Source organism: Entelurus aequoreus, linkage group LG03 (assembly GCF_033978785.1).
Source record: "Entelurus aequoreus isolate RoL-2023_Sb linkage group LG03, RoL_Eaeq_v1.1, whole genome shotgun sequence".
Taxonomy (NCBI): domain Eukaryota; kingdom Metazoa; phylum Chordata; class Actinopteri; order Syngnathiformes; family Syngnathidae; genus Entelurus; species Entelurus aequoreus.
This window is the reverse complement of record NC_084733.1, coordinates 57,193,161-57,265,249: the sequence shown is the minus strand read 5'-3', so window position 1 is coordinate 57,265,249 and position 72,089 is coordinate 57,193,161.

Genomic DNA, 72,089 nt, shown 5'->3' with positions numbered 1-72,089 from the left:
ACAGCAAACTACTACCCAAACAATAAATATATTGTTCAAAGCCCCATCTGCCAAGAGTAAATCTGTCCTAAATCCGGATCAGGCCCAAAATGTAACCACTTGTTCCTTATCCCATTTCTGACAGTTCCTGAAAAGTCGATAATAATCCGGCCATAACTTTTTGAGTTATCTGTAGCGGAATGAAAGAAACAAAGTGAACACTCTTGTCTTTCTCCACTATCTTTGTCTTTGCGGATCTGCCAGCATACACACACATGCACGCACACACGCACGCACACGCACACACACACACACACACACACACACACACACACACACACACACACACACACACACACACACACACACACACACACACACACACACACACACATAAAATACACTCATAGCTTTTTGAGCTATTTTGCTAACTAACAGACAGACAGACAAATATTGCTTAACCATCTGGCAGAGGTAATGAATACCCCTTAGAGAATGTCTATCAAAACTATTTTTGCAAAGGTATAATATTTTATATTACATTGAATTGTGCAGGTGTACCAAATCAAATGTCTGATAAGTGTGTCCAATATTATATAACATGGCATTTTTGCAAGTCCCACATAGTAAAGATAGTATTTGGTGCACTGGGAATAAGTAAAACAAAATCTTGCACTTTGCTCATACTTGAGTTTTCAGTACAATAATCGGTAATTAGAGCGTCCATTAACATATTTGTGCCATACTTGGTTCAATGCAGGGGCCACATGAGGGCCCCTGATTTTGTTGTTGTTTTTCACCCCTTCCTGACTCTCATGTTTGACAAATCGTTTCCAGTTCATTTACGACGCTCAAACTATGGGAGAACAATACCCCATGGACGTAACTCGGCACAAGCTCTAGCACATGTCCAAGAAAAGAGCGAGGTGCTCACAGGAAGCACTTGCTGAGATAACAAGATAGTACGGAAAGCAGGGCCACTGAAAGGCCACGCACACGGCAGGGGGAGGGAATGGAGGGAATTTGGGCTTCTATGGGTTTAACTCAGCTAATATTCAATTATGGATAACGTGAGCTATTTGAGAGCATGACATCATAGCAGCTAAAGGCCTGCTAATATAAATAACCACCAAAATAATGGTCCAGTTGGGGCACAGGTGTCAAAAGTCTGGCACAGAGACAATTTGCAGCCCGCAGCTTGTTTTTTTGTTTTTGTTTTTTGCCCCCGGCACATCCTAAAAATACAATTAAAAAAAGTATATAAAAAAACAGGAAATATGATATGTAATCTAACAAGAAAAAGTTAATACAATTATCAAATATATTAATAATAATACATGTTGTTACATGTAGCTGTATTTTTTATTTTAATTTGATAAAATATGACTTTTTAGCATATCTACTTTAGATTGGTGTGAGCAGTTAGCCAAAGCTCATTTTTACCGGTGGCACATTCAAAAAGTACATTTTTAAAACAAAGAAGCAACAACTACAGCAAAAATGGAGGAAAAAATCAAAAAGGTGCATTGTCCATCCCATCCATCCATTTCCTACCGCTTGTCCTGTTTTGGGGTCGCGGGGGGTGCTGGAGCCTATCTCAGCTGCATTCGAGAAGGTGCATTGTAACGAGAAAAAAGTAGAAATGTTGATACTTATAAGACTAATAATAATATGCTTTGTCAAGCTGATTAAATGTTGTCTATATAATTATTTCTAAAGAATAAAATGTTGTATTTATATACATCCATCCATCCATCCATTTTCTACCGCTTGTCCCTTCATATATTTAAATAAATATATATATATATACAGTATATATGTACTGTGGTTCATGGGATGCTACCTGCTAGTACGTCCGTAGCTATGAAAATGGATCATTTCAACATTGGCGGTAACTTATAAAAACTGAGAAGGGCTGAACAAAATTGGCACCGAAAAGGAAATCATATGCTGCAGATTACAAGATGGACGTAGTGAGATATGCAGCAGAAAACGGCAAGAGGAAGCGGCGCATACCTTTGGAGTTGGCAGAGTTGTTTAGAAGCGACACAGAGGAAGAAGATTTAATCGGATTTAGTGATTAGGAGTGACAGATTGTTTGGTTAACGTATAGCATGTTCTATATGTGATAGTTATTTGAATGACTCTTACCATAAAATGTTACGTTAACATACCAGGCACGTTCTCAGTTGGTTAATTATGCGTCATATAACGTACACTTATTCAGCCTGTTGTTCACTATTCTTTATTTATTTTAAATTGCAATTTAATGCATTTCAAATGTCTATTCTTGGTGTTGGATTTTATCAAATACATTTCCCCCAAAAATGCGACTTGTACTCGAGTGCGACGTATATATGTTTTTTTCTTTCTTTATTATGCATTTTCGGCCGTTGCGACGTATACTCCGGAGCGATTTATATTCCGAAAAATACGGTATATATATACATATATATATATATATATATATATATATATATATATATATATATATATATATATATATATATATATATATATATATATATATATATATATATATATATATATATATATATATATATATATATATATATTATTTTTTATTTTTTTTCTCCGGACACCCCTGAGTAAGGCTGAGTTAGGGCATGATCTGTGCACCCAATTCTACAGAAGAGGCACACACACACACACACACACACGCGCGCGCACGCACACACACACACACACACAAACACACACACCCGCAATCAAACATTTCATTAATCTGTGTGTGCATCTGTAGTGTGTGATTACATACATTTAGCCTAAATAATAATTTTTGAATCTTCTGTGCTCCACAATTATAGACAACACCTGTGCCTGGTCCTCCTGCAGCAATGAGCATGCATGTAATTTAGGAGTAATTATATCAACAGCTGCACCACACCTTAAAAATTTAAAGGATGTTAACCCTTCTAATAGGTGAAAAACTGAATAAGTGGGATCCTCAATTTGGTGAAAAACAGAGTCGACCACACTTAAAGGGGCAGAGGAGCGGTATTCGAATTGAGTAACAAACTGACCTCTCTCCAGCAACAACTCCTAATTTTCAAAAATGGGATTGTCTTCAAGGATTTTCTGGGAATTAGAATAGGTGTTTATTAAGTACCAGGGACGAATCTGTAACTGAAAAAGCCTGTATAAGCTAATGCCAAGTATCGTTACGACATATGTGTCATGATCGGTTTTGGATAGGACCCTAATGCAAAGAAGAAATAATAAGAAATAATAACAAAAAGTGCACTCAAAAAGGAGCAAGGAAAAATAACAGCATCGCGTGGACATCGGGGGCAGTACCTCTGGATTGGCAGACCGGGGTTCTGGTTCCTCCCTTTAAGAAGGGAAACCGGAGCGTGTGTTCCAACTATCGTGGGATCACACTCCTCAGCCTTCCCGGTAAGGTCTATTCAGGTGTACTGGAGAGGAGGCTACACCGGATAGTCGAACCTCGGATTCAGGAGGAACAGTGTGGTTTTCGTCCTGGTCGTGGAACTGTGGACCAGCTCTATACTCTCGGCAGGGTCCTTGAGGGTGCATGGGAGTTTGCCCAACCAGTCTACATGTGCTTTGTGGACTTGGAGAAGGCATTCGACCGTGTCCCTCGGGAAGTCTTGTGGGGAGTGCTTAGAGAGTATGGGGTATCGGACTGTCTGATTGTGGTGGTCCGCTCCCTGTATGGTCAGTGTCAGAGCTTGGTCCGCATTGCCGGCAGTAAGTCGGACACGTTTCCAGTGAGGGTTGGACTTTGTCACCAATTCTGTTCATAACTTTTATAGACAGAATTTCTAAGCGCAGTCAGGGCGTTGAGGGGATCTGGTTTGGTGGCTGCAGGTTTAGGTCTCTGCTTTTTGCAGATGATGTGGTCCTGATGGCTTCATCTGGCCAGGATCTTCAGCTCTCACTGGATCGGTTCGCAGCTGAGTGTGAAGCGACTGGGATGAGAATCAGCACCTCCAAGTCCGAGTCCATGGTTCTCGCCCGGAAAAGGGTGGAGTGCCATCTCCGAGTTGCGGAGGAGACACTGCCCCAGGTGGAGGAGTTCAAGTACCTCGGAGTCTTGTTCACGAGTGAGGGAAGAGTGGATCATGAGATCGACAGGCGGATCGGTGCGGCATCTTCAGTAATGCGGACGCTGTATCGATCCGTTGTGGTGAAGAAGGAGCTGAGCCGGAAGGCAAAGCTCTCAATTTACCGGTCGATCTACGTTCCCATCCTCACCTATGGTCATGAGCTTTGGGTTGTGACCGGAAGGACAAGATCACGGGTACAAGCGGCCAAAATGAGTTTCCTCAGCCGGGTGGCTGGGCTCTCCCTTAGAGATAGGGTGAGAAGCTCTGCCATCCGGGGGGAGCTCAAAGTAAAGCCGCTGCTCCTCCACATCAAGAGGAGCTAGATGAGGTGGTTCGGGCATCTGGTCAGGATGCCACCCGAATGCCTCCCTAGGGAGGTGTTTAGGGCACGTCAGACCGGTAGGAGGCCACGGGGAAGACCCAGGACACATTGGGAAGACTATGTCTACCGGCTGGCCTGGGAACGCCTCGGGAACCCCCGGGAAGAGCTGAACGAAGTGGCTGGGGAGAAGGAAGTCTGGGCTTCCCTGCTTAGGCTGCTGCCCCCGCGACCCGACCTCGGATAAGCGGAAGAAGATGGATGGATGGATGGATGGATGGATGGATGGAACTTGAGTTAATTTATTTTGGAAAACCTTGTTACATTGTTTAATGCATCCAGCGGGGCATCACAACAAAATTAGGCATAATAATGTGTTAATTCCACAACTGTATATATCGGTATCGGTTGATATCAGAATCGGTAATTAAGAGTTGGACAATATCGGAATATCGGATATCGGCAAAAAAGCCATTATCGGACATCTCTAGTTTTGACACATTTAAACCGTTTCTGATCACACAAAGTGATCTCTAAGCAAGATGGAGACAATTGTTGAAATAAACACGTCACAAGTGCCGCTAGCTGTCGAAGCCCTTCGAAGTGGTCACGTCCGTGTGCATAGGACGTAAACAGGATATGACATAGGGGGCCCGCCCCTTTAAAATGGGCGTGTCCATGTGTACAGGAAGTGATGTAATCAAAAAGCCCCCGATGGCTTCAAGCAACATGCAAAATGAATGAATGACTTAATGTCATGTAATGTAGTATCAGGAAAATGTATAGTTACATTCAATATTTACGTATTTTGATCATTTTAAGTATATGCGGCAAATTAATTTTAAAAACGCATAACGTTTTGTTTTTTTCCTTCATCACTGATTATTACTCACTGTAGACATCAAGAGAGCCAACAAACATAATAAAACATTACTTACCATGCTGTCATTAGGATGTGAACTGCTGGGATGTTTATATATTCACATTTAGATGAAGAATGACTCATAATCCTCACAAAGAAAAGGAGTGGAGGTAAGGGGGGCGGGGGGCAACCAAGTGTCTTTTCGTGTCATCCTCGTCAGTTCCGGGTCCTAAATGGGTATCAACTTGTCAGAATACCTATTCAGATGTCTTCTGTCCAGGTGAGAGGCATGATTTATGATCTAGAATAAACTTGCAGGGAGCAAGTAGCGAGGAAGCAGCAGACCACTCGATGATGTAAACATAGACACACAGAAGTGATCACGGCGCCGCTATAAACAATTTGTCTGCGTCAGCACTTATAATAACAATATCAATAATACTTGGTTAATATTCAAATCACAAACTGTAAATGGATTATTGCTGGTGGTTTTTGAATGGTTATTTTTCTGATTTTATGGGCAAAATATAGCAGCTCTCATTGTCATAGTCTCATTGTCATTCTAACTTGTAAATAAAAGTCCGCTGTAAGCAAAAAATAATAATTATGTCAGTCATCGTGTCTTTCATAATGATTGTGAACAATAGGAAAAAATCCCCAAAAAGTGCAGTTCCCTTTAAGAAAAGACTTCGGGACTCAACCATTTAAATTGTGAAGCATGGAAAAAAAGTTCCATTGTAACTTAAACTGCAAAAAACAATTACATTTGTCCAACAACAGTGACAAAAATGCAAATTTGTAAATTGAAAGGGATAAAAAAGTAAATTTTTTAACGCTATCTGGCAGGCTACTTATTGGTTATGACTATGCTAGGATTAGGGGGAAAGGCTGCCACCATTTGAATTCTAAGGAAGAATAATGGTTCCATTGTGACTCAATGCAGCAAAAATAGCAAATATATCCAAACATCAAAACATTTCTGTGTCATATTTGTGTAAACGTGTAAGTTAGCGAACAGGCTACTTTCTGTTTCATTGCAAAATGCTAATAATAGATAAATGGGATAGTGGGGTAACAATTCCAATGCAACTCAAACAGTGAATAGAGAGAACACATTTCTTTAACAAAAGTCAAACAAATTGTTTGTCTCCAAGTTAGCTCGCAGGCTAATTTCAAAGTTATGGAATATGATGTGAAAAGTCATTCCTTTAAAGGTGGAGTGATTGCTAACCAATGTCTAGAAGTGTAATATAAACACTTTATGAAACACTTATAAAAGCTGCATTCAGATTTCTTTTTTGCTGGTATACTCATGGCCACCATTGTACTCTGTATTTTTTTAGGTGACAAAAGGATGATGATATGACTGACTGACTGCACAGCCCGCTACAACTCCAACAACGTAATGCAAACAAGTTAACTTTTACTTTAAAAATGATCCGATCCGAAATGTGCTTTCAACATTAACATTTAATCATCCTGATGTAGCTAATGTTGCTTTCACCTGAATGAAATTGATGTGAAACGCTGTCGGTATATTTCTATGAATGTTCTCATTCAACCAGGTCATTGTAATTAATCTCAGGGAATTGAATCGATCGCAACGAGACGGTTTGGTTTGTCTTAGAGGACGTTTGGCCTCTTATCCGAGTAGGCTTCATCTGTTCGTGCTCATAGACTTAGATTGGTCAGATCTAGTCTAGCAGCTGGTGCCAAAATCCCAAACCCCTGTCATTAAAATGCTGTTGTCGTGTCAGTCAGGTGCCGCCCCGCCCTAAATGCAGAACACGCGCTCTGTGTAGGGCTTCACGGTCAGTGTGGGGGGGCATTTTGCGTAAAGAAACACATTAAGATGTACATTATCAAATGACAAGGCACTTCACGTAATATTTTACCCCAAACGTTACTTGGCCACGTCATGCTCTGTCACTGATTAAAATATGAATGCAAAATATCCTTCATTACTCTCGGTAGCTCAGTAACGGACGCCATTAGTACTTGCCGTGCAAAGCAGAAGATCTTGGGTTTGAACCCTGGTCGTGGTTGAAATTGTGTTATGTTTTTAAATTGATGTTTTAATGATGTTAAAATTGTTTAGTAGGCTAAACTTCAGGATATTAATAAAAAAGTGGACTGTTATTAAATCAATCAATCAATCAATGTTTATTTATATAGCCCTAAATCACAAGTGTCTCAAAGGGCTGTACAAGCCACAACAACATCCTCGGTACAGAGCCCACATACGGGCAAGGAAAACTCACCCCAGTGGGACGTCAATGTGAATGACTATGAGAAACCTTGGAGAGGACCGCATATGTGGGTAACCCCCCATATTTGATAAGGGGGGTTACTTATCAAATATGTTAGATAAGTGATAGATAGTCATAGTGCAATTAAAGCTTCTGTTATTCTGGAAATTCATTGTGTTGCTCAAGGTAATATAATTTGTATGGTGCTGGGATACACATGATTTCAGCCTTTCAAACTTCCTCTTGGACGACCAATTTTTGACCTCGGTATTTGTCAAATCCTAGTTATGGCCCTGGGTATACTTATATTTAAATATTTAAAAAAATAGTTAAGTCCATTATGCTGGTCAATCTCTCTGTAAAATAATTCAAGCTCTCACAGGCTACGGAATGATTTATAATGCCGAGTGATGAATGACACTGATAATATAAATGCAGACATAGCACATATAAGCCCTAATTTGTTTGTTTTTAAAACTGCGGCTGCAGGAACAGGACCAAAGAAATTGCAGTCAAGTCAAAGTTATGTTTTGCAAGGAGGAAAAATATTTCATAACCTTCTGCGGCTGGGAAAAAAGGGAGAGGAGAAGCAGTATACTGAAAAAAAAATTGTATTAAAAAAAAAAAAAGATTTAGGCATATATATATATATATATTAAATACTGAGGATTTCTCAAAATAAGTAGTCCAAATAAATATGGTGCACCAATTCAGTGGAATATGTCAATGGTGATAAGGCTCTGAGAGAGCAGCCATGTGTACCCTCTCACGGTAATTATTAACAGTGCTATGAGAAGCTTACGTAACCACTGAGGAGCCTTTAGCTAACCTGACACACAATGCGCACACTCCAGCCGTCTCTTTGTTTGTTAAAAGACCGGCATAGTGCTGCGCGATCCGACAGGCTCTGAGTGTAATGTTTGTAATGTTTTGTTGCAGTTTGGCAAGTGAGCCAACAAGCATTTATTAACTTCAGTTATGACTCTGCTATGCCTGCAAAAGGTTTGCGTTGGCAGGAGTAAGCGTTTTTATTTGCTTGTTGTGACATGTCATCATTTTTATTCGGTTCTCGGCCGCGAGCCCGTCCTCCCTCCACCTCCCGCCCTCTCGCCCTCGTCCCATCCTCGGTCTTTTACGCCGAGCCTGGGAGCGGAATTCTGGGAGCATTTTTCCATGTGAAATGCCGAGGTCCCGTCGAAGGGTGTGACGCCAGTGCATTGTTCCAGCTGCAAAAAAGGAACCGCTTGTGATGAAGCCAATTCCTGTCGGTCTCAAAAAAACAGGCACTTTCTCACACCGGTTTCCTTCCTCATTGGACAGCGCAAAACAATCACAAAGCAACTCGCAAAGCAGAAAAGAAAGAAAAAAAAGGCAACAGAGTGAGATGTGGCATTGGGAAGAACGGTTTCCCTTTTTGTCATCATTTTCTGAAAATATGCCTTTATCTGAACACGGACACACACAAAGAGCATTTTTTTGGCAAAGTATATCATGCCAACCTTGCAAGCTGGACTTATCTTTACTGCTTTGTATACTTGTCATCACTTGGGTGAATCTCATTGCATTCTGCTTTTTACTGTCCTGCGATGTTTGCTCGCATGCCAATCACAAGGAGACATTGGGCCGTAACAGAGCATGAATGGAGCTTTGAGGAAAAGCGCTGCAAGAAGGGCAGTCAGTGCAGGACTCAGTGCAGGACTCAGGAAGCACCTGCCTGTTTGGAGCATTTATCTCAGCCCACGCACATCAGGTGATTTCCTTGTTTTCATTATCAGCCCATGATCGCCTGGCCCCTATTGGCCGCGCCGAACCACTCCTTTTTACAAATCATTGATCTTGTGCGGACTCCCCGTTTCGCGTGGTTCCTTTTTCCCACCAGGATTCCTTCTGAAGAGATACTTATCGAAACTGGAACTCGCCGGCAAATGGAGGGAACGCTTTAATGAGCGCAAACTCAAAGCTCTTCCTGACATTTCACCTCTGTCCTCACTTCACAGACACGGCAGCCTTGAAGATAGCCTTCCTTTTCCTCCGCGTGCCTATATCCAGACACAGTGAAAACAAGTGGGCTGCCCCATATAGCCTTAACTCTGCTGTCCTCCATGTCCCTAGTATTGCTTAACCCTGACCCGTAAGGTTAAACTCTCTTGAGCCTAAAGTCACGCTTGGCCAGCTCAATTCATTGCCCAAATATTCTTGTTCAGTGGAACCTCGATTAACGAATACCACTATTTGTGTCCTTTTCGGTTTGCAAACCATTACATCGGGCCAAATATGCCTGTGTGTGTCGACCATGTCTCGGCATACGAACGCTTCATTCAGCAGAGGTGTGGACTCGAGTCACATGACTTGGACTCGAGTAAGACTCGAATCATGAATTTGATGACTTTAGACTCGACTTGACTAAATGTAAAGAGACTTGCAACTCGACTTAGACTTTAACGTCAATGACTTGTGACTTCACTTGGACTTTAGCCTTTTGACTTGACATGACTTGCTACTTTCCCCAAAACCCAAAGATTAAAAAGTTATTCAGAAGAGCTCCATATCTTTAATTTTGTACTTGTCTGTCTATCAGCGTGTTGTGTGTGTCAGCGTGTGCTCTCAGTACAATAGCCAATCAAATTAGTTCTACGTTGTTTTCGTCCCAAAGCACTCATCCAATCAAATTGCAGGAAAACCAACGAAGAAGAATTGTCAAACGACATGCCAGTGAGAAAAAAATATGCCAAAGTTGGTTTCGTTCGGGTATAAAAACTACGACTTGGTCAACAAAAAACAAATTGCCGTATGCAAAACATGCAGTTCGTATATTACAGACGGAGATGCAACAACTTCCAACTTCGTTCAACATTTGAAGATGCACAAAGAAGAGTAAGTTTGAATGTAAGCTAACGTTTATTGGCTAAGTAACGTGACTTTTATTTGCTGTGTAGTTAAATCAGTGGGGCTGTAAACTCACTGCTAACGCTATAACCATAGACATCTTATAAGTAGACGCAGCATCGAGCGCTACTGCCTACTGGCGCATGACGAGACACGGGGCCGCCATCTTGGAGTGGTGATCCGCTTCACTCAGTGCAATTCATTTGGCAGGAGCAATGAACTGTCAGCGCATTTAATTAATCTTACCTCACTGAATACCACTGATTTTCACGCGCTTTTTTGTCATATGTGTAGCTATGATAAAGGACACATGTTTTGGCGTGTTTTATTATTCATAGTTTGCTTAACAGTAATAGAATATTCTTATATGCTATAAGTGACCAGACGTCCGAGATCAAAACTGGGAATACAATCCCATAGAAGGGGGAAAAAAACGGTCAGCTATTTTTAAGTTGAAGAAACAATATGATTAGGTTATATATACATGCTACATAAACAATGTATGAATACATTAGATATCTATATATCTTATAGACTGTATCTCTGTTGCTTCAGCAGCAGAGTTTATTCTGTCTTGACACTTTGTATTGATATTTTGTATTACATTCATCCCTTAAATGATCATGTTTACAGTAATTGTTTTATATGTATTTTTTATGTATGTCGCTTTGGATAAAAGGGTCTGCCAAATACTTAAACATAAACATATATAAACACATGAAAGTCTTTGTATCAGCTAAAACCACCAATCTGTTTCACTGGATTCAGAATAAAACCAAATTCTGTCTTACCCAACAATGTTAGTATTTGAATATTGTTACTTGAAGATGTATTCCTGGTTACAATTATACTGTTAAGAAAGTATTGTCTTATATTTTGCCTAAAATGAGAATGCATCATAATCAGTGGCGGCTGGTGAATTTTGTTTTAGGTGGGGCAGAAAGTTTGTAAACCAAACCCCTGTAGGGGTGTCATCCAACCCCAGAAGATTTCTTTGTGATTTTCACATACAAATATTGAAGATCTTTGCTCCTTCTCAACTCTGTGGTAATATTATTTTCACAAAATACAACCAATAGTACGTTAATGTTAAATCTTACTTGTGAAAAGTAATCCCCCGATTCCTATTTTCAACAGTGCGCTCATTTGAGCAGGAAACTGCTGAACACCAGCCCGGCATCTTTGTTTTCTACCTGTCAACTGTCAGTTTAGGCTGCTCGCCGGCTCCTCATCACCACTTAGAGATGGCGGCCAAATTGCTCGCGTCACAGCAGCCAATGCTGCGTCTACTTATAAGATGTCTATGGTTATAACGTCATTGCAAACACGGCAATCTGTTGCGTCCACTGCAGTTTGCTACCTTATTCATACTTTTTGTCAAGTGATTTTTTTTTAAGCAGGGTTGCATGAGGTACCTCTTCATAACGTTACGTTAGTCAATGTATCACACACAGTAACTTAACGTTAGATGGCGGTCAGCAGCACCGCATATTTTAGCCACCTACAAAAAGACATAGTCAAATAAAGGTCAGTTAAAATGTATACTATATTAAGAATATGTGTACATATTGCATAGGGCCCTGACATCTAAAAAGTACAACTCTGTTCATTGTTCTGTTAAAGTTAAAGTACCAATGATTGTCACACACATTAGGTGTGGGGAAATTTGTCCTCTGCATTTGACCCATCCCCTTGATCACCCCCTGGGGGGTGAGGGGAGCAGTGGGCAGCAGCGGGGCCGTGCCCGGGAATCATTTTTGGTGATTTAACCCCCAATTCCAACCCTTGATGCTGAGTGCCAAGCAGGGAGGCAATGGGTCCCATTTTTTTATAGTCTTTGGTATGACTCGGCTGGGGTTTGAACTCACAACCTCCCGATCTCAGGGCGGACACTCTAACCACTAGGCCACTGAGTAGGTAGACATGTATTTATGTTTTTCATGTGTACGCACACATAAACACACAGACAGTATGAGATGAGATCAATGAGATAAGGTAAGAACAGGATAGAAACTGCTGTGGAACTAGTTACAATGCAATATGCCATGGAAATACAATGTTAACACTTTTGTGCAAATAAGTACAGTTGAACTTGTTTTTTCAAATGTGTTTACTCTGTAAAGGAATGAGTTAAATGTTTAAAATGACTTGTTAATAGTGCTATTATGAAGTGCAATGTCAGCACTATTTTTTTTCCTGCAATTTCAAATGCACTTGTTTTAATAAATAAATACAGCGTTTGAAAAGCATACACAATCTGTGTAAATATATTAGTCTGTGGTTAAAAGGACTTGAAAGGACTCGAAACTCAAAATGCAGGACTTGGGACTTGACTTGAGACTTTCCAGTCTTGACTTTGGACTTGACTCGGGACTTGCCTGTCTTGACTCGGGACTTGACTCGAGACTTGAGGTCAAAGACTTGAGACTTATTTGTGACTTGCAAAACAATGACTTGACGATGGATGTTTTTTTTTCTGCACTCTAAATATTAAATAAATGCGTTTAAAAGTTTGCTTACAATAACAATATGTAAGTAAGTATTATTTACTTACATACTGTATATACAACCTCAATGGACATAGGCTCCATTGTAAGCAAACTTTTAAACGCATTTATTTAATATTTAGAGTGCCGAAAAAAAACATCCATTGTCATGTCTTTTATAATGATTGTGAAATGGGCAAAATTCAAAAAAAAAAAATCCAGTTCCCCTTTAAGTTTTATGCATTACTCTTTTGAAGCCTGCTAGCCAGGGATGGTTCCATAATGGCACGGATGCCAATGTCAACAACAGTAACAACACTGAAAAATGAAGTGGTTATTCGTGTCTTACTTCGGTGCTAATAAATGCAGACTGAGCCACTTGCAACAAGTGCCTGGCAATGATATTGTACAAGTATTGACAAGCAACATCTTGTAAGTACTTTAGCATCAGAAGCACATAGAGTCTAAAAAACTGATAGCGGGGTAGACGCAGAGCTAGTCAGTAGACACAACAACAACACAGGACATCCTCATTATGCAGCAATGATGGTACAGCAAGTAAGGATGTATTTATGAACCCCCGGAATTACGAGAATCCACAATTGTGCAACTAATTTCTTGCACCTCTATATGGTCAGTATTTCTGCAATAATTATGACAATTTTTTATTTTTGAATGTATTGCTTAGTTATCATTTAGTTTATACAATTGAGGTATTTAAATTACTACTCTGTTCAACTTGAATGCTACAAAATTTGATAAAAATTAAAAGGGTTTGTTTTTTTAAACAGTATGGCCACTGTTTAAGCACCGGCACCATTTTGAAAGTACTGATTTGGTCAAATGTAAAATTTAGCCACACATACTGCTAACATATAGACAAGTTAACAAAAATAAAACAAACAGCGAATTTTAAATGTTGAATGCATTTTCTCTTTTTGTTTTGAGTCACAGTGAAATACTGCTTCTGAAGGCCAATGGTAGCGTCCTGATCCTAGCATCATACAACGTGAACCCAAAAAGTACACTGCTATCTCCCGAATGAACAAAAACTGTCACGCCCGGGGCGCATTGGAATGCGCCCTCAACCTTGCGCGCTGCAAGCACCGCAGGACACGCCCCCACACGCGCCGCGCATACCGCGGCCACACACCTCCACAGCTAGCGGCAATCCTCTATCAGCACACCTGCCGTTAATGAAGTAGCTGCCTTCATAAGCGTGGACAACCTGGCATGCCGCCGCCGGAATATAGTCTACTGTACAGTAAGCGATCATCTCCTGCTTTATGTATCTTGCTCTCTCAGTGTTTTCCCTTCCGTGTTTCATTGTCGTGTCATCCTACCGCAGACCTCCGTTCCCGTGTTTTGACGTTGCTGTGTGTCTCGTCATTCCTCGTCGTCCCCCTGCTTCCCTGACTGCCTGCTTCGTTCCCCGACTCCTTGCTCGTCCCTGGATTCTGACGCCTCTCTACCTCCCCGGATCACCTGCCTGCCCCTGGTCTTCCTCTTCTCTCGTGCAACACTTGGTAACACACACTTCAGCTAATCTACACACATAGTCACTCTCATACACTCTTGGATTTTGTCACACTCCATTCTAGTTTATTAGTATTGTTAATTATCATTATTATATATATATATATATATATATATATATATATATATATATATATATATATATATATATATATATATATATATATATATATGTATGTAGCTATATATATAATAAATAATTGCACATACTGCCATCTAGTGTCTGTTGCCGTCACGTCCCCTAGTAAACCACAACAGTATATTCCGGCCAATTGATTAGGGACCTGACGGCACACTTCCTTAGCCCCGCCCCAAGTGACTTTAGCCCCTCCCCCAGTGACTTTAGCTCCGCCCCAGTGACTTTTTTTTTTTCTTCCTCCTTTCTTTTTGCCCCTCTCATTATGTCTTTTTCTTTTCAATCCACCCTGGACAATTTTTGTAGCCCACCTCAGCAAAATCTTGGACTGTTTAGCAGTGCTGTAGGGATAGAGGAATTTGCCCGCCGCCTGGCCACCCACCTCCCACCCTTAGTGACTGTCCCTCAGTCAGCTGGAAGCGTCTGGCATCCGCGTTCGGAGGGGTGGGGGTAGTACTAGTCTCTTCCATTTTAGTACTGGTGGCTGTGCTGATGTGGTAGCACAGCTGCACCCAGACAGGCTACCACCTGCCAGACAAATACCCCCTGTCTTCTGTTTTCTCAGCCGCAGCCACCAGTCACCGAGCTAGCCCCTGTCCCCGAGCTAGCGTCCAAGCTAGCACCTGACCCCGAGCTAGCGTCCGAGCTAGCACCTGACCCCGAGCTAGCGTCCGAGCTAGCACCTGACCCCGAGCTAGCGTCAGAGCTAGCACCTGACCCCGAGCTAGCGTCCGAGCTAGCACCTGACCCCGAGCTAGCACCTGTCCCCGAGCTAGCACCTGTCCCCGAGCTAGCGTCCGAGCTAGCACCTGACCCCGAGCTAGCGTCCGAGCTAGCACCTGACCCCGAACTAGCGTCCGAGCTAGTACCTGACCCCGAACTAGCGTCCGAGCTAGCACCTGACCTCGAACTAGCGTCCGAGCTAGCACCTGTCCCCGAACTAGCGTCCGAGCTAGCACCTGTCCCCGAACTAGCCTCAGAGCTAGCACCAGCTTCAAGGCTGACTCCTGCGTCTCCGCCAGCTTCCAGGCTGGCCTCGACCTCTGCTCCTCGGCCTGCAGCGTCGACCTCAGCACCTCGGCCTGATCCTCAGCCGTTCTCGTGTCCGATGCCGACAACGCCTGCTGCTTCCATGCCTGCATTGCCGATGACGTCTGCCGCTTCCACGTCGCCGATGACGTCTGCCGCTTCCACGTCGCCGATGACATCTGCCGCTTCCTCGCCGCCGATGTCTGTCACTTCCACGCCGCCGATGACGTCATCCTCTTTGCCTCCGATGTCACCTCCTCATCTCCGGCGAGACTCATCATGGCACCACTTGCGTCCGCCTTCCCGACGGCCAAGAGGTTGGCCGTTCCTTGGTTGTCCGCCTCAGCGGCGTTCTTCTCGCCGCCGCCACCAGACTCGTCCCCGGTGGATTCGGGAACACTTGGGTCGGCGACCCACCTCCTATTCGCCCCTCCGCCCTCCCTTGACTTTTGTTCCCGTGTTTCTGTTGGTTCCAGCTAGAGGACATCTGGGAGCTGTCCATAAGGAGGGGGATACTGTCACGGCCGGGGCGCATTGGAATGCGCCCTCAACCTTGCGCGCTGCAAGCACCGCAGGACACGCCCCCACACGCGCCGCGCAGACCGCGGCCACGCACCTCCACAGCTGGCGGCAATCCTCTATCAGCACACCTGCCGTTAATGAAGTAGCTGCCTTCATAAGCGGGGACAACCTGGCATGCCGCCGCCGGAATATAGTCTACTGTACAGTAAGCGATCATCTCCTGCTTTATGTATCTTGCTCTCTCAGTGTTTTCCCTTCCGTGTTTCATTGTCGTGTCATCCTACCGCAGACCTCCGTTCCCGTGTTTTGACGTTGCTGTGTGTCTCGTCATTCCTCGTCGTCCCCCTGCTTCCCTGACTGCCTGCTTCGTTCCCCGACTCCTTGCTCGTCCCTGGATTCTGACGCCTCTCTACCTCCCCGGATCACCTGCCTGCCCCTGGACTTCCTCTTCTCTCGTGCAACACTTGGTAACACACACTTCAGCTAATCTACACACATAGTCACTCTCATACACTCTTGGATTTTGTCACACTCCATTCTAGTTTATTAGTATTGTTAATTATCATTATTATATATATATATATATATATATATATATATATATATATATATATATATATATATATATATATATATATATATATATATATATATATATATATATATGTAACTATATATATAATAAATAATTGCACATACTGCCATCTAGTGTCTGTTTCCGTCACCTCCCCTAGTAAACCACAACAAAAACAATTTATTTCTCACTTTTGTTCAAAAAATGTACTCTTTTCTGCTTTTTAAGTAACAGTGGAACGTTTACTCCCACCTCTGAATGCAAATGGTTAAATCCTACAATCGATTCCTTATCAGTCTAAAACTATTTTTAATGAACCAAAGAGTGGCCTGCTAGCATACAGACAGAAACAGAAACATGACGTTGTTACTTTTGTTAACAGTTAAACCTCTACCGACGTATATTTGAGTTAAAAAACGTCTGGAAAAAAATTTACGTGGCACTCATCCAGCATTTTGGTGGACTAATATTAATTATTTGACAAGTAAATTGCCTGTGAGAGCCATGTAAGAATCTGAGCAACTGGGGATCTTTGAGGTCAAGTTGGAACAACAACCATCAGAATCGAGGCCAAGCGCGTCGTTGCATCAGTCGGCTTGTGGGAAACGCTTCATTGGCATTAACGTGAGGCCCTTTCACTTCACGTCATCAGTGAAGATCTAACCTCAATGATCCTTCACTAAACAGTCTGCAGTCGGGCCCCTCAGCACTAGGCTTCCATCGGGAGGACGAATTAAACGCTAATATTTGCGACCTGAGTCAGCGCTAACACAGGCCTCAATGATCAAAGATGGTTTTAAGCCCACTAAACTCACAATTTTCAGTCAACATGCTGACTTGGATAACAAAGTAAACACACAAAAACTTTGAGCATATGTTGTCTTCTGACTGGAGCATACTTGCCAACCCTCCCGAATTTTCCGGGAGACTCCCGAAATTCAGCGCCTCTCTTGGAAACCTCCCGGGACAAATATTCTCCCGAAAATCTCCCGATTTACAGCCGCAGCTGGAGGCCACGCCCCCTCCAGCTCCATGCGGACCTGAGTGATGTGTCGACAGCCTGTTCTCACGTCCGCTATCCCACGATATAAACAGCGTGCCTGCCCAATCACGTTATAACATCAACGGCTTTTAGAGAGTGCACAACTGCGCACACAACAAGGAGACGAAGCAGAAGAACGAGGAAGATACAGCCATGGCGACGCCGACGCCGATGACGAGTAAGATGAAGAAATACGCTTGTAAGTTCCAAAATGAATGGAAACGAGAATTTCAGTTTATCTAGGACAGTTCGAAGGGGAAGGGGTATGCTGCCTGTATCTTTTGTAGATCAGACTTCTCCATTGAACACGGTGGCCGAACGGATATACTCACTCATGAACGGTCAGCGAAGCACAAAGCGGCGGCAACGCAGCACCGGTCCCAGCCCAGTATTATGGGCCACCTCGCTAAATGGAGTCCCGAGGGTGTAATTTATGCCGAGACAAAGATGGCTATGCTGATAGCTGGAAGCAACATCCCGTTCTCATTTGCGGATGTCTACAACAAATCTGTGAAGGATATGTTCCTGGATTCAGAGATCGCTCGCCAGTACGCAAATGGCAGAACAAAGGCTACTCAAATAGTGAAAGGTAAGTGTTTTTTTTTTTTTTTAGTAAGCAGCAAGCACAGTACAGTTAGTAGAACAACTGTGTTTTCATTACTGTGTATTTGATCAAGTCTTTCAAGTACAACAATGAGTAGATGAGTGTATGTGTGTATATGTGTAAATAAATGAACACTGAAATTCAAGTATTTATTTTATTTATATATACAGTGTTTCCCATAAACTGCCAAGATACCTGTGGCTGTGGGGGCGTGGCTATGGGTGTGGCTATGAGCGTGGTCACTATGACATCATCGAGTAATTTGCATAATTTACTACAATGATATGATTGTCTCTAAAAAGGCTAAAAAAATGTATACTTACTAATTAATAATAACAGTTTTGTTTTAAACGTCCATCCATCCATTTTACAATATAATTACAACACTATATGTACATATTTATATACAGATTTGAACAATAAGTTATTCACTGAAATATATTTATTAATTGTGGTTCTTACAAAAAATATATCTTATAAAATATAAAAGCTAAAATGTCTCTTAAAGCTGTGCCCCTTTAATTAGTGCATACTAAATCATTTAACTTTAGCCTACTACTACAACCATATTATTTACCAGCAACATAAAGTGAAACAGAGGCAGAGGTGTCCTGCCACAGTCAGTAACAAATAAACAGAAAACAGTAGTGGTGGTAGATAGACACAGAGCTTCATAAAACATCTGATCCGTCTCTCTCCAGCTGTCCTTTCAAAATAAATGCATTCAAATCCCGAAAATAAAAATTAAGAAAATCTGAGTCGGTGCTGTACACTGCACAGGTTCGGACCACTTTTGAACTTGTTTGCCAAGACGTCTTACCCTCGTATTTTGATCCGGTCGGTCCGTTCTTCTTTTACTTCGTCGTCGTCGTCTTCTTCTTCTTCTTCTGGCCCACCAGGTGAATTAAGTGCTGTTGGCGAAGTTACAATGCATAGTAGGCTACCGCCACCTACTGCACCGGGATTGTAACTACAAGCTATATTCACAGACAGAGTCCCATTGCTTTTATGAGCAGTCGAGCGAGTCAAAAGCCGAAAAATCTGTCGCTGTCCGGTTTGGCTGCGTGGGGGCGGTGGTCCCTGGTTCCCTGGGCACCACACCTACTGTTTGTGGGTTGGGCTCTCGGGGAGGCTGGGGCCGTACTCTGGCTCCCACACACACTGGGAGTCAAATGTATTGTACATACAAATTCACATATACTCACATACATACATACACACATATATAGGTACCTACGCTCCCACATACATATACAAATACAGTACATATTTACATACTCAAAGTTCGTACATCCACACGCACATTCATCATACAAACATACACATACACATACTGTACATATACATTCACTGTACAAACATACATATACACATACTGTACATATACACTCACTGTACAAACACATATACACATTCTGTACATATACAAGTACATATGCATACATACACTCATGCACATAATCACGTTTCATCAAACATATATCAACGTTGTTGCCCTAGGGTAAACTGGGTAACACATGGCACACTGACAAAGCTTAACTTATAGTTACTATAACAATCTACAAGGTTAATGTAGGTTGCTTCTCTTTCTTCTCCTTCATTTTTCTGTATTCTTTCGTATCTCAAGTTATCATTACGTACAGGTATATGTATTGTTGCATTTGAACAACTGTATTGTTGATAATAAAGGTAAAGTATTGGTATTGTTCATTATCAATAGCGCTATTTCTATTTCTATTTCTTTTTTTATTTTCGCTAACTGCTTAATTGCTATTACTTTTACCATCATATTTGTACATGTCGTATTTGCTGATGTTGCTCTATTGTTGTTGTTGTTGTTGTGTTTGCTGTTGTTGTTTTTGTCTCTCTGTCTAATCCCCCTCTTGTGCCCACAATTTCCCCCTATGTCTTCTTTTTTCTCTCTTTCTATCCCCTCCTGCTGCGGCCCGGCTGCACCAAATGATAATATAAATACATTTGATAAAGTCAAATACAAATAAGGCAACAAGAGAAGTATCCTACACTTCTCTTTTGTAAAGTAAATCTGAACAGCCGATATGGGCATCTACATCAACTATATGATTTGCCTGAGAAGCTGGACAGGACAAAAACAAAAAAAAACAAAAAATAAAAAAATAAATCAAATAAAAAAATTAAAAAAATAAAAAAATCTATTTGTGGCAGACGTAATTCTTTCGTGGCGGGCTGCCACAACTAAATTAATGTGTGGGAAACACTGTATGTATATATATATATATATATATATATATATATATATATATATATATATATATATATATATATATATATATATATATATATATATATATATATACAGTATATAATAAAATAAATATATATATATACCTAGAATTCACTGAAAGTCAAGTATTTTTTACATTTTTATATATATATATATATATATATATATATATATATATATATATATATATATATATATATATATATATATATATATATATGAAATACTTGACTTGGTGAATTCTAGCTGTAAATATACTCCTCCCCTCTATTTTGGCTGTCACCTACTCTACCCACCTCTGTTCCTGTGTCAGCTCAAGAAGTTCAAGCTGCCTCAGGAACTGTTGATCACATTCTACACCTCTATCGTACAGTTTGTTCTGTGCACCTCCATCACTGTCTGGTTTGTATCTGCACCCAAGCTGGACAGGCACAGACTGCAACGGACAATTAGGACTGCCAAAAAGATCATCTGTGTCGACCTTCCCCCCTACAGGACTTAAACCAGTCCAAGGTCAGGCAATGGGCTGTAACATCAGAGCAGACCCCTCACACCCTGGTCACAAACTGTTCAAACTTCTCCCCTACAGCAGGCATTACAAATCACAATAGCAGTGTCTTACCTCAAGCTACCAATCTGATAAACACTGTGAAATTACTGTGAAACTAATCCATCACTGTAAATGTACTAACTAAAGTTCACGCAATCATCGTTTTGCTTTGCACTATACAGTGACTAGGATATGTGCACTTGGCACCAGGACACCCTGGGCCGCAGTTCCATGATCGACTTTGTAGTTGTGTCATCGGATTTGCGGCCTCATGTTTTGGACACTCGGGTGAAGAGAGGGGCGGAGCTTTCTACCGATCACCACCTGGTGGTGAGTTGGCTGCGATGGTGGGGGAGGATGCCGGACAGACCTGGCAGGCCCAAACGCATTGTGAGGGTTTGCTGGGAACGTCTGGCAGAGTCTCCTGTCAGAGAGAGTTTCAATTCCCACCTCCGGAAGAACTTTGAACATGTCGCGAGAGAGGTGCTGGACATTGAGTCCGAGTGGACCATGTTCCGCACCTCTATTGTCGAGGCGGCTGATTGGAGCTGTGGCCGCAAAGTAGTTGGTGCCTGTCGTGGCGGTAATCCTAGAACCCGTTGGTGGACACCGGCGGTGAGGGATGCCGTCAAGCTGAAGAAGGAGTCCTATCGGGTTCTTTTGGCTCATAGGACTCCTGAGGCAGCGGACAGGTACCGACAGGCCAAGCGGTGTGCGGCTTCAGCGGTCGCGGAGGCAAAAACTCGGACATGGGAGGAGTTCGGGGAAGCCATGGAAAACGACTTCCGGACGGCTTCGAAGCGATTCTGGACCACCATCCGCCGCCTCAGGAAGGGGAAGCAGTGCACTATCAACACCGTGTATAGTGAGGATGGTGTTCTGCTGACCTCGACTGCGGATGTTGTGGATCGGTGGAGGGAATACTTCGAAGACCTCCTCAATCCCACCAACACGTCTTCCTATGAGGAAGCAGTGCCTGGGGAATCTGTGGTGGGCTCTCCTATTTCTGGGGATGAGGTTGCTGAGGTAGTTAAAAAGCTCCTCGGTGGCAGGGCCCCGGGGGTGGATGAGATCCGCCCGGAGTTCCTTAAGGCTCTGGATGCTGTGGGGCTGTCTTGGTTGACAAGACTCTGCAGCATCGCGTGGACATCGGGGGCGGTACCTCTGGATTGGCAGACCGGGGTGGTGGTTCCTCTCTTTAAAAAGGGGAACCGGAGGGTGTGTTCTAACTATCGGGGGATCACACTCCTCAGCCTTCCCGGTAAGGTCTATTCAGGTGTACTGGAGAGGAGGCTACGCCGGATAGTCGAACCTCGGATTCAGGAGGAACAGTGTGGTTTTCGTCCTGGTCGTGGAACTGTGGACCAGCTCTATACTCTCGGCAGGGTCCTTGAGGGTGCATGGGAGTTTGCCCAACCAGTCTACATGTGCTTTGTGGACTTGGAAAAGGCATTCGACCGTGTCCCTCGGGAAGTCCTGTGGGGAGTGCTCAGAGAGTATGGGGTATCGGACTGTCTGATTGTGGCGGTCCGCTCCCTGTATGATCAGTGCCAGAGCTTGGTCCGCATTGCCGGCAGTAAGTCGGACACGTTTCCAGTGAGGGTTGGACTCCGCCAAGGCTGCCCTTTGTCACCGATTCTGTTCATAACTTTTATGGACAGAATTTCTAGGCGCAGTCAAGGCGTTGAGGGGATCCGGTTTGGTGGCTGCGGGATTAGGTCTCTGCTTTTTGCAGATGATGTGGTCCTGATGGCTTCATCTGGCCAGGATCTTCAGCTCTCACTGGATCGGTTCGCAGCTGAGTGTGAAGCGACTGGGATGAGAATCAGCACCTCCAAGTCCGAGTCCATGGTTCTCGCCCGGAAAAGGGTGGAGTGCCATCTCCGGGTTGGGGAGGAGATCTTGCCCCAAGTGGAGGAGTTCAAGTACCTCGGAGTCTTGTTCACGAGTGAGGGAAGAGTGGTTCGTGAGATCGACAGGCGGATCGGTGCGGCGTCTTCAGTAATGCGGGCGCTGTATCGGTCCGTTGTGGTGAAGAAGGAGCTGAGCCGCAAGGCAAAGCTCTCAATTTACCGGTCGATCTACGTTCCCATCCTCACCTATGGTCATGAGCTTTGGGTTATGACCGAAAGGACAAGATCACGGGTACAAGCGGCCGAAATGAGTTTCCTCCGCCGGGTGGCGGGTCTCTCCCTTAGAGATAGGGTGAGAAGCTCTGTCATCCGGGAGGAGCTCAAAGTAAAGCCACTGCTCCTCCACATCGAGAGGAGCCAGATGAGGTGGTTCGGGCATCTGGTCAGGATGCCACCCGAACGCCTCCCTAGGGAGGTGTTTAGGGCACGTCCGACCGGTAGGAGGCCACGGGGAAGACCCAGGACACGTTGGGAAGATTATGTCTCCCGGCTGGCCTGGGAACGCCTCGGGATCCCCCGGGAAGAGCTAGACGAAGTGGCTGGGGAGAGGGAAGTCTGGGCTTCCCTGCTTAGGCTGCTGCCCCCGCGACCCGACCTCGGATAAGCGGAAGAAGATGGATGGATGGATGGAGTGACTAGGATGGCAGAGGCTTGCAGTAATATCAATTAGCCTTGCACACGTTTCTGGCCCGCCATTGGCAAATATATATATATATATATATATATATATATATATATATATATATATATATATATATATATATATATATATATATATATATATATATATATATATATATATATATATATATAGCCTTGCACACCTTTTCGGCCCGCCAGCGTCGACAATCCGGCCCGTATCCCAATTTTTTTTTATTTGTGCTGTCCATCCAGTGTATTTATAAATATATATATATATATATATATATATATATATATATATATATATATATATATATATATATATATATATATATATATATAAAACGCAATAATAACGCCCTAATTATTCATGCACACGCGTCCTTTTTGACCCTCGGGCCGTGCCGTAGGGGGGAAATTGGTTGCAGCTCACTTGTTCCTAATGAGCCACAAGCGAGGAGAAATGGACAAAGGAAAGTCTATCTTATGGAAATATCAGGTTCAAAGCCATGGCAAGTTGTTCTTCTGACAAGAAAGGACTATTTTTCGCCCTGAGTAAACCACGACATCACTGCAGTAAAGGCCTGCTGCACGCGTCGTTCAGAGGTGGGTGGTGCTTCACTTCCGTGTTCAGATTACAATTAAGGTGCAGTGATAAGATAACATTTAGATTGATACTGTGACAAATTTAGTAAGATGACATAAAAGTTAAACAGAAATGAAAGACGGTTGGCAGGAAGTCGAAAGGATACTTGTTTTTATTGCCAACAGTTGATCCGACATCACAAAAATGTCAAGACACTTTCTCAAACCAATCACACACTTTTCCGGCTTCAAAATAAAAGCGCTACGTTATACATCCGGTTTTACTACATTTACAAAATAAAATAGTCTTAAGTTAAGATCATGCTTTGTCATGAGGGATGGGGACCAGATCCTAATTCACGTAAGATCCAGCGGTGCCATGTTTCGATGCCTGTGTTGCGTGTGACGTCACGTCTGTTTGAATTAGCACTTGTGAGTGGCAAGTACTTGCTAGCACTAGAGAGCGGACATGTTCTTGCTAATCTTGCAAGCCATCGTTTTCATGACAAAAACCCAACCATGCCAAATAGAAAACGCTGTAAAGTGTGGCTCACCTTTTCCAAATGCGATGTCGATGCAGATTACACTCGCTGCTTTTATGGCGCCAAAATCAAGGCAAGTGGCGGGAATACTTCCAATTTGAGGAAGAACCTGGTTAAACACAGGATTTTTCTCATGGCTGAAGAGTGCAGATTTTTTTGACAATCAAGTTTGACAGCTTTAACATTTGGTGACGAAACAGCAACATCATCATCCTTTACGTCTGCTCCAGGTAAAAAACCTACTGTATAAGAATACATTAGCTTTGCATTTTAGCAACAGCTTAACTTGCATAATCAACTTGGTTCCTCGTACTGTACTTTGTAATGTTAATGTAAAGTTTTTGCTTCCCTTTCATTTGTAGTTCAATACTTTTAAAAAATGTATACATATTTTTTTAGTCCATCCTATTTTGCTCATTTGTTTTTAACTTAATTGCCTCCATGGACCCACAGCACACATTTTCCAAATGGAAAAAGAAAGGAGTACATGGAGCTACTGTTTTATTTAGTGTAAAACTAAGAAAATAACACTGCATTGTTGTAGTTAAGTGTTTTTATCTTGAAGAAACATGTTACTAGACAAATAATTGGATATTGTTTTGATATATTTGATGATAAATGTTACATTTAAACATTTTAAGTATTCATTGTTACACAAGTAAAAAATGTTTACCACATGAACACACACAAAAGTATTTGTAATTGGTACCGTTGACCAGTGTTGGGTTAGTTACTGAAAACCAGTAACTAGTTACAGTTACTTGTTACTTTATTTTAAAAGTAACTCAGTTACTAACTCAGTTACTTACACCAAAAAGTAATGTGTTACTGTGAAAAGTAACTATTTAGTTACTTTTTTTTTCTTCTTTTTTTTTGAAAGTTCCTTTTAATGCCCTTTTAGCCTTAATTTCAGTACTGTTATTGCACTGGATAATAATACAATCTGTTGATCAACCTGACATGCATTTGCATCACTGAACTCTGCTAAGCAATGTGGTCTACATACAACACACAAAGACAAAGATATGTTTCAATTGCCAATTTATTTCAGGCCAGAACAAATTGACAAAACTATTTTAAATAGCTGCAACATAACATACATAAGTAACAACCCTAAACTAACACCCTCCCTTCCACATAATACCTCTTCGGATTATAAATAATCAAATGTAAACAATCAAATAATCAAATGTAGACACTTTTTCTTACACTTTTTCTTATACTTTCTGATCTCTCTCTCTATGTCCACTACTTGCTATACATATCCTACCAAGTCAGTCCTGCACTGTTTCAATATCCTTTTCTCTGATGATGCAATTGTTGATGCTGATTGTTGATGACTGAAGTGTTGATACCAACCAAACCTAACCCCCCTCCCCCTCCATATCCCACACCCCGGATTGTAAATAATATAAATAATTCAATGTATATACTCTGATGATTATCTTGTGTGATGACTGTATTATGATGTTAGTATATATTTGATAGTATATATCTGTATCATGAATCAATTTAAGTGGACCCCGACGTAAATAAGTTGAAAAACGTATTCGGGTGTTACCATTTAGTGGTCAATTTTACAGAATATGTACTTCACTGTGCAATCTACTAATAAAAGTTTCAATCAATCAATCAAACAAACAGCATGATAACAACATAGCTGTAAACCTGGCTTCACCTAAGGAAGGCACACGTGACATACACAAAGTCAGATTTAAATTTTTGTTTTGGGCTGTAGACAGGATCTTTGATCCAAGACACTATTTACATTTAACTAAAATGTTCTTTTCTTTGTGCTCGACAAAAGAAAAGAAGTGAGAATATGTCATACTTGCCAACTCTCCCGAATTTCAGTGCCTCTCCCCGGGACAACCATTCTCCTGAATTTCACCCGATTTCCAGCCGGACTTAAGTCACGCCCCCTCCAGGTCCGTGCGGACCTGAGTGAGGACAGCCTGTCGTCACGTCCGCTTGGTCAACCAAAAAGTAATCACAGAACACTATAGTGTTCTGTGGTTACTTTTTGGTGGGCCAATGGTTTACGTTGTATTGCTCACACACCCCCTCCCCTCCCATCCCCTCCCCTTTCCACAACCAGACACACACAGCGCGCCTCTTGTGTCACAGGAACATTCAGAAGGACAACACCGCAGCAATAAAACACACTCAGATCTTCTCAGTTTCTAACCGATACTACATAAAAAATAACATAAAATAACGCAGTAACGCATCATGTAGTAACGGTAACTGAGTTACTAAATATAAAAAATAACGCGTTAGATTACTAGTTACCGCCGAAACTAACAGTGTTACAGTAACGCGTTACTTTGTAACGCGTTAGTCCCAACATTGCCGTTGACTGACTGAAATATTGTGTACATTATTTTATGACATTCTGGTCGAGTCCTCAATGACAAAATGATTAGCAGGCTGAATATTACATTGTATTAATTAATAGGGAAGGTTCAAACTTTGCCATGCAGCAATATGAAGACCTTTAACTTGTAAAACATGTAATGTTTCTTTCTATCTTGAAGATCTCAGCAGCTGGTCATAATGATATACAGGTGCTTCCTTGATTAAATCAGTTTCCTCCTATATTATTAAACCTATTACACACATATACACACATAACCTATCCCTGCAATCTGGGGAGGTTCCATCAGATATAGAAATAGCCAGTTAGTCCTGTGCATAAATCCAGGGATCTAAGACGTTTTCAGTGACGTGCAGTCAGGGGAGGAAGGTGAGGCGGGGCCTCAAGTGCCATCATGGAAAGAAAAAAAATGTAAAAAGAAAAAAAATTAATTAAATTGTTATATGTATCCAGTGATTATACTATAAAGTTATTCTCCATTTAACTTCACCAGTTTTAGATTATTTTTATTCAAAATCGCTGAATTTTCACATTTGCCGTTCAAATACTGAGAAGAGACTTGCGGTGAGTCAGCAGCCAGTTGAGCCTCACCATGGATTGCGCAATGACTCGGCTAACTGCTGGCCTGCTGTGCAGTGAGACCGTATTGCTATATGAATTATATTATACATTTCCATAGTTTAGTTAGCTGAGGTATATAATGTACAGTGTATTTTGTCAACAACTGTATGTGTGTAACGTATTTCTTGTGCTGAGCAATCATAAAACGGCTGCGAAGACGCACTGGGTAAGGCTCGCAGGAATCCCGCCTCCTGGTGGTAGAGGGCGCTAGTGATCCCAGGGATCATTCTTGTGACTACTCGGCTACAAATGTCCAAGTCAGCTGTGAGTCTATTTACCGAAAAACGTTGTCCCTTCCTCCCGTGGATGTAATACAGGCAGTGTGTGACTACAAATATTGCTTTATGGATGTGACTGTGAAATGGCTAGGCAGTGTGCATGGTGCATGCATCTTCGCTAACTCCGCCATTAGCGCACAGCTGAAAGATGGAACCATCCCCTCGTGTCCCAAACTATTTATTGCATTGTCTACTTTCTCATGTCTAATTCGATTTGATTAATTTATGATGGCTCAGGTGTGATTCACTACACTAAGGCCCCACAGCACACTGGATTCTAGTTAATTGAAATACCACAACACTGGATATTGTACAAAGGAGATACATTTTAATTTAAAAACTTGCACACAAAACACAGCAAACAAATGTAAAATGCACAGCAAACTATTTACAATATAGCTCTTTTAAATAACTTCACAGATAAGTAAAGTCATCTACTGGAGAGCTCGGAGCAGACGGATGCTTATTTTATTTTTATTTTTTTATTTTTTCGCGCATTCGTACAAGGTCGCCTTGCTCCAGCGGACGGAGGGGGGCGGGGGTCTTAAACGGTGGCATTGTTGTGTGTGGACACGGATCAGGTTAGGTGTGATTTACCCTGGATAACCTTATCCTTGGTGTAAACGGGGCCTTAGGTGAGAACCTTGCATAAGCCTCCAGATTCCTCAGGGACTCTGCCACCACCATTGCCCCAATCATCACGCACATAATAAACCTCTCAATTACTCAAGGCCAAGTACCAAAAGATTTCAAAATAGCAAGAGAAACTCCCCTCTTTAAAATAGGAAGCTAATTAGAACCTGGCAACTACCGACCTGTTTCTATTCTCAGTTCCATTTCGAAAGTAATGGCAAAAATAGTTTATGAACAGGTCGATAGTTACCTTGCCACTAATAAACTCATGTACAAATTCCAGTCCGGCTTCAGAACCAACCACTCCACTGACACATGCCTTCTCTATCTGACCGACCACATCAAACATGAGGTGGACGCGGGCAAATACTCTGGCATGGTCATGCTGGACCTTCAAAAGGCCTTTGACACCGTTAACCACATTCTACTGTTGGATAAGCTCAGAGCAATCGGATTTGATAATACCTCATTGAGCCGGATGCAATCTCACTTGGAGGGGAGGAAACAGGTGGTAGAGTTGAACGGCACCGTGCCCCCCCCCCCCCCTCTCAGTAAGCTGTGGAGTCCCCAAAGGCAGTATATTAGGGCCTTTACTGTTCCTAATATACATAAACGACATGTCATCAGCATGCAACTGTGAATTGTTTTTGTTTGCGGATGACTCGGCCCTGCTGGTATCCGGCAAGGACAAGTCACAGGTGGAGAAAATCCTCAGTGCTGAACTCTGTAGAATTTGCACCTGGCTTGCTGACAACAAGCTATCCATACACTTGGGTAAAACGGAATCCATCCTATTTGGGTCCCACATCAACTTTAAGAAAGTCAATGACTTCACTATAAAAGTGGGTGACATTGTTTAACCAGGAAAGATGAGGTCAACTACCTAGGTTCCATTCTAGAGGCTTTGATTGATTGATTGAGACTTTTATTAGTAGGTTGCACAGTGAAGTACATATTCCGTACAATTGACCACTAAATGGTAACACCCGAATAAGTTTTTCAACTTGTTTAAGTCGGGGATAAACATTCCTGTGATAAAATGTCAACCAAGGTAATCAAAAAGGTCAACCAACTATATTTCTCTATCGAATCTCCTCTCTGGTCAACAAAAGCACCATGAAGATTTTGCCGGGAACTCTCATTCAACCCTTTTTTGATTATCATGCACCTCATGGTACCCTAGCACCTCCAAAACCCTCAAATCTAGACTCCAAACATCCCAGAACAAGCTAGTCAGATTACTTCTAGACCTCCACCCTAGATCACACCTCACTCCTACCCACTTCTCCAAAGTGGGCTGGCTCAGGGTGGAGGACAGAGTAAAACAACTTGCACTGAGCCTAGTCTATAAAATCCGCTACACCTCCCTGATACCGAAGTACATGTCAAACTACTTCCTTAATGACCGCCATAACCACAACACCAGAGGGAGCTCCACTAACCACGTTAAACCCAGATTCCGATCTAACAAAGGTCTTAAGTCATTCTCTTTCTATGCCACATCAATATGGAATGCACTCCCAACAGGTGTAAAAGAAAGGGCATCTCTATCCTCCTTCAAAACCGCACTAAAAGAACACCTCCAGGCAACTTCAACCCTAAACTAACACCCTCTTCCTCATCATACGTCTTCGGATTTTAAATAATCAAATGTAAATAATCAAATGTAGACACTTTTTCTTATACTTTCTGATCTCTCTCTCTGTGTCCACTACTTGCTGTACATATCCTACCAAGTCAGTCCTACACTTTTCCAATGTCCATTTCTCTGATGATGCAATTGTTGATGACCGAAGTGTTGATACCAACCAAACCTAAACCCCCCTGACCCCCTCCATATCCCACACCCCGGATTGTAAATAATGTAAATACTTCAATGTATATACTCTGAAGATTATCTTGTGTGATGACTGTATTATGAAAATAGTATATATCTGTATCATGAATCAATTTAAGTGGACCCCGACTTAAACAAGTTGAAAAACTTATTCGGGTGTTACCATTTAGTGATCAATTGTACGGAATATGTACTTCACTGTGCAATCTACTAATAAAAGTTTCAATCAATCAATCAATCAGCCCTTTATGGGTTTGTTTTCTCACCTGCACTTATATCTCATTACTCATTTCTTGTCTCTATGTATTTTAACAATGTTACCTTTTGTACTGTTTATATTGTGCGTATAAATAATACAATAAAAGTTATAATAATTATATCTGAAGCATTTATTCAGGTACAAATATCACAGATTACAACTGGGATAGGCCCCAGTCCACCTGCGAACCCAGAAGGGACAAGCGGTAGAAAATAGATGGATGGAAACATCTTTGACAATCAAAGCTGCTATGTATCGACAAGGGGGAAGTAGACGGCACAACAACGGGAGGTCTAGCTCAACGGGTTTTATTTTAAACTTTTGATGAGTACGTGGGGTGTGTATGTGTGTATGCTACTATGTGTGTGGATGTAATACTATGTGTGGAAATTAACAAAATGTGAATTACCAGAGGTTTGTTGTAGTGCGTGTTGGTTGTGGCAGCGAACAAGTACAGAGGGGGAGAAGCAAAAGAGGTCCGTTATCCGAGTGAGGTCCGTGGGGCAGGAGAGAGGCGTCCAGAAGTCCAGGTCCGAGCGTGGGGGGTCGAGGATCGAGGAAGGCAGTCAGAGTCCAGGGGGAGATCAGCAGCAGAAGCGCACGGCTCAATGCTGAGACACAGAGGATGTAAACAGGGCTACGTTCCGACGAGGAGTAATCAGCGGAGTGAGCTTTTATGCTGCTGCCTGTCATCAGGTTCAGGTGTGTAGATTGCAGATTGCCGGCGGCGTGTGGGCGCGATCCGCGCGGCAAGCTCGCAACAGAGCCTCTAGGTGCTCCCACCAAGGAGGGGGGAACAGAATGCGTGTGAGCTGTAACAGTGCCCACCTTCTTATGCCAGGCTCCCGACGAGCCCCGTAGGGCTCCCGGGTTGGCCCAATAGAAGTCCTCCAGGAGGGAGGGGTCAGCAAGGTGCGAGGCCGGCACCCAGGATCTAACCTCTGGACCATAACCCTCCCAATCCACCAAAAATACCAGGCCCCCACCTTGCCGACGGACCCCGAGGATCTCCTTGACGGTCTAAACCGGGTCACCGTTATCCAGAATCCTAGAGAGATCAGGGGTAGAGAGTTGGGAGTTGAGGATGGGTTCCTCAGGGGTGGTGCAGGCGGGCTCCTCAGAGAATTGTCGGGATAGGGCATCAGACTTGGTGTTGCGGGAGCCCGGCCTGAAAGAGAGGACATAGTCAAATTGCCCGAAGAATTGTGACCATCGGGCCTGTCAGTGGTTGAGCCTCTTGGCCGACCGGACATGCAGGAGGTTGTGGTGGTCCGTAAGGACATGAAACTGGTGCTTGGCCCCCTCGAGGCCAATTTCTCCACTCCGCCAAAGCGTCGTGGACTGCCAGTAATTCACGGTTACCAGCATCGTAGTTCCGTTCGGCGGGGGATAAACGTCTGTAGAAATAAGCACATGGGTGGACGCTGTTGTCCCGCTTGGAGCGTTGGGAGAGTACTGCCCCGATTCGAGAGTCGAATGCGTCCACCTCCACAATGAAAGGGCTGTCAGGGTCTGGGTGAACGAGAATAGGCGCAACGACGAAGCTCCTCTTGAGGCTCCAGAATGCCATCCCCCCACCTTCTTGGGGTCAGCCTTGATATGACCCCTCTTTATAATAAAACCCAGGAAGTCAACAGATGGTGTGTGGAACTCACATTTCTCGGCCTTAACGAAGAGGCGGTTCTCTAGTAAACGTTAAAGGACTTTCTAAGACTCCTGCGGGGTCTTAGAAAAGATGAGAATATTGTCAAGGTAAACAACAACGAAACGGTCGATCATGTCCCTGAGTACATCGTTTACGAGGGCCTGGAAAACAGGGGGTGCATTTGTCAGTCCGAAAGGCAGGACGCAGGTGAGTATTAAACGCCGTTTCCACTCATCGGGGGGGGGGGGGGGGGGGCCCTGATGCGTACCAGAAGGTACGCGTTGCGAAGGTCTAATTTTGTGAAGATAGTGGCGGGAGCGAGAGGCTCGAGGGAAGAATTCAGGAGGGGTTGTGGGTACTTATTCTTTATGGTGATGCAGTTGAGTTGACGGTAGTCAATACAGGGTCTGAGGGATCCATCCTTTTTGCTGACAAAAAAAATCCTGCAGCCACGAGAGACTTGAAATGTGTGATGACTCCGGAGGCGAGAGACTCTGAGATGTAGTCTCTCATGGCCTGCTTCTCAGGGAGGGACAAGTTATACAAGCGGCTGGATGGAAGGACAGCATTGGGGAGCAGATCGATCGCACAGTGGTAGGGTCTGTGGGGAGGAAGGGACAGAGTTTGTTCCTTGCTAAACACTGCTGCTAGGTCATGGTAAATCTCAGGGACTCTGGAGAGATCTGATGGGGGTGAGGCTGGTTTGGGTTTGCAGGGGGGAACCACTGCCGATCTGAGGCAATGTGCGTAGCAGTGGGTGCTCCATGCCAGGATATTGCCAGTAGTCCAGGAAATGTGGGGGTCGTGTTGGCATAACCAAGACCGACCGAGGACGAGGGGGGCCACTGGGGCGTCCAGTACCCAGAGGCTTACGGTATCCGTGTGGTTGCCAGAGAGAGTCAATGAAAGGGGTCTTGTGCGGTGCTTAATAGGACCCAAAGGATGTCCGTTTAGGGCTTGGGCGGAGATGAATGTGTCGAAGGGAATTAAGGGAATTCCCGCTTGTCGGACGTATTCCAAGTCGATGAAGCTCTCATCAGCCCCGGAGTCCAAATAAGCCCCCACAGAGCGGGGGCCCTGTCGGAGGGAGTGAAGTCTGGAAGCGGCATCCCCTCCGTCGACAGGGTGATCTAAGACAGCCCGGAACTCCCTTTGGAAGGCAGCATAATCGGAGCTCAACCCCAAAGTCTTGCTATGGGCTGCCGTGGCCCACCTTAATACAGGTCCGTGAGTAGAGAGAACATGAATGCTATCTTGGCCCCATCGGTAGCATAACGAGAAGGCTGGTGTTGAAAAAGGAACTTACACTGTACAATGAAGCCACGACAATGTTCAGAATCCCCCTCAAAAGATCTTGGAGTGGCTATCTTGGGTTGCCGGAGTTGAGTCTGTCCTCCGGTGACGAGTGATGCCGAGGCGCCAAGGACAGGTGTGGGGGATGTCACCTGAGGGTGTCCAACCTAGCCAACAGGCTGGCGAAGGTGACGTCCAATTTGTCCTCCAGATTGGAGAAGCGAGTCTGATGTTGTCGGAGGACAGATTGTATGGCCGACAAGTCAGTAGCCGAGGAAGCTCGGGAAAGGGGGGTGGACTGGGACCTTAGTGTACCGTCTGGTTCCATCTTGGTCGGAACGTACTGGTATGTATCGACAAGGGGGAAGGAGACGGCACGACAAGAGGAGGTCTAGCTCAACAGGTTTTATTTTGAGCTTTTGATGAGTACGTGGGGTGTGTATGCTACAAAGTTTATGGATGTAATACTATGTGTGGAAATTAACAAAATGTGAATTACCGGAGGTTTGCTGTACTGCGTGTTGGTTGTGGCAGCGAACAAGTCCAGAGGGGGTGAAGCAAAAGATGTCTGTGATCCGAGCGAGGTCTGTGGGGCAGGAGAGAGGCGTCCAGAAGTCCAGGTCCGAGCGTGGCGGGTCGAGGATCGAGGAAGGCAGTCAGAGTCCAGGGGGAGATCAGCAGCAGAAGCGCACGACTCAATGCTGAGACACGGAGGATGTAAACAGGGCTACGTTCCGACGAGGAGTAGTCAGCGGAGTGAGCTTTTATGCTGCTGCCTGTCATCAGGTCCAGGTGTGTAGATTGCAGATTGCCTCCGGCTGCGGCGGCGCGTGGCCGTGGTCTGCGTGTCCTGCGGAGCTCACAACGGAGCCTCTAGGTGCTCCCGCCGAGGAGGGGGAAGCAGAATGCGCGTGCGCCGTAACAAAAGCATGATCATAACAATTCACATTTTTTGTTATTTATGCGTGAAACTGTTATTTAAACATGGAAGTGTAGCTCCTTCTCTGAGTGCTCCTAAAGTTGGAATACAAAGTCTGCATTTCTACTAAAATACAAAATCTGGCAAGACACCAACACACAGTAGACCTTTTTTTTATTGTCATGAAATCATGTTTGTCCTTTTTGTGTTGAGCTGTTAGAAAAAACATAAAGTTTAAAATACATTTCATTAAAGCAAATTAATTGTCCATTCATGGTGAAAATTATCTGTCTATTGTACACTTATTACTGATAAAAAAAAATATATATATATATATATCTGAGTTTAATTGCGATTAATTTTGAGTTAACTAATGGCAATCAATCAAAGTTTATTCATATAGCCCTTAATCCCAAGTGTCTCAAAGAGCTGCACAAACCACAACGGCATCCTCCGTTCAGATCCCACATCAGGGCAAGAAAAAACTCAACCTAATGGGAACATTGAGAAACCTTGAAAGGGACCGCAAATATTCATGTTTTCTGGCACGTGTCCCAAGTTTTTGAATTTGTGCTGTCCACACACACACGCACGCACACGCACACACACACACACAGATAGGTATGTATGTATGTATATATGTATATATATATATATATATATATATATATATATATATATATATATATATATATATATATATATATATATATATATATATATATATATATATATATATGCGTGTATGTATGTATATACTGTATATATATATATATATATATATATATATATATATATATATATATATATATATATATACATATATATATATATATATATATATATATATATATATATATATATATATATATATGTATATATATATATATATATATATATATATATATATATATATATATGCGTGTATGTATGTATATACTGTATATATATATATATATATATATATATATATATATATATATATATATATATATATATATATATATACATATATATGCGTGTATGTATGTATATACTGTATATATATATATATATATATATATATATATATATATATATATATATATGTATATATATATATATATATATATATATGCACCCGTCACAAAGATGTATTCATGAACCAAATTATTTTTAAAATGGATGACGTTTTTTGCATTGTTGCTGTTCTGTCCAGTGAAGTCATGATTATTTTTTTTTAAACTTTGTTTTTCGGGGGGCGGGGAGTATTGAGGCTTGGGAACATGAGGGTTGTTGAGATTTGGAGAGGCCCCAAAAACCTCCCAGGGCCTTTCCTTAGGTTAAAGCGGCCCTGCAAACAAATACTATGCAGTGGAAATCATCCTCAACTACATTCTGATAATGTTGACCTCTGCATTGTCATATCCATCCATCCATCCGTTTCCTACCGCTTGTCCCTTTTGGGCCTGTGTGGGGGGCTGAAGCCCATCCCAGTTGCACTTTGGCGGAAGGCGGGGTACACCCTTCTTCATTGTAAGGAGCTTGTTTCTAGACAATGTCTAAAATGCAATGAAATAACTTATTTTGTGAATGTGTGCTGGATACTGGACATACATTGGATCATATAGTCACACAAAGGTAGGATGCAGCAGAAAATGTCATAAGTCACCTTCAGTTCAAGCATCAAACATCTCACACTCTCACATAGCAGTTCAACAAAACAAGTTTGAGCTAAATGATTGCAAAATAGGAATGTAACTTTGTGCTAAGGAGGTCATGTGGTTGGGAAGTGGAGGAAGAACAGCAGATAAGACATCATTAAGCTGCTGGATAATTAAAGCAGAGCCAGATCACCCAACAATGAGTGACATGAAAGGTTAAATGACCAAAGACTAATCACACTGATAGTGTTAACTGATTACAGTCAAGTTTCCTTTGACCTGACTTCGAGGCCATAACTGGCATTATGGTACAGAATGCCAGCCATACAGTGCATCCGGAAAGTATTCACAGCGCTTCATTTTTTCCACATGTTGTTATATTACAGCCTTATTCCAAAATGTAATAAATTAATTTGTGTCCTCAAAATTCTATAGCCAAACGTTTTTGTTTTTTTAATTTTACAAAATGTTTAAAACAAAACAAAAAAACATGCACTGTAAATAAATATTCACAGCATTTGCTCAATACTTTGTTGATGCACCTTTGGCAGCAATTGCAGCTACAAGCTTGCACGCCTATCTTTGAGCAGTTACGCTTATTCCTCTTGCCCATTCCTCTTTGCAACACCTCTCAAGCTCCATCAGGTTGGATGGGAAGTGTCGGTTTTCATCCAGGATGTCTCTGTACATTGCTGCATTCATCATAGTCCAGTCAGAGAGGTGATCACTCTGTCAGAACTACAGAGAGGAGAACCTTCCAGAAGAACAACCATCTGTGCAGCAATCCCCCAATCAGACCTGTATGGTATAGTGGAAGCCATTTTTTAGTAAAAAGTTTGCCAATGCACCTGAAAGACTCTCAGACCATGAGAAACTAAATTCTCTGGTCTGATGAGCCAAAGACTGAACTCTTTGGCAGGAATGCCAGGCATCATGTTTGGAGGAAACAAGGCACCGCTCATCACCAGGCCAATACCATCCCTACAGTATGGTTGAGTTCAGTTCAGTTTGTGTTTATTTCGAACATGCATTCATACAACATGATACATCACAATTTCCAGTTTGTCTATTCAACATGTTCGAAAAGGAGTAGGAAGAAGCACAGCTTATTTAATCCTACCCCTTTTCCTTTACATAGCAGTTGCTAAAACTTTTGTTCACTTCCTGTTCTCAATTTATTCACAATATACTCCATAAGTAATAACATTACAAATAAACAAATAATAATGAGTGAAGTAAGTTATATTTCATATGGTGAGATAAGTAAAATTATCTAGAAAATGAATGGATGGATGAAATAAATTCAGAAAGTTTATCATGGTTCTTCTTCTTTGTACTTTATAAACACTTTAAGTTTGAAGAGTTTGTTGAAGTGGATTATATTAGTACATTGTGTGATTTCTTTGCTTAATCCATTCCATAATTGAATTCCACATACTGATATACTGAAGGTATTAATTGTTGTACGTGCGGACAAATGTTTTGAATTAAAATGTTCTCTAAGATTAAATGTATCCTCTTTTGTTGAGAAGAATTGTTTTATGTTCTTGGGTAGCAGATTGTAGTTTGCTTTTTCTATAATTTGTCTATAGTTTGCAAATTCACTATGTTGTGGAATTTCAGTATTTTTGATTCAATAAATAAAGGGTTTAAATGTTCTCTACATCCAACATTATGTATTATTCTACCTGATTTTCTTTGTAACACCGTTAATTAGGGATGTGCGTATCGATCCTGTGGTATCGATATATCGATACTCACACGCTACTCATTTGGCATCACTTTTCTGAAAAAAGTATCGATATAAACCAAAAAACGGCGTGTGGGGGGTGCAAGCATCACTTTCAGATGTTTTTGATGACTTACTTAACTTACTATGTGCTGGGACACCCCTGTACCTGGCAGAGTATAGAGCTGGCCCAGTCACGTCACAGGAGACAGCGAATGAGCGTCGTCAACGTGCAACACACACACAGCCAGCCGACAGCGATGCAGCCAGGCATATCCAGTGTCAGGCATTGTTTATTTTATTTTTTTACTGAATATTTTTGTTTAAATGATTATCCTAAATTCAAATAATTTCCACACAGGGGAATTTACTGTTAGTTGAAAATTGCTTGAATATTTAAAACAAGATAAGAAAGAGATACAATTTGGAGATCCTTCATCTTTGCATTACAGTTTTATTTTTTTCCAAGAAAATCTTGAAATATATGATTGAATGTGATTTTGGTTTTAATCTGTAACATGATTTCTTACATTTCGAAAACATTAGCCTATTTCATATTTCATTAATTGCTAATTATATCACAAACTTTAAAAAATAACTGCAGCTTCTTGCGATTCGGATTTGACAGTTAATTGGAAAGCCCTAATATCTAATTATTATTATATATAATATATAATTATTATTATATATAATTTATTTTTCATATTTATGTTATTTATTGTAATTTTACTTTTATTATATATTGACCATAATACATGTGGTATATATGGTCTGTATTTGTCTTGTGATTTGTCTTAAATAATAATAGTAATAATATTTTTGACTGACAAAAATTGCCAATAAGAAATTAATGGTATCGGTATCGGTATCGATGAAAATGCAAGAAAAAGTATCGGTATCGTATCGAATCCTAAAAGTGTGGTATCGCCCATCCCTACCGTTAATGAATGAAGTGTTGTTTTGTAGTTATTTCACCATATTTCTGCACAATAACTCAGATATGGTAACAGATATGATATGTTGTATCATCCGAAAATAATACTAACTTTAAATCTTTTGTAATTTTACAAATTTTATTTATATAAAGATTAAACAATTTTGATCCCAGTATGTATCTCTGTGGTACACCACAGGATATAGGAGTGGAGACCCTGAGGCGGCTGGGTGTCATTGCTGACCCCCTGCCGGCAGCTGCTGCAGCCAAGCCGATGCCAGACGTATTGCCTTGCTTTCCTCTGGGCCACATCGACACGGCTGAGAGGGGGATCTCCATATTTTCTGCCCAAGCATGCGCCACTGAGAGGTCATTCCAGCCTCCCCTCTAAAGGGAGGAAACAACACGTAAGCTGGCAGTCCTAAACTCCACCCGATTGGCGCCAGCTACGACGGTGGGAGGAAGAACTCCCCCAGGCGCAACCCATCGTCACTACTGACGGACGGATGCCTATATCAATTTCTTCTGTAATTTCAATTAAAGTTCAAACATTAGCTCTGTATCTATATTGGTTCTTAGCAAGTATTGTATTTTTGTTTGTGAAACTCTGTAATCTGGAAAAAAAGAAACAGGTCAATAATTTGTAAATTGGTGTTTGTCTCCTGTCTTATAAATTGGTGCAACTTTAGCTATTTTCGTTTTGTTTGGGAATTTTCCTGTTTGAAAGGATAGGTTGCTAAAATACATTAATGGTCCTGAGATCTCTTCAATAACCTTTTTTTATAATTTCCATATTAATGCGATTAAAATCGATTAAAGTCTTAGATTTGCATATTTTCACGATTTTAACTATTTCCTCCTGTGTCATATTATTGAGGAACATTGAGTTGGGATTTCTATCTATTGTGTCATTACAGTCCTCAGTTGAAACTGGGTCAGGAATTCTTTCCTCCAATTTTGGTCGAATATTTACAAAGTAATTATTGAAGTTTTCAACTACTTCCTTCATGTTGTCATTATATTTGTTTCCATCTGAGAAGTAATCCCTCTTAGTGCCATTTTTAATAATGCTATTGAGGATGCCTCATGTTGCTCTCATATTGTTTTTGTTCCTGTTTAATAATTGACTGTAATATTATTTTCTTCATGTTTGTAGTATGTTAGTTAGCTTGTTTTGATACTTTTTGTACTTATTTTCTGCCTCTGTAGTTCTTTGTCTTATACATTTTCTATATCATGTATTCTTATTACAAGCATATTTTAATCCATGGTTAATTGTTATTTTTCTGCTTTCTACTGAATTGTTTCCATGGACAATGTTTGTCATAAAGTATTATGAACATGTTTAAGAAATGTTCATATGCTTCATCCACATAATTTTCATTGTACACATTGTCCAAATTTTGCTTTTCTAGCTAATTTTTGAAAGCAATCATCCTCTTCTCTGTGCATAGTCTATCAAAATGTATTTTTGTCTTCCATGTTCTTCTTCTTGTAGTTTCCATCATATATTGCGAAAATTGGCAGATGATCACTAATGTCGGTTATAAGTAGACCACTTGTAGTGTTATAATCAAAATCATTGGTAACAATATTATCAATAAGCATGGCACAGTGTCCTGTGATTCTGCTTGGCTTTGTGATTTTAGGATATACACTGATGCTGTCATAGGTGGATTAATGACCGGGCCTACCGGGCCCAGGCCCAGGGGGCCAGAGGCCCCAAGGGGCCAGGCCAACTTGGCCCCGCGGCCGCGACCCAAGCAAAACTACTTTTGCAAAAATAATAATCTTAAGCCCCAAGGGGCCAGGCCAACTTGGCCCCGCGGCCATGATCCATAGAGGGTAAGAGGCCCCAAGGGGCCAGGTCAACTTGGCCCCGCGGCCGCGACCCACAGAGGGCCAGAGGCCCCAAGGGGCCAGGCCAACATGGCCCCGCGGCCATGATCCATAGACGGTCAGAGGCCCCAAGGGGCCAGGCCAACTTGGCCCCGCGGCCACGATCCATAGAGGGTCAGAGGCCCCAGGGGGCCAGGTCAACTTGGCCCCACGGCCACGATCCATAGACGGTCAGAGGCCCCAAGGGGCAAGGCCAACTTGGCCCCGCGGCCACGACCCACAGAAGGCCAGAGGCCCCAAAGGGCCAGGCCAACTTGGCCCCGCGGCCGCGAGCCACAGAAGGCCAGAGGCCCCAAGGGGCCAGGTCAACTTGGCCCCGCGGCCACGATCCATAGAGGGTAAGAGGCCCCAAGGGGCCAGGTCAACTTGGCCCCGCGGCCGCGACCCACAGAGGGCCTGAGGTCCTAAGGGGTCAGGCCAACTTGGCCCCGCGGCCATGATCCAAAGAGGGCCAGAGGCCCCGAGGGGTCAGGCCAACTTGGCCCCGATCCATAGAGGGTCAGAGGCCCCAAGGGGCCAGGCCAACTTGGCCCCGCGGCCACGACCCACAGAGGCCCCAAGGGGCCAGGCAAAATTGGCCCCGCGGCCATGATCCACAGAGGGCCAGAGGCTCTCAATCATTATTATCAAAGCTAATTCTCAAATTGGATGGATCACACAACCTCACTCACATATTCTTTATCAATTATTAAAGGTTGTTTCTGAATTTTGATCACAGAACTTAATGCAAATATTCTTGATTGATTGACAAAGCTCATTCTCAAATTTTGATTACACAACCTTACTCTGACAAATTATCATTATCAAAAAGCTCTATCTCGAATTTGGATCACAGAATCTCACTCAAGTATTCTTAGCTGTGCCCCTCCCCCATCAAGTCTTTCATAAACCGGTCTGTTCTTTTAGAATCTCCTCATTTGGTATTTTGAACTCGTGAGAGACTGCTCAAAATTTGGTTTCCTTTCCCTCAGTTCAGACTCAGAGATAATTTGAAATCATTCAACAAGAAGTTTAACGCGCGCACACACACACACACACACACACTTGAGTTGAGCATTACTTGGAAATTCTTATATTTTCCATTTTGCTGTTATTATCAGCATCTTCCCATTTTGTCCTTTTCTTTCGAGAAAGTTTACAGTCTGACATTTGTCACTGCTGTCAGTTAATAACTTTTTGGTCTTTGACCCATTTTGTCATTTTCTCGATTCGATCGTCACTGACCACTCTCTCCTGTCTGGCAGACATCGTTGCTGCCATCATAGCTAGCAAGCTGCCTGCAGCGGGTCATCCCTATGTTCCCCGTCCCTATGTTACCCGGGTCCTATGTTCCCCTCTACCGGGGAACTAAGGACCCTTTTTAAAAAAAAGGGTTCTATGTTCCCCGCTGCGGGGAACGTACAACACTTTTTCCAGAAAAGGGTTCTATGTTCCCCGCTGCTTCCAATGCGCGACTAAGTAAGACGCACGCAGACACGCATGACAGAGACGCGTTTAAGTTGTCGAAGGAAGGAAGTTCGCGTTTGAGTTGCTCTATCTGCTGCCGCACGCCCTGTGACAGGTTAGGTTTAGGGATGGTTTTGGTCAGGGCACAATTTCGCCAAAAAAGTGCTCCACAACGCCCTGTGACGGGTTAGGTTTAGGGATAGTTTTGGTCAGGGCACAATTTCGCCAAAAAAAAGTGCTCCACAACGCCCTGTGACAGGTTAGGTTTAGGGATGGTTTTGGTCAGGGCACAATTTCGCAATTTCGCCAGATACAATGCAGGGAACATAGGACCCTTTTTTAGAAAAAGGGTCCTAAGTTCCCCGGTCGCATACAAAGACCCAGGAACAACCGGGGAACATAGGACCCGGGGAACATAGGACCCGGGGAACATAGGCACGCTCCCGCCTGCAGATAGCAACATTTTGGTGTCCTTTGGGAAAATATTTAGAAAGAAGACAAAAGTACACACAGTTGTACAACTATTATCTTTATGATCTTTTTTTTGTTAGTTTCTCTGTTACTGTGTGTGGCCAATTAAGCGACTTTTGGCCATACCTGGCTGGTGACATTTAGCGACTTTCTGGTTGATGTTAAGATTAATAATAGCAACAGTTCTCTTCATCTTAATGCAATTTATTGTGTCTGTCTCTCCACATTTTGCCATTAGGTACTTTGAGCTCTTGTTGGTCAGTCACTCTAAGGTACATTGTTGCTGCCATCATAGCTAGCAAGCTGCCTGCAGATAGCGACATTTTGGTGTCCTTTGAGAAATATTAAGAAAGAAGACAAAAGTACAAGACATTGTACGATTACTATCTTTTTAAAATTATTTGTTTCACTGTGTGATTGACCGACTTTGCCGCTAGATTTCGCGTCTTTTGGCCATACCTGGCTAGCGACTAAAAACATCATTTAGCGACTTTTTGGTTGTGAAGATAAGTGGTAAAAGCAGATCTTCCTGTTGGTCTTCCCACATTTTGCCATTTGGTACTTTGCACTCTTCTTGGTCACTCCAAGGCATTTGTCCCTGCCTTCAGCTAGTCACTTGGCTCTTTTGGAATATATTTCACTGTAATTGGCTCTCTCTCTCTCTTTCTCCTCAGTACAAATCAGCCTGTTCCCTTGCCATTCATCACTGACCACTCTGCTCTCCTGTCTGTCAGACATTATTGCTGCTTGCAGATAGCTTGGGGTCCTTAGAGAAAATATCAGAAGAGAAAAGTACACAATTATCTTAATTATCTTTTTTATTCAGTCAGTCCTTCAGTGAGTCCCAGTGTGTTGGCGATTAAGCAACGTTGGCATTCAATTAGCGACTTTTGGCCATACATGGCTGGCGACTCAAAAAACTAGAAAAAAAGTACAAAAAGTTGTACAATTAATATCTTTATTATCCTTAATTCCCCTGAATCCTAGAGTGTGTTGCAATTAAGCAACTTTGCTGCTAGGTTTAGCGACTCTTGTTTTGGGCATACCCGGCTAGCGACTACAAACATTATTCAGCAACTTTTTGGCTGTTAAGATTAACGTTAATAAATTAAATCCTAATACAATTTATTGTGTTGGTCTCGCCATCTTGCTATTAGGTACTTTGAATTCTTGTTGGTCTCTGCTAAGGTATCTGGCTGTTGTCTTTGCCTTCAGTTAGTCACTTGGCTCTGGAATATATTTAACTGTACTTGGCTCTCTCTTTCTCCTCAGTACAAATCAGTCTGTTCCCTTGCCATTTAGACATTTTCTTGATTGGATCATCACTGACCACTCTGCTCTCCTGCTGTCTATCAGACATTGTTGCTCCCATCATAGCTAGCAAGCTGCCTTGGTGTCCTTTGTGAAAATATTTAGATAGAAGACTAAAGTGCACAAAGGTGTACAATTATTATCTTTTCAAAATATTTGTTTCACTGTCAGTGTGATTGACCGACTTTGCCGCTAGATTTCGCGTCTTTTGGCCATACCTGGCTAGCGACTGAAAACATCATTTAGCAACTTTTTGGTTGTGAAGATAAGAGGTAAAAGCAGATCTGCCTGTTGGTCTTTCCACATTTTGCCATTTGGTACTTTGCACTCTTGTTGGTCACTCCAAGGCATTTGTCCCTGCCTTCAGCTAGTCACTTGGCTCTTTTGGAATATATTTCACTGTAATTGGCTCTCTCTCTCTTTCTCCTCAGTACAAATCAGTCTGTTCCCTTGCCATTTAGACATTTTCTTGATTCGATCATCACTGACCACTCTGCTCTCCTGCTGTCTATCAGACGAATCAGTTGATTCTCTGCTCTCAATTGTCTATGCTAGTAAGCTGTTATTCTCTGCTTTGGAGTGTTGATGCTGGGTTGCTAGTTTTCTAAATCACCTCACACACTTGAAGGAAGCAGCACCGATCATAAACACACAAACAAACTCACACACACACACACACACACACACACACACACACACACACACATAGTTGGTTTATCTGTTGTGATAGGCAAAGAGCCAATGTGCAAAGAAAGAAGGGAAATATGGATCATAAACGTTTAAGTGGAGGAGCTAGAAAAAAAATTCAGCAAGAAAAGAAAAAAAAGGAATCAGTTTTACTTGAGAGTGTTCCAAATATCTCCAGCTTCTTCAGTACAAAGACATCTGCTGAAAGCAATTCTATAAATGCTACTGCAAATTCAGCTAAGGTTAGCAATGCACCTGAGCTAGCATGTAGCTCCCAAGATCCTGAGACCACTACAAGTGTAGACACTGAACCAAATGCTTCTGATGCTTATGATTCAACCAATTCAGCAGTAGCCAGTTGCTCGGATGAATGTGAGGTCACTGCACCTCTGGACAGCATAGAAAATGAGCTGAATCTTTCTTCAACACCATCTACAGTGACAACTCTACCTAGTGATCCCGCTAAATGGGCTGAGACCCTCACTGAGTCAATGAAGGAAGTTCTTATTCAAAGAGGTGCAAAATCATTTCACAACCGTCACCGCCATTATCCAGCTTCTGTGAGGAACAGTGGGCTAGGAGGCAAAACCCGATGCCTAAACAATGAACATTTTACTTCACACTTGCCCAATGGACAACGAGTACAAAGAGAGTGGCTGATGTACTCTCCCTCTACTGGTAATGTTTACTGCTTTGCATGCAAACTGTTTTCCCCAAAAACGCATTCTTTTGTGACAGGCTATTGTGATTGGAAACACTCAGAAAGATTTGGTGAACATGAGCGAAGTGCTGAGCACATAACCTGCATGCAAGCAGTCTTGAACCGCGCCAAAGGTGCCACAGTTGATGCAGACCTGTTCAAACAGTTTCAGGCAGAGAGCAGCTATTGGAGGCAGGTGTTACAAAGAGTTGTTGCAGTCATTAAATTCCTTGCAGAAAGAGGCCTTGCATTTAGGGGTAAAAATGAATCGTTAGGGTCTCCTCTCAATGGGAACTACCTTGGTATTCTGGAGGTCCTGGCTGAATTTGATCCCTTTCTAAAGGATCACATCAGAAAGTTTGGGCAGATGGGTCGAGGTAATACCTCATATCTGTCCTCCACCATTTGTGAGGAATTCATTGAATTGATGGGTGCAAAAACCAAACAGGCTATAGCAGATGAACTGCAAGCAAGCAAATACTACTCTATCATTGTGGATTCAACCCCAGATTTATCTCATGTGGACCAATTGACATTCATATTCCGTTTTGTTAGCAAAGAGGGCAGTGTTGTTGAACGCTTTGTGGGTTTTGAGCCCATTACTAGCCATACAGGTGAAAGTTTGGCTAACTGTGTCATGTCTGTGTTGGAAAATCTAGGGTTAGAGCTGTCAAATTGCAGGGGGCAGGCTTATGATAATGCCAGCAACATGTCAGGGAGGTATAATGGGTTGCAGGCTCACTTAAAGAAAAGCAACCCATTAATACACTATATTCCATGTGCAGCTCACTCTTTGAATTTGGTGGGAGTCAACAGCATTGACAGATGTGGAAATGAAGTCTCTAAGTATTTTGACTTGATTCAGTCTATTTACAACTTCACAACTGCATCCACACACCGCTGGGACAGGGTATTTGGCAATTCCAACATAGATCTCACACTTAAAGCTTTATCCAACACGCGTTGGAGTTGCCGTGCAGAATCTACCAAAGCACTGTGGCAGAACTACAGTAAAATAAAAGCAGCACTACAGGTTATTTCCACTGATGACACAGAGAAACGAGACACACGAACTGAAGCTGACAGTCTAGTGCGGAAGCTGGATTCACTTGAGATGGCCTTCATGGCAGGCTTTTGGGACACTGTTCTGTCCAGATTTCAGGCCACAAGTCTGCAACTTCAAAAAGCAGACATGGACCTTGGTACAGCAGTTAGATTGCTGGAATCTCTGCGCACCTTTGTTCTCTCCCAAAGAGATCTATTTGATCATTTTGAGCAGAAAGCCTTAAACATGTTGGGTGGCACCCCATCTTACAGGGCTGAACGGACGAGGAAACGTAAAAAGTTTGCTGATGAATCAGCATCCCCAGATGTTGTGCTTGAGGGAAGGCAACTGTTTCAAATAGAGACATTTATTGCCTCTATTGATCAACTGAGTTCAAGCCTTAATCACCGTCTGGAGGCCTACAAACATCTGAACAATTTGTTCAGTGTCCTTTTCTCTTTGGATATAGAGTCCAATGCTTCAGTCCTTCACAAGGCCAAGATTCTCACTGAATCATACCCATCTGACCTCAATGAAAGTCTTGGACAGGAGCTTATACAGTTCAAATCTTTTATACAGCTCAACAACACTGATGAGGAGAGGACCCCTTCAGGACTGCTCAAAACAATAATACATTTTGGACTACAGCCTACGTTTCCTAATACATACATTGCGCTACAGATTTTTCTCACTCTACCGGTCAGTAACTGTGAGGGAGAACGCTCATTCTCTCTTTTGTCAAGAGTAAAAAATGAGCTGCGCACAAGAATGACTCAGAAAAGATTAAATGCGTTATCTCTAATGGCAATTGAGAGTGAGCTGACAAGAGAGTTGGACTTCAATGATGTGGTGGATGATTTTGCAAAATTGAAAGCACGAAAGAAACCCCTTGCTTAAAGGTGCACTGTGTAAGATTTTTAGGTTATTTCCAGAATTCACCCATTCACTAATGTTAGGCTACCTGTTTTCATGAATACTTACCACCACCATAAAATTCTAAGTATCCATTATGACTTGGAGAATTGCACTTTTGCCATTTCTGGGAAGTGTCACCTGGATTGTGAAGATAGGATTGACTTTAGGCAGAAGCTTGGTGCTTTCTCTGGCAAACTGAACCTCAAGCTTCATTCTCTGCAGCTTTGCATTCTTGTGCAGACTTTCATCCACAAGGAACTTTTCAACTTCCCCACTATCGTGAAGGGGCCATCAAAAGATTTCAGTGTGTCCAGCATGTCTAGTCTCTTACTCTCCTTTCTTTGAGCCATCTCTTGTTTCTCATCTGCCCTACTCTCGAATTTTGCCTTCATGAATTTACTCCAGTTGAGTTCAACCTCCCTTTTTGCTTGTGCTGCTGCCTTGAAACCTCTGAAGCTCCTGGCTCTTCTGTAAAATTATTGACCTATTGACTGCGTTCAGTGTGCCCAACTTCTTCAGTTTGTAGTCCACCTTGCCACATTGTCTCTCCATCCCAATGTTGTGCACAGGGGTGCCATCAATGTTACTAGCCTGTTCACTGACAGGGTCCATTGGGAAGGTCTCCTCATCCATCCTCTGCCTGGCCAGGACAGTCTTCAGATGGGGCAGCATGAGATCTGTCAGCTGCTTCACTTCATCCAAGTATTCGGCAGCCACGTCTGACACTGAGTTCAGGACATGTCCAGTGCCTGTCCAGCCACTATAGCATACTTGGAAATGGGCTATCTTGACCTGCATGCAGCCCTTGTACCATGAACTGGCCTACACCTTTCTTTGTGGTGCTCTCCGATGCATGTTATCATTTTACCTTTCTCCTTCTCCTCAAGCTTAACCACAAATAGATACAGACTTTGAGCCTCAATTTGCTGCACAGCTGCCGTTATGCCAATGTGTTTTCCTAAGATATTATTTTATTTTTAATGATAGAAGGGAGGAAAAGGGGGCAAAAATCATGTCCGATTTAGTTTTTTGGGTGGGTTGGGGGGTTTATTTCATGATAGCTACCAACTTCCAATACATAATATCTCTCAAATGACCCAATGCACCATCACTGAAGTGGGCGTAATCATTTTCAAAAATGTTTATTTTTAGGCCATTTATCCCCTCCCCCTGTGTCTGTGTGAAACCTGTGCTTGTCAGTGTCTGTGTGGTATACCTAATAGTGTGTGTGCAGTATGTGCACTCTTCTGTACAGTACAGTGTGCATGTCTGTTCACAGTATACAGTATTTCTTGCATAGTGCGTGCGTGTGTGTGCGCCCACACGCGCGGGGGGTTGAGGGGCCAAGACCATGTCAGGCCCAGGGGGCCAAAATTTCTTAATCCGCCCCTGGATGCTGTACCAATGTATCATTATATCAATGAAGTCATCAATAGACTTTTGCTTTTTAGGGTTCAGTAAGTCAATATTAAAGTCACCACATGAGAATTTTTTTTTTTTTTCCTTTGCCCATATAATTTGCCTTGATCCATTCTTCAAATGTTTCTATAGTTGACTTAGGTGATCTATAGATACAACTGATGAATATGTTTTTGCTTTTTTCCTGACATATTTCAATGGTTATACATTCTAAGATGTTATCTATAGCAAATGACATGTTTTTACCACTTTGTAGTTCAGGTTCTTCATCACGTACACAGCTACTCCTGGAAGTCCTTTCTTATGTTGTTATTCTGACTTTGCAGACTTTCTATATTTTCCTGCAGACTTCTCAGATCTTGTTTGTATTCTGTTGTTGCTTTTCTCAGATCGTCTTTAATTTCTTCTTTAAATTCCCTCATTGCTCTATTCAGAGCTTGTTTGTGTTCTACTCTTACACTTTCCATGTCATGGACTATTTGTTTTAGCATCATGTCTTCATTCCCATCATGTCCGGTGTCCAACATCCAATCTTGCTCCTCCTTGTGTCCTGTGTCCAGAGAATCAGTTGTTTCAGATGACACAGAAGGTTTTGGGATTTGAGTTTTTCTTTTAGATTTTGGCTTCGCGGCAGGTCGCTGACGTCAGTGCCTCTTGTATCAGCTCTCTAACAGCAGTTGCTTCTTTAGCGACTTGCGGCACTTTTAACTTGTTTATTTCAACAATCTCGAACCTTGCGCTGTTCAGAGATCAATTTGAGGTGTCAGTCTGTCAACTTATATCACTCTGCGTCGTCGGAAGCCCTTTAAAACAGCTATAAACTCGCCGTAGCTTATGGTTGCTAGGCAACCGCTTTGAATTAGGGTAAGGCCGTTAGCCTCAACCCTACGGCTTTTCCAGCTCGCCTTATTGCAGCGTATCAGTGCATCTCAACTGACCAAAATCCGTTCGAAGATGCCAGGTGACTCTCCTGTGGCTGTGATCGCAAATCAGTTGTCGAAGATCTTCAAACTTAACAAAAACCCCGGTAGCAAAAGCTGAGCCTTTTTTCTTTGCGTCATCTCCCATTGACAGGAAGTTATGTTTTTGATGGTGGTGGCAGCATCATGCTGTGGGGATGGTTTCCAGCGGCATGCACTGGGAGACTAGTCAGGGTAGAGGGAAAGATGAATGCAGCAATGTACAGAGATATCCAAGATAAAAAACAACGCTTCTCATCCAACCTGATGGAGGTTGAGAGGTGCTGCAAAGAGGAATGGGCGAATCTGCTCAAAGACAGGTGTGCCAGGATTGTGACATTGTATTCAAAAATACTTAAGGCTGTAATTGCTGCCAAAGGTCAACAAAGTATTTTAGCAAATGCTGTGAATACTTACATGTGGAGGTGTGATTCTTTGTTTTTTATGTATATGCAATTTAAAAAAAAGAAAACATTCACCTTGCCATTATGGGGTGTTGTATGTAGAATGTTGATGACAGAAATGTATTTATTTCATTTTGATATAACGCTGTAAAATAATGTGGAAAAAGTGAATGCACTGTATTAGTCACCACCCATATCTCTCGGTGATTAACGGTAATGGCAAGCTGTTCCTTTATGTTTTCTTCACAAATAAGTACAATATGTGTGTTGGAAGTTACACAGTAAAAGGGTGAATGTTCACAGAGCAGGTAGAGCAGTGTGTGAATTGCAGTCAAGTGACAATTAGCTTCCCCCATAGTCTTCCTAAGAGTCCTTTTCACACCAGCACGATCTTCCCTCTTCACCATTAACACCCCAGCCTGTTTCCTGCTGCCAAGGTTGCATCTTTTTCAAAAATTAAAAATGGTGAACACAGGTCACAGGTGTTTATATTTATCTAACCCCTTTATGTCCGTTTACAGGATTAGGTGGAGAATACAGCATTGATTTGAATGATAATACATGTTAATTAATTGGTTCTTATTGAAGGACATTTCGCCATTACAAATAATGCTTGGATAGGCTCCAGCACCCCCGCGACCCCGAGAGAGACAAGCGGTAGAAAATGGATGGATGGGTTCAAGCCTTGACAAAAGTCCATATTTTAGTAAACGTTTGTACACTTGAACATAATATAACACGCTATACAGTATTTTCTATAAAAGAAGTATAACTAGGAGATGATGGATCAACTTTCCACTTAACTTTAACAGCCACTTCACTACAATGATTAGGAATGAAAACACATTTTACTTCTTTGTGTGCAGGGGCGGGGAGGAGATGGCAGTGTTGCCAACGCTGTGACTATGCGTCCTGAATGTCTCAAACCACACATCGCTTGTCCATTGCTTTCTTTGGACTCATTGAGCCAGCAAAACTAGAAAAATGTCATCAAAAGGTAAACAAACAATTAAAAAGCACACAAAGTAACAATTAGCACAGTAACTAACGACAGCACTGGTGCTGACTGAATGAGCGCCGGAGATCAATAAGCCCGCCTACAAAGGCTGTGCTAGGAAGCCCACAATGGATGAATGAAACTTTCATACACTGAGACAAGCTTTGTGCAACATATTTGTATTCTGTCTGCAGTTCATAAATAAAAAGTTCGTACAATGAGGTGTTCATAAATCAACGTTCCAGTGAAATATAGTTCATTATAATAATTGATTTTATTTTTTAGATTATACCAAGGGTAGAAAAAACAAGCTGACCAATCACAGCTCTGCATTCTGCGTCGCTGGCAACGCGAACCTAGGATTTTTGGGAGGTGCACGTAGGCTGCGCAGGGGGAGGGAAATGATGGTGTTGCTTACACAAGCCACGCGACGTGAGAGTATTAGTGTTACAAAGCAGAGCATTTTTTTCCATTAAAGTTCAAATACGTAAAAAATACCGGTAACTATTACAATGGGAGGGTACAAGTACAGAAGGGCAACATACATGAGTTTTTATGAAAAATGGGAAAGTTGAAAGGTATGTTTCTCTAAAATTAGAGGTTGGGCACCTCAAAATTTCATTATGATTACGATTCAGGAGCTACGATTTGATCAAAAATCCATTATTGATGTATCTTTAATCTATGTATATTGATAAAGTTCTACTTTTATTTTCATTTTTTTTTCATCAAGATGGCGGCGCCCCGCACGGCTGCGGCTGCAGAGGCTCATGGTAGTAATAGAACATTTTGGCAAAAATACCGGAAAATTCTGTTAATTTTATGGCTGGCTTCCAGCGTGGACACTCCGTGGTAACATACGACCGCCAGACAATTTTGGATGTGGATAAATCGGGCCGTTTTGGACTGAAAAATGCGTATACGTTGGACCTCCTCGCTATCATCGGAATTCTACGCCGGCTACATCCAGCGGCCTGTAAAGCAGTGGAGCCTAGTACCAGCGGGGACCATCGACGGAGGAGAAAGTGTGGAATCCAATGAGCCCTTGTACCTAAGTTACGGTCAGAGCGAAAAAAGATACTTCCTGCACTGCACTCTAGTCCTTCACTCTCACGTTCCTCATTCACAAATCTTTCATCCTGGCTCAAATTAATGGGGTAATCGTCGCTTTCTCGGTCCGAATTGCTCTCGCTGCTGGTGTAAACAATGGGGAAATGTGAGGAGCCTTTCAACCTGCGACGTCACGCTACTTCCGGTACAGGTAAGGCTTTCTTTATCAGCGACCAAAAGTTGCGAACTTTATCGTCGATGTTCTCTACTAAATCCTTTCAGCAAAAATATGGCAATATCGCGAAATGATCAAGTATGACACATAGAATGGATCTGCTATCTCCGTTTAAATAAAACAATTTCATTTCAGTACGCTTTAAGGTTGCAAAGCGTGCTCACAGTCAGAAAGTGCAGGATTTCTTCGAGAACCCCACAAACACTAGATGAATGTGGCAGGGCATACAGGTCATCACGGACTATAAAGCTGCCCCCCGTCCCTGTGACAACAGTATCAGCTTCCTAAATGACCTAAACAACTACTTTGCGAGGTTTGAGGCACTTAACACCACTACGGCGAGAAAATCCATCCCTCGCCCTGATGAGCAGCCGCTCAACCTGGACATAGCGGATGTCCGGAAAACCCTGAGGAGAGTGAACCCTCGGAAAGCAGCGGGACCTGATGACATTCCGGGCAAGGTGCTTAAGGGATGTGCAGACCAGCTGGCTGGGGTTCTCACAGACATCTTCAACATCTCGCTGACCCAGGCTGTGGTACCATCATGTTTTAAGACAGCCACAATCATTCCAGTGCCTAAAAAACCCACAATCTCCTCTCTCAAAGATTATCGCCCCGTTGCACACACCCCCATCATAATGAAGTGCTTCGAGAGGCTGGTAAAGGAATATATTGTCTCCAGACTTCCCCCCACATTCGACCCATACCAGTTTGCTTATCGCCCTAACTGCTCCACAGAGGACGCCATCTCCTCTGCATTCCACCTGAGCTTAGAACATCTGGAAGGAAACGACACACACGTGCGGATGTTGTTTCTGGACTTCAGCTCAGCATTCAACACCATCATCCCGCAGCATTTGGTGAGCAAACTGGCCCTCCTTGGATTCAGTAACCCCCTATGCAACTGGAGATCATCGTTGACTTCAGGAAGCACCAGTCCAGCCACACTCCACTATTAATCAATGGCACAGCGGTGGAGATAGTAAGCAGCACCAAGTTCCTGGGGGTGCAGATAACTGACAATAAAACCTGGTCCCTACACACCGGAGCTCTTGTAAAAAGAGCTCAGCAGCGCATGCACTTTTTGCGTCGGATGAAAAGAGCACAGCTCCCTCCCCCCATTCTCAACACATTCTACAGAGGCACTATAGAGAGCCTGCTGACCAACAGCATCTCTGTCTGGACTGGAGCCTGCAGTGCCTTAGACTGGAAGTCTCTCCAGAGAGTGGTGAGGATGGCGGAAAAGATCATCAGGACTCCTCTTCCTCCTATCCAGGAGATCGCAAAAAACCGCTGCCTGACCAGGGCTCAGAAAATCTGCAAAGACTCCTTCCACCCCCACCAAGGACTGCTTTCACTGCTGGACTCTAGAAAGAGGTTCCGCAGCCTCCGAAGCAGAACCTCCAGGTTCTGTAACAGCTTCTTCCCTCAGGCCGTAAGACTCTTGAACGCATCATAATTGTCCCCTCAACTCCCCCCAAAATGGATTAACTCGCTGGAATAAAAAAGACAATATAACATACATCCATAAACGTGGATGCATATGAAAAAGTGCAATATATTTATCTGTACAGTAACCTATTTATTTATTTAAATCTGCACCTTATTGCTTTTTTATCCTGCACTACCATGAGCTAATGCAACAAAATTGCATTCTTATCTGTACTGTAAAGTTCAAATTTGAATGACAATAAAAAGGAAGTCTAAGTCTAAGTCTAAGTCTAATTCGAAGTAATTTTACTGAATAGGCATTCATCACTTGCAACTTTTAAAAACAGTGTGTTTGTTATGATCCGCTGCCCGGATCATAGTTTTACGTTTTCAAGTCACATGTGTTTTCAGCACCTTGTTTTGTTTCTGTTGCCATGACGGCAGATTATGCTCAGCTGCCTCTGGTTAGTGTTCGAGACGCTCACCTGTTGTCCGGGCACTAATCAGAGGGCTATTTAGTCTTCGCCCGGGCAGCACTCTGCCTGGCTTCCTAATTTGCTTTTACGCAACAGTTAACGACCACTTTTTGATTCCTGCTAGCTTTCAGGCTATGCTATTTTGCTTGCTAGCTCCCACGCTAGTCGTTTTTGTTTTTTCTCCTGCCTGATTTAGCTCCAAAATAAATCATTTTCCTACCTGCGAGCTGTGTCCGAGCCCGTCTGCATCCTTGGGAGAACACCTCGCACCACGATGCGACCAGGTCGTTACAGTAGGAAGCCAGCAAGAAGTTCTCCCGCAACGAGCACGTCGGAGGAGATGGACGAAGGTGCGTGGATGGTGTTGCGAGCAATGGAGGCGGAGACTCTCCGCTATTCCCCCTCGGAGCGCCAGGACCTGATCTGGGGTCCTAACGGAAAGTTGGTCCCAATCCACTCCGTTTGGCCCGAGGACATCACCACACCTCCGCACCACCGGACGCGTCAGCGAAGACGGAAGCCACCCAAGAGGTCTTCACTTCGCTGCCAAGACGCGCCACTCCCTCAAACTCCTCCACCGGTACACAGCAAGCTACATTCAGCCCAAGATTCCCCTCTGCAAAGGTCTGTTAATCCCATCAACTACCTTACCGAAGACTGTTATGACTGGCCTGTCAATCACTGGGAATGCAGCTATGACGTCATTCCGTCGGCACCCCCTGATGACACGCCGCTTGATGACGTTGTCTCGTCCATTTTGGTTGACGTCATAGACAAAGACATGTTTAGACATTATGTCAACTCTTCCTGCCAGCCATTTTCAAGTGACTTTGATTCTGCAATAAATCATTATCAGGACATTTTTTTAAGGACTAAATCTAGTCAGTCCCAGTCTCAAGTGGGGGGTGACAATAGACATTTTGGACAATTTAGAGGAGAGGATTCTACCCTCCCCCTGACCTCCCTCCACCCACCCTTGAAGACGGTTCCAATCCGCAAGGAGCGCGTCTGGGATCCGCTTTTTGAGGGGGGGGCTAGTACTGGGAGCTGTGCGAGTGGGGTGGCACAACGGCGTGCTAAGCCGCAACCTCCTGCTCGGCCACCGCCACCAGTCCGACGGCCTGCTAAGCCGCAACCGCCAGCTAGGCCACCTGCACCTAAGCTAGCGCCAAGGCTAAGGCTAGCACCAGCTCCACCACAGGTACCAGTACCTGCACCTCGACTGGTTCTCGCACCAGTACCTGCACCTCGGCTGGTTCCCACACCAGTACCTGCACCTCGGCTGGTTCCCACACCAGTACCTGCACCTCGGCTGGTTCCCACACCAGTACCGGCACCTCGGCTGGTTCCCACACCAGTACCTGCTCCACGGCTGGTCCCCGCACCAGTACCTGCACCACGACTGGTTCTCGCACCAGTACCTGCACCACGACTGGTTCTCGCACCACGACTGGTTCTCGCACCAGTACCTGCACCACGACTGGTTCTCGCACCAGTACTTGCACCACGACTGGTTCTCGCACCAGTACCTGCACCACGACTGGTTCTCGCACCAGTACCTGCACCACGACTGGTTCTCGCACCAGTACCTGCACCACGGCTGGTTCTCGCACCAGCACCTGTACCACGACTGGTTCTCGCACCAGCACCGGCTGCCACGACAGCGACTCCGGCTGCCACGACAGCGACTCCGGCTGCCACGACAGCGACTCCTGCTGCCACGACAGCGACTCCTGCTGCCACGACAGCGACTCCTGCTGCCACGACAGCGACTCCGGCTGCCACGACAGCGACTCCGGCTGCCACGACAGCGACTCCTGCTGCCACGACAGCGACTCCTGCTGCCACGACAGCGACTCCTGCTGCCACGACAGCGACTCCTGCTGCCACGACAGCGACTCCTGCTGCCACGACAGCGACTCCGGCTGCCACGACAGCGACTCCGGCTGCCACGACAGCGACTCCGGCTGCCACGACAGCGACTCCGGCTGCCACGACAGCGACTCCTGCTGCCACGACAGCGACTCCTGCTGCCACGACAGCGGCTCCTGGTACCACGACAGCGGCGACTCCGGCTGCCACGACAGCGGCGACTCCGGCTGCCACGACAGCGACGGCGACTCCTCCGGCTGCCACGGCGACGTCGACACCTACCGCTTCCACGGCGACGTCTCAGCGACCTCGAGTGGTCCGGCTGCGCGAGCAGCTCTCTCAGAGGACTCAGAGGCTGCTGAAATTCTGGCGCCACTCACGCCCACCTTCTCGGCGGCCACGAATGTGGCCTTACCGTGGTCGCCCGCCTCGCCCGCCTCGCCCGCCTCGTCAGGTGGCGGCGAGGAACGCCGCCACCTGACCCTTCCCCGGTGGATTCGGGGACACGTGGCCTGGCGACCCACCACCAAGTCACCCCCCCACCCGCCCTTGACTCGTGAACTTTTTGCTTGTTTTTTTTTTTTCGGGTTCCAGTTGTTTTTTTTGTTTTCAAGGGACATCTGGAATCTGTCCTTTTAGGGGGGGGTACTCTTATGATCCGCTGCCCGGATCATAGTTTTACGTTTTCAAGTCACATGTGTTTTCAGCACCTTGTTTTGTTTCTGTTGCCATGACGGCAGATTATGCTCAGCTGCCTCTGGTTAGTGTTCGAGACGCTCACCTGTTGTCCGGGCACTAATCAGAGGGCTATTTAGTCTTCCCCCGGGCAGCACTCTGCCTGGCTTCCTAATTTGCTTTTACGCAACAGTTAACGACCACTTTTTGATTCCTGCTAGCTTTCAGGCTATGCTATTTTGCTTGCTAGCTCCCACGCTAGTCGTTTTTGTTTTTTCTCCTGCCTGATTTAGTTCCAAAATAAATCATTTTCCTACCTGCAAGCTGTGTCCGAGCCCGTCTGCATCCTTGGGAGAACACCTCGCACCACGATGCGACCAGGTCGTTACAGTGTTTGTAATAAGAGACTGGTAAATTAATTCTCATTACATTTATTAAATAATGGAAATGTGTGCAAAACTGGAATATTAGTGCCCTAATATAAAGGAGCTGGTCAGATCTCTCTGTGAGGTGGCTCGCTGCCATCAGCCAAATTTTAGAAGGGTCTGTATTACATTATTTACAAGAAATAAATAATCAATTATTCACGTTTACAATCGCTCATGTCCAAATTTCGATGCATCTAAAAATCTATTATTTCCCCACCTCTAGTCACAAAACAGTTGGCTAAAAAGAGGAGAAAGTGTCAGGAAGTGGCATCCTGGTTGAACAAGAGTGACAGATGCCAACTCCATATGTCAAAGGTGAAGCAGCTCTGTTGAATCAATATAAGCATTGAAGTCATGGGTGCTCCCTCTGCCCAACCTAATGACAGTCTTTTGCATCCTGGCAGTGTACAACTACGTGTTGTTGGGGTGTAAATTATACCCGCAGTCATCAAGCTGACGCCTAACAGCTTTTACCTACGTACAGGGACACCAACCTACATCGCTGTAAGTGACCAGTGTGTTGTCTCTCAATGAGTACGGGCATAGAGGAGTGCTGACATTGCCCTGTTGTGGCAACACTCTAGTAAGAGGGTGTCTGGAAAGTTCCACAACTGCTCCTACTGGACAGGCAAGTAGAATGTCAGCGACTACAAAGCAGCTTGTCTTCGATTGTTGAACAGATTTAAGAACCTTTCAAAATCATGTTGTGTGTATACAGATGGCCATTATTATCACATATTTGATTAGTGATTAAAAGTTCACATCTTTAAGCAATAGATGCAAAATGGAGTGTAATACTTGGCTGCAACCAGCAGAGGAGCTGTTGAATCTGTCATCTAGTTTGCTGTTGGAAGGACAGCGTGACATCAGCTTTGAGCTACAGCCAAGACGACAGTATCCACGTGTACATTGGCAACATGTATTTAATCTAATCAGAATTCAGATTAGAAAATGACTGTGCACATTTTCAATTGTCACACTTTTATTATTATTATTTTTATTTTTGTTTAGCAAATTTTTACTTTTTATTCGACCCCTTTTACCGTATTGCTTTTGCAATCTTGTTCAGCTCATTCATTGTTTATGTTCTTTGTTTGTTTTTTTGTTTTGTTTTTTGTTTTTTTTTGCTCAATGCTTTTTTAACCTTTTTTAACTTTGGTTCAATTTAAAAGTTGTCGTAAATGTGCTATATAAATTAAGTTGACTTGACTTGACTTGACATGGGACCTGAAAAAATTATCCGTGTATGACGTGTGTTTTCAAGCATCACATCTAGATGGGAATACTTTATATTGACATGCGCGCAGATACCGTAAACGGAAGTGGAAGAAGAAGAAGAAGTGACTTCCGCTATAAACAAACATGGCATTTCTCCCTGTCCGACATTGTCACATTATTTATTTATCAATTTTCCTACGGTTTGCTACTTTAGTTTTACCTCTCTTTTTCTATTGTATTGTTTTCCATACAATATTTAGCATCTAAAAGTTAGTTTGTCTTTTTAAAAGGCCCTTCACATTTTAAAATGGTGCTGTTTTGGGGTGGCTATGCACCAATTAAATTGATTTCACTTCATTTCAATGGGTGACGATGGTTTGAGATACAAGTGTTTAAGTTAAGAGCTCTGTCACAGAACCAATTAACCTTGTAAGTTGAGGTACTACTGTAGTTTGCTGATAGGGTTAAGGCATTGTATTATTTTTACATCACTGCTTTTTATTCTTAATTGTGAGGATGAAGACTTGAGGAAAACATGTTTTGTCCCTTTTCAGTGAAGTACAATTGTGTTTAAAGGCAAAATTGATTAATATTTAGTTCCTACGGTGAGAGTGTGGGGAGAGCAGAAAACTCCAGCAAAATCTGTTTTTTGAGGAGTCGCAGACCCTTTATATTAAAAAGTCAATAAATAGTACATGTAACTATGATGGATATTAGGGCTTTTGGATCCTAAAACAGCAACTAAAGTCATAACTAATGCTTCATGATAACGACTTTATCATTTGTTGCAGCATGTCGTAATGTCAAGCTGCTGTAAGATGCTAATTATTTCCAATTAAAACAGGAGGTGATTTTTTATTCTTTTGAATGGGGAAAAATTAAGGGGGTCAACATTTTTAGATCCCTGGCAAAAAAGCCTCAGAGGACAGATTTGGGCATTGAGATTAAATTTGCTGTAAAGAAGTGTTAAACCGCCGCTTTTTAAACAGGACAGGTGGATCATCTGTGAGAATTGCAGCTCATAACATTTTTGCTCTTGGCCAAAAGACCATTGATACTATTTGGAAGTGTGGCCCGTATTAGGTCACCAGAGTCGACGAGAGTCAAGATGAAGTCACAGTAAATACATAGTGGCATTTAAGTTAGTTTTTTTTTTTTACCAGGGCCTACATGTTTGCAAAATATACTGTGTGACTATCAACATCACTGTCGACACTTTCGGCTCTTGCTGTCTGTCATCTGTCATGAATGTTGAGCAAACACTTTAGCTAGCTTCATTTCAGGGTGTTTGTAATCTTTTCATAGCCTTTATGTTCGGCAACAATTCTTTTTTTTCACTTCTTCAGAAAATTATTTTCATAGAGGAGCCATGTTGAACTTCGAGTGACCAGTAAGAGAGAGTTGCTGCTATTCACATCTGAGTTCATGTAACACAAACCAGTCACATGACACCCGGGAGGGAAAGTGGCAAATTGAGCCCAATTTGGACATTTTCACTCAGGAGTGTACTCTCTTTTGTGGTCAGCAGTTTAGACAATAATGGCTGTTTGTTGAGTATTTTTTGAGTTGTTAGTGTGAATGTTGTCTATCTCTGTTGGCCCTGTGACGAGGTGGTGACTTGTCCAGTGTGTACCCCGCCATCCGCCCAAATGCAGCTGAGATAGGCTCCAGCACCCCCCGCGACCCTGAGCCTGAGCGGTAGAAAATGAATGGATGGATACAAGCTATGCACTGACTACTTTACATTGCATCAAAGTGTCCTTTTTTCAGTGCTGTATTGTATGATAATATTATAAAATGTTTGTAACATTTTGAGAGGTGTACTCACTTTGAGGTACTGTAGAAGCTCAGTAAAACCTGATTTTACGGACTTGATTGGTTCTTCAACATGGTTCGCAAACCGAAAAAGTTCATAGAATATATATATATATATATATATATATATATATATATATATATATATATATATATATATATATATATATATATACATATATATATATATATATATATATATACTACCGTTCAAAAGTTTGGGGTCACATTGTAATGTCCTTATTTTTGAAGGAAAAGCACTGTACTTTTCAATGAAGATAACTTTAAACTAGTCTTAACTTTAAAGAAATACACTCTATACATTGCTAATGTGGTAAATGACTATTCTAGCTGCAAATGTCTGGTTTTTGGTGCAATATCTACATAGGTGTATAGAGGCCCATTTCCAGAAACTATCACTCCAGTGTTCTAATGGTACAATGTGTATGCTCATTGGCTCAGAAGGCTAATTGATGATTAGAAAACCCTTGTGCAACCATGTTCACACATCTGAAAACAGTTTAGCTCGTTACAGAAGCTACAAAACTGACCTTCCTTTGAGCAGATTGAGTTTCTGGAGCATCACGTTTGTGGGGTCAATTAAACGCTCAAAATGGCCAGAAAAAGAGAACTTTCATCTGAAACTCGACAGTCTATTCTTGTTCTCAGAAATGAAGGCTATTCCACAAAATTGTTTGGGTGACCCCAAACTTTTGAACGGTAGTGTATATATATCAGTGACGTGCGGTGAGGTTCATGGCTGGTGAGGCACTGACTTCATCACAGTCAGATTTACAAACATATGAACCCTAAAGAGTATCTTATTCACCATTTGATTGGCAGCAGTTAACGGGTTATGTTTAAAAGCTCATACCAGCATTCTTCCCTGCTTGGCACTCAGCATCAAGGGTTGGAATTGGGGGTTAAATCATACTTGCCAACCTTCCCGGATTTTCCGGGAGACTCCCGGAATTCAGCGCCTCTCCCGAAAACCTCCCAGAAGAAATGTTCTCCCTAAAATCTCCCGGAATTCAGCCGGAGCTGGAGGCCACGCCCCCTCCAGCTCCATGCGGACCTGAGTGGGGACAGCGGCAACAGTCTGTTTTCACGTCCGCTTTCCCACGACATAAACAGCGTGCCTGCCCAATCACGTTATAACTGTAGAATGATCGAGGGTGAGTTCTTGGTTTCTTATGTGGGTTTATTGTTAGGCAGTTTCATTAACGTCCTCCCAGCGCGGTAACAACACACAACAACAGCAGTCACGTTTTCGTCTACCGTAAAGCAGTTCGTCTGCCGTAAACAGCAATGTTGTGACACTCTTAAACAGGACAATACTGCCATCTACTGGATATCCTCCGTAACACTGAAATTCAAGTATTTATTTTATTTATATGTATAATAAAATAAATAAATAAATATATATATATATATATATATATATATATATATATATATATATATATATATATATATATATATATATATATATATATATATATATATATATATACATATAATAAATATATAGCTAGAATACACTGAAAGTCAAGTATTTCATACATATATATATATATATATATATATATATATATATATATATATATATATATATATATATATATATATATATATATATATATATATATATATATATATATATATGAAATATATATGAAATATTTGAGTTGGTGAATTCTAGCTGTAAATATACTCATCCCCTCTTAACCACGCCCCCAACCACGCCCCCGCACCCAAACCCCCCCCCCCCCCACCCCCCCCCCCCCCCACCCCCCCCCAGCTCCAGCCCCCACCCCCCACCTCCCGGAATCGGAGGTCTCAAGGTTGGCAAGTACGGGTTAAATCACCAAAAATTATTCCCGGGCGCGGCGCCGCTGCTGCCCACTGCTCCCCACTGCTCCCCTCGCCTCCCAAGGGGTGATCAAGGGGATGGGTCAAATGCAGAGGACAAATGTCATTATTGTGACAATCATTGGTACTTTAACTTAACTTTAACTTTACACATACAAACTGTAGCACACAAAAAAGCACATTTAATTAAAAAAAAAACGTTATTATGGTCTTACCTTTACTTATAAATGAAGTCCATGTGCCGCTGTTGTGCTGGATTAATGCACTCCCGCCGTAGAATGCACCCCCTGACGGCAGTGTTATATCAACTAAAGCCCACACTTAAACTTTCCACGTGCAAGATTGAATCTATTTAAAAAAGTTATTTAATAAGAAGCCAAAAAGTGCAAAAACAATAATGTTTGTGTTGGAGGAGTTATGAATGAATGAAATATGAAATCCGTGCTGCAGTCTGCAGGTGTACCTAACGTTGTGGCCCAGCAGCCATTCACAACTCCTCCAACACGAACATTATTGTTTTTGCACTTCTTGGCTTCTTATTAAATAACTTTTTTAAATAGATTCAATCTTGCACGTGGAAAGTTTAAGTGTGGGCTTTAGTTGATATAACACTCCCGTCAGGGGGTGCATTCTCTACCACCAGGAGGCGGGATTACTGCGAGCCTCAGCCAGTGCGCAGCCGTTTTATGAGTGCTCAGCACAAGAAATATGTTACACACATACAGTTGTTGACAAAATACACTGTACATTATATACCTCAGCTAACTAAACTATGGAAATGTATAATATAGTTCATATAGCAATACGGTCTCACTGCACAGCAGGCCAGCAGTTAGCCGAGTCCGCAATCCATGTTGAGGCACAACGCAGTGACGTGCCTCAACTGGCTGCTGATCACCGAACGGCCCCTCTCAGTATTTGAACGGCAAATGTGAAAATTCAGCGATTTCGAATAAAAATAATCTAAAACTGGTGAAGTTAAATGGAAAATAACTTTATTGTATAATCACTGGATACATATAACAATTTAATTTCTTTTTACATTTTTTTTCTTTCCATGATGGCACGTGAGGCACGTCACTGATATATATATATATATATATATATATATATATATATATATATATATATATATATATATATATATATATATATATATATATATATATATATATATATATATATATATATATATATATATATGTATAAGTATAATTTTTTTTCATTAATAAGTGTACCCCAGACAGATAATTTTCATGACGGTTGGCTTCATAATGATGCATGACAATGTCTTAACCTTCTCTACTACTAAAATGTAACATTGAGCCTGCTAATCATTCTGTAATTGAGGACTCGACCACAACATGTTGTAAAATAATTTACACAATATTTCAGTCAGTCATTGTTATTGAAAATTATAGTTACCGCGTTATCGCTTTAACTTTGACAGCCCTTATATATACAGAATAGGCCAAAAGTTTGGACACACCGTCTCATTCCAATGCGTTTTCTTTATTTTCATGACTATTTACATTGTAGATTGTCACTGAAGGCATCCAAACTATGACACCTGTGAAGTGAAAACCATTTCAGGTGACTACCTCTTGAAGCTCATCGAGAGAATGCCAAGAGTATGCAACGCAGTAATCAGAGCAAAGGGTGGCTATTTTGAAGAAACTAGAATAAAAAACATGTTTTCAGTTATTTCACCTTCTTTGTTAAGTACATAACTCCAAAACACTTAAAACCTTTAGTATATCAGTATGTGGAATTAAATTATGGAACGGATTAACCAAATAAATTAAATATGATTCAGTTTAAGAGACGGTTCAAACTACAAGTGTTCACAAAGTACACAGAACAAGAATTATGATGAACATCTCCAACCCTTTTTTTCCTTTTTTTTTTATTGAGACAAAGATTGTTTATGTATTTAATATTTTTATGCTTACTATGGTATATTATTTATTTATTATAAAATAAAATTGCTATGGTATGAAAAGGGGTAGGATTAAATAAGCTCTGGTTCTTCCTACTCCTTTTCGGACATGCTGTAATGAAACAACTGGAATTGTGTGATGCATTACATTGTATTGTATGCTTGTTTGAAATAAACTGAAACTGAACTGAACTGAACATGTGTTCATTCATAGTTTTGATGCCTTCAGTGACAATCTACAATGTAAATAGTCATGAAAATTAAGAAAACACATTGAATGAGAAGGTGTGTTGTAGTGGAATTTCTGACCTTTTGAACCATATTTTGTGTCTGTCGAAGTCCGAAAAGAAAGTCCTGTCGAAAAGCCTTGAGAATGTCTGCTCATTTCTTTTTTTCCTATTCTGAACCATTGAAGGACCATATGTGGGTTATAGTTGAACGAGTGGTCGGTCTGACCATTCTACAAAATGTTTTGATTGTTTGTTATGGCTAAAGGATTCAATGAGTTTGCAGAATGAGCTGGTTCAAAACAACGGCACCTTGACGCATGAGGAAAACAGATAAATGGCCAAGTGACAAGGCCTATGTGTGATTCGCATGATTCTCGACTCATCCAACTCCTCCGGAGGACGTTGTCTGTTTGCATTGGCAATTCAATCCAACCTTGTACAATTTGAATATGGGTAAATAAAACTTTTGTACTAAATTCACTTTTGTTGTTGTTTAAGATTCGGACCATCCACCACACAAAATTGGCATCACAAACAGGATGTTCTAGAACGCTGCAGGTCGATATCAGGACTCCCGGTATCTCTCAGGCAGACAGAGGTTTGCACATGCGCATCTAAAGGTAAGAAATGTTGCTTAGTGTGTAAATCTGTCTGTCTGGAGAAAATTGGGACTGGTAAGACTAAATGCTGAACCTGTTTTTGATCAAAGATATGATTAGCCAGGTTCTCCAAAAACAACCTGGAATGGGGTATATTATGGTTGGATTAGGTTGTTTATATGTGATTATATTGTCTGTGTGTTTGTTTGAAAACTTGTGATTTCTTGTGTAACAATAAGGGGAATTGTTAATAGAATTGTGATGGTTTAGGAGTGTGTTGCGCAGACTATTTGAGACAAATACATTTTTAACCTCTTCCTCCCTCTGGCGTTGTCGGCAGGGGGAGCTTCTCCTGCAAGTACGCTCGGTTGGCAGTTTGAATACAGCTAAAGTAAAGGCAATTTCACTGGCCGGGTGGTACATTTGACTATAATAAAAAAATTGTTGAAAGTCTGCGAAAGTGCGACACATCTGTTTATGTAGAAGCTGCAGCGGTAAAGGCCTCATTTTAAGTGACTTTCAGGGACTCCGGTAAAGGAGATCGACTGAGCTGTCACGACGTTCTGATTAGTGTGCTGCAGTTTAGACAGATGAAGATCGGGCTCCATATGGTAGAGCTTTGGTGAAACTTGGTGAAACTTGGTGAAACTGTATGGAACTGACCAAACATGATGGCTGTAGGATTGTTGGGTGATTACCAGTGATTCTACGGCGCCTTTAGGCCGGTTTTCCGTGTTGGTCAGGGTGGTAACGTAGGGTCTGCTGGGCTGGACGGGTTAATCGCCGTTTATGAGTAAGTGACCTGCGTTCGTGTTATAAGACGGCCGTTCCACAAAAAGCATGCGTGCATAATTGTTTATATTTGTCCGGACATAGGGTTGGGTTGTGTTTTGTTAATGTGTGTGTGTACTGGTGAATGTTGAAAAGTGTGTTGGATGTGGAGTGATTCAGTTTTTTCCTTGGTACATTTATATATGTATTTTAATAACAATTGTGTATGCACCTGCGAGTCTGATCTGTTTCATTTCCCTCCCTTGAAAGGCAATCACTACTCCCACACTCCCGCATCCCGCTACACACCCGCATCCCCCCCTTCACGCTTTCTTTCTCACATCCCTGCTAATCTGTAAAAGTTTGGAAATTGTCCAAAATGTGTGTGTTTATGAGAAGATAGACAAAGTTTATGTTCGGTAATCATATGAGTGAATGATCTAGCTATTCATTCATCTTCTTCCGCTTATCGGAGGTCGGGTCGAGGGGGCAGCAGCCTAAGCATGGAAGCCCAGACTTCCTTCTTCCCAGCCATTTTGTCCAGCTCAGAGTGAATGATAAATGTTGTTTATTATTATTAAGGTTTGATATAATACAGGTGTGCTTCTGGGTGAGAAAAATAGTTCACTGTTGAGGTTTTTAACTGTGTTGGTGATTCCGCCCGGTTAACTGTGTGGTTGTGATTGTGACTGTGCGATATTATGGTTTTGTGAGAAGGGTCTGAGATTTTGATTACAGAAAAAGGCTCTCTCTCTTTGTTAATTTGTTTTTTTGTTGTGCGCGTGTGACGCAGTAATAAAAAGAGGTGTTGTGAGAGATAAGACATAGCTCTTTGACTACTGCCCTCCCTCCCTCCCCAAACATATTTTTGTTGTATGCAAGTTCAAAGTTCGAAATAAAACAGGGTGGAAATGAAATACAAGAGGAGGCTCTGTTAGGAGACATTTTGAGATAAGAGGTGTGTCGTTGTGACGAGGGCGTGTGACGAGGGCGTGTGACGAGGCTGTGTGACGTGCTGCACGTTAGACATGGGCCGGAGAGGTGTGTCACTGTTGGCATAGCATAGGTTAGCATAGCATAGCATAGTTTAGCATAAATTAGATTAGCATAGGATTAGATTAGCATTGAGCTAGGTTAGCAAAAAATTGCTTACTGAGGCCTAGTAAGGCTAAGTTAGCATTTAGCTTGGCATTACTAAGTGAAATAGAACAGCTGTTCTCAGTCTGAAGAGAGTGCTAACAGGTTGGTTTTGATAATAAGTAAAATAAAAGATACATAAATAAACAAATATTTTATAAAACAATAAATACATTTGGGTAGCTTTGAATAAATATTTATACAGCAAATACATCAAATAAAGTTCAATAAGTAAATTCAATAAAATTTAATTTAAATTTGATAAAGGTAAATTGATTATTTAAATATATTGACATTTTAATTATTTTAAGAATAATCACAATAAAATAAAATTTAAATTTATATTCTAAAACATTTTTAACTTTGATCTGTGCAACTGGTATTAATCATATATTGTCAATGTTTATAGTCACACCTGTGTGAATCATGGAGTCTGAGTCGCAGGTGAGGAAAGTACAGACAAAAGTCGCCACACTTAGCGCTCCAGTCATAACAAAACGTAGAGCAGCGCTAAACAAATTCTAATCAGAGGACATACTAAGTTATGAGAACTCAAGTAAACAGACAGCAAGTAAACCAGAAATAATAATTGAAATAAATAACAAAGAAAACAAATTTCTATGTGACACTGAAGCATGTAGAATTACATGTAGACAATAAAACTAAATGGAAATAAATGTCTGCAAGATAAGCAGTCTGTCCAGTGTTTACAAGGACGAGACGTCATGAACTGTGCTCGGATTAGCATAGCATCAGATTATGAAGGAGGAATAACTGTTAAGAGATAAAGAAAGACGCATGACATTATATGGTTTTGGATTGTTGTTGACCCTGTTGTATTTTATAAGACTGATTTATTTTGGATTGAGGTGTTTTTATTATTGTGAAAGAGAGAGAGAGAGAGAGAGAGAGAGAGAGAGAGAGAGAGAGAGAGAGAGAGAGAGAGAGAGAGAGAGAGAGAGAGAGAGAGAGAGAGAGAGAGAATATCCCCCGTAAATTATAGTTTTCTCCTCTTAATGTAAATAAGCTAAGAATACAAGCTGGAAGGCTGTTGTTCTTTACTCAAAACATAATTTCCATTGTTTTAAAAAATATATTATCTGAACATTTTAACACATTATAACTTATAAATAATGGATTGGTATGTTCATAGTAGCACGCTTTGTGTATTATTCTAATGATTTTTTTAAGTTTAAGTATTGGGTCTATATTTGTTCCATGAACATTTCCCCAAATGAGCGGACTGTTGAAAATAGGAATCGGGTGATTACTTTTCACAAGTAAGATTTAACATTAATGTACTATTGGTTGTATTTTATGAAAATAATATTACCACAGAGTTGAGAAGGAGCAAAGATCTTCAATATATGTATGTGGAAATCACAAATAAATCTTCTGGGGGAGGATGACCCCCTTACAGGGGTTTGGTTTACAAACTTTCAGCCCCACCTAAAACAAAATTCACCAGCCGCCACTGATTATGATGCATTCTCATTTTAGGCAAAATATAAGACAATACTTTCTTAACAGTATAATTGTAACCAGGAATAAGTCTTCAAGTAACAATATTAAAATAGTAACATTGTTGGGTAAGACAGAATTTGGTTTTATTCTGAATCCAGTGAAACAGATTGGTGGTTTTAGCTGATATAAAGACTTTCAGGTGTTTATATATGTTTATGTTGATGTATTTGGCAGACGCTTTTATCCAAAGCGACATACATAAAAAATACATATAAAACAATGACTGTAAACATGATCATTTAAGGGAAGAATGTAACACAAAATATCAATACAAAGTGTCAAGACAGAATAAACTCTCTGCTGCTGCAGCAACAGAGATACAGTCTATAAGATATATAGATATCTAATGTATTCATACATTGTTTATGCAGGATATACGCATGTATATATAACCTAATCATATTGTTTCTTCAGTTTAAAAATAGCTGACCGTTTTTTTCCCCTTTCTCTGGGATTATATTCCCAGTTTTGATCTCGGACGTCTGGTCACTTATAGCGTATAAGAATATTATATTACTGTTAAGCAAACTATGAATAATAAAACACGCCAAAACATGTGTCCTTTATCATAGCTACACATACAACAAAAAAGCGCGTGAAAATGAGTGGTATTCAGTGAGGTAAGATTAATTAAATGCGCTGACAGTTCATTGCTCCTGCCAAATGAATTGCACTAGTGGAGCGGATCACCACTCCAAGATGGCGGCCCCGCGTCTCGTCTGCGCCTGTAGGCTGTAGCGTTTGATGCTGCGTCTACTTATAATATGTCTATGGTTATAACGTTAGCAGTGAGTTTACAGCCTCACTGGTTTAACTACACAGCAAATAAAAGTCACGTTACTTAGCCAATAAACGTTAGCTTACATTCAAAACTCACCCTTCTTTGTGCATCTTCAAATGTCGAACGAAGTTGGAAGTTGTTACGTCTCCGTCTATAATATTCGAACTGCATGATTTGCATAGGGCAATTCGTTTTTTGTTGACCAAGTCGTAGTTTTAATTCCCGAACGAAATTAACTTTGGCATAATTGTTTCTCACTGGCGTGTTGTTTGACAATTCTTCTTCATTGGTTGTCCTGCAATTTGATTGGATGAGAGCTATGGGATGAAAACAGCGTAGATCTAATTTGATTGGCTGTTGTACTGACAGCACACACGCTGACAGGAACAACACGCTGATAGACACAGACGAAGAAAAGGAAAAATACGGAGCGGCGCGCTCCCAAATAACTTTTTAATCTTTGGGTCTTGGGGAAAGTAGCAAGTCATGTCAAGTCAAAAGGCTCAAGTCCAAGTGAAGTCACAAGTCATTGATGTTAAAGTCTAAGTCGAGTTGCAAGTCTCTTTACATTTTGTCAAGTCGAGTCCAAAGTCATCAAATTCATGACTCGAGTCTGACTCGAGTCCAAGTCATGTGACTCGAGTCCACACCTCTGGCTATAGTCTTTCGATAGTATAATGCGAATAACTATAACCTTTACAACCATTTGCTTTGATTAGTGTTGAATAATAATTACAAATAAAAGCCCTGATTAATATCTATAATAAGAGTCGATATGTAAAGTGTTATAAAGGAGAGAAGTGTCGTTCGGCTTATCACTTAGCACACGGCCTTGTGTGTGCGTGTGTGCCACGCTATCAAAATGACTGGAGCCCAACACTGTGTGTGTGTGTGCGTGTTGTGACTGGGTTGAATGAGCAGGTGGAGGAACGAGAATAAATGCATGCTTTTATTTTGTAGAATATCACGCGTTGTTCTCCCCGTGACTGCGTGGGTTCCCTCCGGGTACTCCGGCTTCCTCACACCTCCAAGGACATGCACCTGGGGATAGGTTGATTGGCAACACTAAATTGGACCTAGTGTGTGAATGTGAGTGTGAATGTTGTCTGTCTATCTGTGTTGGCCCTGCGATGAGGTGGCGACTCGTCCAGGGTGTACCCCGCCTTCCGCCCGATTGTAGCTGAGATAGGCTCCAGCGCCCCCCGCGACCCCGAAGGGAATAAGCGGTAGAAAATGGATGGATGGATGGATCACGCGCGACAGGAAGTCAGAGTGCACAAGTGAAGTGTAGCTGGACAGCGTGCTCGAATGTAACTGATAGACACAAATGATAGTTTAATTAACTTATGAATAATCTTTAGGTGATTTAAAATGTTACTTAAATATACATGAAGTAGTATGTAGAATATTTTAATTATTAGTATTGATTAACGTTTAATAGGACAATTAATGTTGTGATTTTAAACGTGATATGCAAAATTGAACTAAGCAAGAAGATAACGACAAGGTTGTGACAGAGCAGCAAGGAAACAACTCCTTAAAATACAGATCGCTGAAATTAAATGTCAAAAGAACCAAGAGGTCAATAATCAGCTAGGATATATTCAACAGTGGGTGAACGTGTTTTGAGCTCCAACATTTGGAGGGAAGAATCCTCAACAGACGTGAAGCCAGACAGTCAGACTCGGGTGGTGGTCGCGGTGATTCTAGGTCAAGCCAGGGTGGAAACTGTTTTACATGTCATGTGACTGTGCCAACTTCTCTAAACAAGACAAGCTCCAATTTACAGCCAGAACCTCATACAGGTGTGACAGAGGACGCCCACAGCAGGACGAACAGCAGGAGATACAAACAGACCCCCTGCTGGACATAAGTGTCAACGGACAATGTTATCAGTTCATGATTGACACTGGTGCCACACAATCATTGAAGCATCCCTTTGTGGTCAACCTGCACACACCTTGCCTGTTTGGTAATGACCTCCTTTACAAACTGTACCCTGACATTCAATATTGCACAGAAGGAACCTTCCTGATGTTGCCTGACAGCATGACATCAGCTGACATCTACTGGGTACGCCTCCCAGGAACGAATGGAGGACAGAGACTTCTCCAACTGTCCTATCGGTGAAAGCCCTGGCTGACTGAGGTGCGTCCGTGTGTGCTGCCACCCGACCCGCCACATGTATGATCACCAATTAGACAACTCATAATAGGAGCCTTTTGACTCCTACATATGTTGGAACTCAAGGTATGGCCGCTCATGTGAACTATCCTTACAACAATTAGCATGGTATAAGATGGACAATTGCTGTCCCACATTGTTCCCTTGCCCTCTGTCCCGCCCACGAAACCAAAGACTTAGGTCGAATGATAAAACAGGGCGTAGCTGCCGCTTATTGAACCGACACGCAAATACCACATTTTCAATTGTTTCGGTTGTCTGTTAAAAACATAGCTATGGGCTGCAATTTGGACACTCCTGCTGTAGGATACGAGGAGCTAGCAGCTACACAACAGCTGAGCTAAAACAACACATTTAAGCATATCAATTAATTATAGTTGCTTATTACATACACAAAGTCGCTTAGAGACAGAAGTCTGTAGAAAGTATTCAGTAACAAACGTGTCCGCATCATTAAACTTTCTACAACAGGAACCATACTGAACAAATCCAACAGTTACTGTCAGACTCTAATCTGGGGTACCTTTGTCTATTGGAGACATGGTTAAAACCCACAACACCTTTTGTTCTAATTAATGTCCCGGGGGACAAGATTACAGAAAAAACAGATCAAGTGACAAA